This window comes from Metopolophium dirhodum, chromosome 6 (genome assembly GCF_019925205.1).
Source record: "Metopolophium dirhodum isolate CAU chromosome 6, ASM1992520v1, whole genome shotgun sequence".
Lineage (NCBI taxonomy): Eukaryota > Metazoa > Arthropoda > Insecta > Hemiptera > Aphididae > Metopolophium > Metopolophium dirhodum.
Window position 1 is genome coordinate 2,222,188 of NC_083565.1, and position 72,089 is coordinate 2,294,276.

At 33.0% G+C, this 72,089-nt stretch overlaps 2 protein-coding genes across 2 annotated transcripts in view; both read left to right on the forward strand.

Annotated features, from left to right (window-relative positions):
- Positions 1 to 804, forward strand: part of LOC132947438 (uncharacterized) — a 5,403-nt gene extending 4,599 nt beyond the window's left edge. Inside the window, exon 3 of the mRNA XM_061017722.1 lies at positions 544 to 804. Coding sequence (XP_060873705.1) covers positions 544 to 674 — 131 coding nt within the window. The 3' untranslated portion in view covers positions 675 to 804. The remainder of the gene's footprint in view (positions 1 to 543) is intronic.
- A 20,937-nt stretch (positions 805 to 21,741) lies between these two features.
- LOC132946940 (protein gooseberry-like) lies at positions 21,742 to 37,542 on the forward strand. The gene is given in 9 exon segments (XM_061017061.1): positions 21,742 to 22,079; positions 22,402 to 22,629; positions 22,632 to 22,667; positions 22,670 to 22,713; positions 24,447 to 24,555; positions 30,574 to 30,745; positions 32,210 to 32,460; positions 33,979 to 34,264; positions 36,779 to 37,542. Coding segments are annotated over 9 exon segments (1,317 nt in total). The 5' UTR covers positions 21,742 to 22,024; the 3' UTR covers positions 36,915 to 37,542.
- The last annotated feature ends 34,547 nt before the right edge of the window (positions 37,543 to 72,089 follow it).

The window sequence follows — 72,089 nt, forward strand, 5'->3', positions numbered from 1 at the left end:
AAACAAAATATTATGTTTAATCTTTAAGTCTTAACTATGATAATATGTACCGAACTTATATTTTTATTAATTATTACCAATTTCACTGATATTGCCATGAATGCTTTGATTGTATCATATAATATATACACTCGGAAGTTGTATGAACCCAGGCTGCGTATCATCATAAATGATACTCAGATTTTTTTTTATAGTTTCTGGGTCCGGAATTTCCCTAGATATTCTAATTTCTGTTATTATAATAAGTGTTGGATAAGTACTCTTGCTCTATGGTACGAAGTTTTACCTGGGTGGGGAGCAATGCTAAATCTTTGTATCTATTTATATTAATGTTTTAAAATAATTGATATGAAATATCCTGATAATGGTCAAATTACTTGAATTACTATGAAACCTTCACTAAATAACTAAAAACTAACCAAACGAAAAGAAGCTACAAAAAGTTTTGAACGTTTAGTTTAATATTGTAAAATATTTATATTTAGTAGTGTAATGACAATGATGGGACCATAAATAATATTTAGTGTTTTTTTTCTATTTCAGATGACGTTCCGGTATTGTGTGTTAAGGATTTGAAATGCCCACATTTAATGAAGGACTTGTGCAACAACTACAACTTCATGATTTTGTGTTGTTGTTCCCGAACTAATAACAATTATTATAACTACAGCTAATTGATATTATGTTCCGTTGAATTGAATATCGAAATTAATTCAATTCACTGACAGTAATAATATAATTTATGTTTAAAATAACCGATGATGTCTACGGCAATCGAATAATAAAAAAAAATACTGTTTGTAATACATTTTTTTTTTTTTTATTAGGTTTAAGGCTTCGACTACTAGGTCATTAGCCTGTGGTACTGTAGGGGAGGGTTCTGTAGATTTTGTTTACACGTGTGTGTTTGTTTTGGCAGAATTTTTAATTTGGGCACCCGTAGGTATCTGCCATGCCCGGGTGGGGGATGGCGGCACTTGTTCTCCGGACATCGTGACTTGCCCGAAGAAAAATGCCGCCCGCGACCGAGGTATCGAACCAGCGCCGGTGTGCGTCGCAACCGACGCCTTAGTCCACTCGGCCGCTCCGTCCCCCTGTAATAAATTATAATAATAATATTGTCAAATATATTGTACCAAACTTTATTATGATCGGTTGAGTGTTTTCGTTTGTAATAACTAATAATATTTAATGAATGTGTTTACTCCACGATAAACAAAAAAAAAAAAATATTTTAATATTTAATATTACCTTCATTCCTTCTTTGTGCGTGCACAGTGCGTCCAACGCATAGGTTTAATGACATCTTGAAATTGGCATTTAGTGAGATAAATAAAATTGTGTTAAAAACAGTTTTGTAAATATGTCATATTATTGCATACGACTATAGCCTATTATACACATAAGCAACTAAAAGCTAATTTACTACCGATTAGGTTGATGATTGGAAAAACTCTGTGGAATGTAATCGTTTAAGAAAATTACTAAATGTATTTGTCTTACTTTCGTATAATGGTAAGTGATTCATAGACTTTTTGTAATTTACATTTTATACTGATTGTTTTTTTGCTATTTTAGTTTTAATTATCGTTGTATATGAAATTCACCGGGAAAATATTTTTATTTTTTATCAATAGGTGCTTATCGCATACGTTATTTCCCAATTATTGTGTAATGGCTGTTAAAATTAAAATAACTATTACGAGCATTGACACACGCGAATCACAAAACTAGTGTGCGGAATAGTTACACTGGGATAGTGATGACTGACTTGCTTCTTGCTAGACACTCTAACACGGCCTTAGATTTCACATATTTTATACATACAAAAAAGCACCTGGCATACATCGAGGGACCGTATCAAGTCCTTTAAATTATCGATTTACACGGGTCACGAGACATTACTATATATGGACACTCAATCTCGACTTTAAAAGTTCAAACATTCCCGCCTTCGAAACGAGACTGCCAAAGCACCTAGTCTTATAACAAATACTTATCAACAAACCTTATCACCTACGTCTTACTTATCACCGTCTAAAAATTTCGAATTTCGACCGACCATAGACGTGCAAAACTTATAGGCGTGACTTATATAATGCAAACGACTAGACCTCCGTAATCTGTAGGTACTCACCGTCAGCGAGTTACCCAGGCAGCTAGTAATTTAATAAGATATAATATATCTATAATATAAACCTAAGGGCTTAGATCATAATTTATACTGTGGCTGGAGCCATATGCCAATCTCGCCCGTGTAGACAATTGTATATGTTTTTATAAATTTAAAAATGTATAACGCTATAATAAAATATAAGTTATTTAAAAAAGCAAGATATTGTTTCTTTTTTTTAGTGTTAAGAAGTATATATTTTTATTTTTATTTATTTAAACAGAATAATGGGTGCCACTGAATATGCTCGTGTGAGTTAACCAACAGTGTTTTTGTTAGTAATTATCAATAAAATATATTGAGATTTTTGGTCATGTAAGAAGTGTACCGGTGTATCGATCCTTATATAAATGAACGGTGTAGGTATATAGCATATATAATATATATATTTAAAAACAAGGCTGATGTTTTTGCTGGTAATAATTATAATATTTTGCAATAATCAATAAATATTTAAATACTACTTTATAGATATAACTACTTTTTCGATTGATTGAGACTCAATATTAGTCACAGACTGTGGATTATTATATATTATTAATCGTGTCACATTCGATGACGAGCGACTGACATAAACTATTGTGTAAATAAATCGTTTATTTCAATTTCCATTTAAGACAAATGAGATGAGAAACGTATTAGTTTACGTATTAGGTACGTGGCATTTTTCGATTTACATTGTTTAAGTCCGTATTCGTATAAGCGCTGTCGGCATAGGTGTAAATATGGGGAGACTCGATGCTGCAGCTTAGTAGGTACTCCAAATATTTCCCAACACATTTATCGTATTTTAAACTTGCTATGCGTTTTATGCAAACTTGGTATTTCAAATATATTTTTTTCTCCAATTTTCAAACATTCATTTTTAAGGAGTTCGATATAGGCAATAAGAAGACGCGTTACGTCTGATTGTGTGCGTAGTAAATAATAATCATTAGTGTGCGTACAACCATAGGAGATAGAAGATTACAATTTACAGGAACACCGTACACATTATATGATTATAATTTACAACACCTATCAGCTATCATGATCATACCATTACGCATACCGATTGATCATTGATGTATTCAGTGGATAAGACTTCACGTCGTCCACACCAGATCTCCCTCCCCTTCGTTTCCAAAATATTGGAATATTTTATTATTCCATTCTGTAGAACGCTATGTGTACGAGTTGATACAGAGTGGTACAGAATTCCAAAAATTCATATGACCGGAGAAGTTCAGATATAAAACCGCGACGCAACGCCAGCCCTTCCAAGTGTTTTTCGCAGTCTCTGGGAATCGATGGAGTGCGTACGAATGATTATGTTTTGCGTACAAATAGTCAAAACATACATCGCAATGAGGATGTGTAACATTCGTTCTTCAATTTAAGTGGTTTACCTCCGCACAGTTTGGTATTAACACAAGGAACTATAGTAATGATACTCTTGAGGAATTTAAATGTATTGTCCAATCTAATGAATGGTACAAGATTTATTGTACGAAATATGTACGACCATTCTTTAGACTTAGAATCTATAACTGGTGAAGGAACTGGCCGGCGTTTTTTATTGCCTATAGAATTGACTTGGAGCGGTTGTAATAATACTTAGTGTATTGAAACAATAAACGTATTAAATAGTAATAAAAAAAAATAGAATTGATTTGACTCAGATCCTACTCTTCTCTTTTCATCTACTCAATTAAATTAGGTACCTTCAATTTTATGTTTTTTCCTAAATATTAGTGGCACATTATTATAACGATATAAATGATATACATTAATATACATTAATATTATTCAAAAATCTTATTTTTTTTTTTTACTGTTATCCGTCAGCGACGCGTAATACGGCTAGTAATAATAATATTATAATACTGTTACTCAAATGATCGATTGCCTTCAAAAGTGTCACCCCGTAAAACAATACAGGCGCAGGCATAGAGGCATATTATACACGATATATTTATAATAATATTGTCTAGCTCTATACTGTACAGTCTTCGGCCGGCGGATGGTGCGGCGTCTGTTTATTTCTCGAGGGTCTATTGTAGAGGCGGCGGCAGAGACAATAATAATTATTAGCATAAACACAAACGGGCGAAAAGAACGCGCCGACACGAGACGCGAGCGACCTTCGTTGATTTACACTACAAAGCCTGACGACGAAGCCGCCGTCCTACTTGCACAATATCGCGTGTGTGTGTGTGTGTGTGTGTGTGTGTGCGCGTGCGTATTATTATTGTATTTATTGTGTGTACGTGGTGTTTGAGAGAAAAAAAAAATAAATAACAAAACAACAGGTCGGAAACTGTTATATTGTACGGCTCGTGCTGGCGTACACCTCTTGTAATATTATACATAATAATAACGATGATAGTGATTATGATGGTAATTTCAAGTTCGGAAAGTTTGACATCTCGCGGTCTTGTACCTGCTACGCAACGCGCAGTGTATTAAAATAACATGTTAATATTATTATAATAATAATTTGCGCAGAACATGGTAACGGGTATTATGAGGTATAAAATATATATTATATATTTTTTTTTTTTCGTTACAATATTTATTTATGCAATTGTACAGTTGTAAATGTGTTTTTTTACAACAAGTATGCAAGCACTGTGGGAGTTGATGGGTTGGAATTCTTGAAGGAAGAATCCATCCAGTGATGGAACTCCATGACAGATTTGAGGTATAAATTAATATAATATTAAATACCAATGGTATATATTGCCTATAAATAAAGTATTAATAAAGTATACCTACCTACGACGTGTGGCGTCGCCAGCTTCGTTCAAAAAACTCATTAGCGACTAATAACACTTCGTTTTTTTTTTCTTCAGAAAAAGCGTTTTTTTTTTGTTTTTACCCAATGTATCTATTTCTCGTCCTTCGCGTCTGGTAGATATTATACTAATGAACGTCAAACGAGTTGTTTATTTTATACAGTGGGAAATTCACTGTACAGATGCCTCACTTGTTGTCTGTAATAATAAAACGGTTTTATTGTTTTTTACATTTCAACACTGTATATAGTTAGCACCGTCATGACAACAAACTCAAATAAACCGTAATATTAGTATACATAGATTTAGACTAAATTAATATACCTATATAGTATGTGTATATAGTATAATATACGTGTTATACATATATTATACGTATATATATTATTATATTACAAATTAAAATACAGAATTGTTATATGGTCCACATGTACTCCGAAGGACATTTAAAGAGTTGAGAGGGTTCAAAAACGTTTTTTCCCTTTCATTGGTTATGGTGAAAAATTACCCACACTCCTCATGACTACGCATCGGCTTCCAAATTGTTGAACTTATTTAACCTTGATATCAGAAAAAAAATGTTAGAATTAATATTGAATATCATTTAATATTAATATCGATGCTATTCGTATACGTATTCTTGTAAAATATAAGTAAATAAATAAAATTAAATATATAATACATATTATACGTTTACGAGTTACGAAGATGACACTTCACAGATGACACGTCTTCATCTCGTCTTGAACGGGTGTAATACTTGTATTTACTCTAATATTATGTTTTAAGAGGACGTCTTAACACGCACATTTTTGTATATAAAAACTTTTGTGTCGAAGAATAGTTTTCATTAACAATTAGTAGTTTAGTACGGTAAATAAGTAAAATAACATGAAAATTAAAGACATGCAAGAATTGTATCTGTATGGAATGACATAAATACATAATATATAATAACATCCCTTTTGCAACATATGTTTTTTCATGGAAAAAATATCAAATATTTTAATTTTAAATATCGTCTATACCAGTTCTAGAAGTTAAAACAAAAAATGTATATGTCAAGCTCCCAAATAATATTATTACTTATACCTACAATTATAATTGTTGTCTAAAATCATTATAGATTGGTATTTGAACTATCACTTAAGGTAGAGCATGTATTTGTACCAATTTTTTTTTTATTTAGTTTTTCAATAATTATATTTCTCAACAATCAGTAATATAATAGTATAATAGACATGTGGTATATCCTGTAAATTACTTTGAAATATTGTTTATTTATGTTATATTAAAATTTAAAAATCGTAAAATAGCCTATATCAAACCCCTTAAAAAGCGGGAGGAGTTTCTACTCATGTGTCATGGGTGACATTTTGGACGATGCACGAGTTATACAGAACAAGTACAATTTTTTATTATTATGCCATCTTATGGAAAACAATATTCTATGAGTATAGATTTTATGATTACTTATCAAAATGTTGTATTTTTATTGTCATAAATTAACTGTGAAGGTTTTAAATTCCACTACAACATTATAATGTTTAATTACAATAATTTACAAACAATATAAATATTACACATTATTTCATTTCCCAAACATTTGTGATATTTTGACTATAAAATATGCATTATTTCTAATTTTCCAAATATATATTTTAAAATATTTAAGATTGAAAAAGTTCTCTGATTCTGAATTAAAATTGCCTATATTATACCCCTTAAGCTAGTGTGTAACATTATTATAATTAATAACATAATATTATATTTTAAGGGTTTCTGAGATGACGGGGTTTAGTATAAGAGCTTGCCCCACAAGAAAACCTCTCAATATCAACAATTTTATAAAATTTAATACATTTTTGTACCCCTTATTATACTAATAATGTACATTTCTCATCTCTCTACTTATTTTGAGCCACTTCAACCACTACTGCAGTGGTCGAAGTGGGAGGGGATATCCCTCCGCAATTTTTATAATTTCCATTTTCCATTATTTCACATAATATTTCGAGCCAATTCGGCCACTATGGATAGTTGGGAAAATGTAGAATTACGTTTTAGAACTGAACGTCAACTTTTCCAAATGTATTATACTGTACCATAATCTAAGTGATATTAAAAAAAAAAAATCAAACATTTAAGCAATTGAAATGATATAGCTTACGACAATGAAAACGTTGTGTTATTAATTTTAACATTGCATTGGGAAAGTAAATGTGTGTGTGGTTGTAATCAGATTTTGTTTTAACTAAATACAAAAAAAAATCAATCAAAACATAATATACGTGGAGTTTAATTTAATTTTACGGGTAGTTACTAGTTAGTAACTAGTTAGTACCTACGTAGAACGTTGGTGTGAACGGTAAGTGAAAACCGCACACAAAACGACGCTTCCTGACGAATTATTATGATACTATGTTAAACGATATAAATACGAAGTACCGGAAGTGGAAAATCTTAATGGCTGTAAATTACATAAACTGATTCGACCGTTTTATGATCACGCTCATCGTTATGGGCTGCAGTTGAATCGCGCTCACTTGACCTACGATTTTACCTAAGTGCGAGCTCAAACGTCCGTCTCCCGTTATATAATATTATTATTACGTATAGGTACGTTCAACTGCGCAGGGGGTGAATGATTTGTCGAAAACACACACCGCGACACGTCTCGGGTTCTGTAGTTGAGCGCGAGCGTTTATATGTACAACCGTCGTCGCCGCCGCCGCGAGTATAATGAATGCTCGTTTATTACAATATTATAATATTTCGTTTACGCTCGTCTCGGGACAAAACATATTTTATGAATAAGTAAACGGACCTGGGTATACAAATGTCGTTAATTTGACATTATACCCGCCGCGGCGTGGCCGGACAGACGCGGCGCGCGCGCAATCGAACGTAATTACCCATATACTTACATATTATACGTATACCACTACGACGACGACGACGACGAAGTTTTGAAAAGCGCCAACATTTTTTGAATATTTCCTCGTCACAAAAGACCTGTGCCACTGTGCGGTGTGAGTAATAGCTGGTAGGTAAGGTAGGCAGGCAGGTACAATACCTACGTGAGTAATATAATATAATATACCAAGGCTGTGGACCATTATAATATACGATGAGCTGATATTATATAGGTTTCCATAGTAGGAATAATAATAATAATATTGTGTATTTTGTCGGGTTGATTTTTATGTTTTCTCTCGTTGCGTCGACGCGGGTTTTTTTCACTCGCGTTCTATAATAATAATATAATGTAATATTATTGAACAAACACACGGCGCGTATCAACACGACGAGTTGTGGTTTTGAATTATTGTAATATAGAAAATACATCATGTTAGAAGCTCGTTGAAACTCAAAAATAGTAAACATTTTTTAATTTTTTAGGTTTTGGTTTAGTTTAACGTCTTATAAGTTATTTGTATTTACTATTTTTGTAAATAAAAATTATTAATAAATATGAATTATTATGATAGTAATTGAAAAAAAAAATCATCAAATTTATTTAAACCTCACTTCTTATCCCATGGAGTTTATTTAAATTTAAATACTATTTTTTGGTTTTGTCAAGGTATACAGGAGACAAGGATTCGAGAACTTCGCGCTATCTGTATTCTGTTACCTACCCGATAACCAAGCTCAAAAACAGTGTGCAAAAGTTAAATTTACTTTAGTGCATCATTGATTTATGTTTTTTTTAAATCGTTTAAAAAGTGTTTTAAAAAGTCTTCTTTTGATTTGCGTCATTTCAAAAAACGTCCTATTCCAGATCTGCGCAGTCGGTCTCAGCTTTGCCTGTTATAGAATGTGTTATAATAGTATTATAATATAGATAGTGAATATAATATTGTAGCTGAATAATTATACGTTATAACAATACGTTTACGAGTATGTGTGGTAGCCTGCTGCACGGGGTAGTGCAGTAGTATTATAGCTTACAATATTATGTATTTATGTGTGATGGACGATCAATATAATATTGTATTTATCATTTCAACAAGGGGTTTGAAGTTGACCATGATTTAAGGCGTAATATGTAGGCAAATTGACGTGTGGTGTTGGCGATTTGTGGTGGGAGGGGGGGAGTTGCAGGAAATGACGGATTTTGATTCAAAAACAATTATCCATTATTACCAAATCAAATTTCAATGTTTATTTTCATAAAAAGTTTTATCAGTATTTTAACAAACGTTTTGGTAAAAACGTGTTAATCAAAATACGTTTTTGTAATTAAAACAGAGCACCATAATATACATATTATTAAATGGAGTTATCTAAGCTAATAAGCAAAATAATATGGAAATAAGCCCTGCGTATATTTTTATATAAGCTTTATTATTTACACCAGTGCACTAGTAACCTAACCAGGGGTTGGTAACCGGCAGCCCGTGCATCTATTTCATACAATCATAAGGTCTGCTACAAAATGACAATGAATTTAAAATTTAATATTTATAAATCTTCTTAAATGTACCAATAAAATATTATTTACATTTTTATTTTTATCCAAAACGGCCCTCAAAACTTTTTGAATATGGCCCAAGAGCCTAAACATTTTAACGACCACTGATTTACACGAATAACGTGTATACAAGCTATATTATATATTTATATTATGATGTAAATCTAAGTTATTAGAGTCGTTTTCGAGTCCATAGGGGACAAGCAGACGAAGAAACATTCATTTATACATAGGTATAAAGCTTACAAATGACTTTATTCATTCAATAAGAGTATAAGACGCATACAACGTGAGTTTTTGAGGTGATAATTTCATATAGTTGAAAAAGCCTAAAAGCCCAACTAATATAACTATAATATATACCACATTACGCGACGGTGTGGACTTCATCATTATATTAACGTATAATGTATATAGTCATATAGAGATGTCACATTTATGATATTGTTCCTTGTTTCTTCCCATCACGCACGAGGTTTTAGAATCGTATTTGTTATAATATAGGTACCTAATCCCTATAAATAATATATAATATACTATGATATTATATTATTTTAAACACGCCTTATCCGCAACGATTTTTGCCTACGCATTTTGTCTTACGTGTGAATCTGCGGTCGTTGGCTATAATATAATATTAACAGTTTGCCCGTCACTCGATCGCGCCAACACGATTTGCCTCGTACTTTTTAAAAACGTCCTCCAAACGCGTTTAATATTATTAAATGGGCGTGCCGTCATCGCACGAGCTGTTGTCTCCTCAGCTGTTATCGCGTGAATCGTGCCGTGTCCTTTCGTATATTTTGTTTATTTTTCTCGTGCTTTACATAATATTAAATTATTATCTGACCGTGCAGACGAACGCTATGCGATCGACGAATCTATTACGATTAAAATTTATGAACCGAAAAAACGGGTGACTGAAATGTGCGCCGATATTATTATAATACCTACTGCTTGAAGTTGGTCGTCCCTAAACGATAAGTCAGCGTGGGTATGCTCTTAGCCGCTTCGTCGGGAATAGATAACGTTTGGTCAAGTGTACAGATTACCTGTACTCATTATTTTAAGTGAGCCTGGCCATGATCGTAGTTCAGTGCGCGGATCAGTGCGCAACTCAGTTTTTGTGTCACCAGCGTAAAAAGGAAAAAATAGGTATATATAAGATTAAACTGTATTTATAAGATTCAATCAATTGTATACATATTTATTATTTAAGTGTAAAATTCGTTGGATCAGTATGATATATAATTATAGGTACCTACAAAATATATAATATTTTATAATCCACAAAAATACAAATTTACAAAATTAATCATGGACCTTGGACAGTGTTGAATTATTAATGGTTATAATCATAGAGTATGATGATTATTTTCACAAACTACTATTTTTATAGTCAATTTTTATTTAGTTCAATAATATGCATCATCTATATTGTAGGGGTCTGCAGTCGGTCGTGATTTAAGGAGAAAAATATAGGCAAATTTATATGAAAGTATTTTGGTGACTTATCAGGCACAATATTATTATGCCAATGATTATTATGGTCACTTTTTTCAAGCCACTCAAATCAATGTAAAATATCGCCGGAACGAATTTTAGTTTCAACAACGAATTTTCATTCGTCAACAAGTGTACCACCTATACGAGCATAATTTTATCATCGAGGTGGTGATATTAATACGATTTCCAAAAACTGTTAAGGTTATAACACATTATACAACAATTATTGTGGATTTCATCGATATAAGCGCTCTAATCATCGGTTAATCGTAAAGTTTTTTTTTGGCCAACACTACAGAGTGAACCTATATATTGTCTAGTGGCCAAATCCATGTGCTATATAGGTAGGTGTGGAATTCGCTAGCTGATTGGCGCCGACCGGATCTAGCATACTGCGATTGTATAGTACTATATAGACATATTATAGTGTATAGTAAAAAAGTTTAACATCGAAAGCTGGTTTTTTTAAAACAAAAAATGCCGAAATAAAAATGCAGACACCCAAGAAAAATCCGAAACGCTCACGCTTTATATCGCACAAAAAAAATAATAGTAAGACCATAATTTAATATTATATATTATTATACCGCGCCAAAACATGCGTATGCCTATAAAACGTGTTCACTTATAGTATGTACGATTTGAAGTTTGAATGGTCGAAAAACCGTACACTGCACGTACAAAGTATATATATATATATGCTATTATACACATATATACACTTTGAGGCGTATAAGAAACGATAGTGTTGTCTCCCACGACGGAATTGCGGTCCGTGCACGAATCGGGTCACGTCTCGAAAAAAACTTACATGCGCGAGCCGTGTCTAATATACCCATAATATTATATCCCACACTGTTATGACATTATCCTTCTCGCTTTGCTCAACTGTCGGAGCAGCAAGTGTTTTTTTAAAAAAAAAATGTATTCCGCGTCCGTCTTACCCCTTTGTATACGCGAAATCAATATTCGATATTTTGATTCGCAACGCTGATCGTTCACAATCATGTTAAATCATCGGCATATTATATTATTTGTCCACGTCTGTTTATGAACATATTTTAATAAAAACATTTTCGACTACTCATGACGACATGAGAAGATTGTATATCTAAAAATATTCTCATCGTATATACATACATATATTATATACATATTATATGTGTATACTGCATTATAATACAGTGATAGTGTGATACAGATAAGTCATATAACTATGTGTATATCTATATAATATACACGTTCCTGCAATAGCCTTGGCCGCGGTGTGCACAACAATAACAATAAGTAATTATAAGCCATGTAATAACCCTCCTCCAATTGTCAGGAAAATAGTATCGACCAGAGTGACCCTTTTTCGTTGTTCCTCCGTCAGGTCGAATAATTGATCGTTTGCGGCGCGGCGTTCTTTGAAGGAAGGATAAAAATGTAGAGCGTCTCTACAAAGGGTTGATTCAAATCACCGCACCCTTATTGTTTCAAGGCGTGTTTAACGTGGAAACAAAACGTGTGTTTAAGACTGTAGGTCACAGTGATTGTCGGTCTCGACGAGATTACGCCGAAATACGAACAAAATATAATATACAATATAGGTATACATGCATACGAATCGAGTGGATTTCGACATTGTGTAGGTACATTTTTAATAATATATTAATCATTGCGTTCGTCAATACGAACATTATAATAATAATATGTAGTTAGATATTATTAATGCGTTGTGGGTTAGTCTGCGCAAGTTTCGTCTTGTGGCTTTTGAATTTTCTTCATCTGAAATGGTTGAATCTGAATATTTTGAATACGATGGTGTACTTGCTAAGATGTATTATATGAATCGAAGGTGTAAATATTATTATTAGATAGATAATACGTAATTACTAATACCTTATAAGAAATAACTATAGGGACCGGATTTTTATGTGAATGCTAATTTTTCTACTGTTGACAAAAAATAATTCTGATTTAATGACGTAGTGCGTAAAGATTCAATATATATGATAAGGCTGTTTTTCTTTGCATATTTTTAAATATTTGAGTAAAAATTAATATTTAATAATTTACATATTTTTCTACATTATTGCATAAAAGTTAATATATAAATATTAAGTACAATAATTTAAACTTTGCTCAAAGTTTTATTAAATTGTTGATCGTAAATCAACGACCAGATAAATTAATTTTTTTTAATATTTTCTATAGTATTCTTGTATACAAATCTGGAAACTAGAGATAACCAATAAGTACGACAGTCTATAATAATAGCAGCTTATCGCCAGAGCAGCTTAACCGATAAACAAATTATTTTAGGAGCGATTTTTTTGGGACCTATATACTCTAATGTAGTATATTATAATAATATATAGTATTAGTATGTAGGTATATACTATATATACTATTATAATATATTATTTTAAATAAAATGAATTATTTAAATGCCAGTGATGACCCTACTATCTAGTGGACAACTTTTTGCTGTAGGGTTGGGCCACTTTGACCATAAAATGTTGTTTATAGTATATTGTTTCTGCATCATGACGATTTCTCAAAATAAAAGAATTTATATTTTTGCTGTGGGTTAAGCTGTTTTGCAGGCACCACAGTGCACCTCGCCATAGTATTGTAGTTATACGCTGTCGGACTGCAGTGACACATATATTTGATGGTGTACCTATATAGGTACATACACTGCAGTTATAATATATTGTACTAAAATAGTATGTATATGCATACATTATAGCTCTTGCGATGACCTTGTAATAATACGTCCGACGGACCGCCGCGTGAATGCAATTATCGGTAATGACGAGTGTTTAAGTTATCACCAAAGTGTGCTTGAATATAATGACATTGGTTCAAAACGAAGGAAACCCGCGTATTTATAGGCTAGCATAAATCATGTATTTTATCGATTTCAATATATATATTATGTGTGTATGTGTTATGTATAATATCGGTGGACGATGTGTGCAAATACGATGTATGAAAACGCAATAAATACAGTGCCTGAGGACTACACACATACACACACACACATATATATTATATACAGGGCGATTCAACAAGTAAATGCTCACCCACATTATTTTATTCCTTTAATATAATATGAAATCTACTAATAGTTGAGGATCGTAGTTATTTTCAAATATTTAGAATGTAATCGTAGTGACACAAACTTCTTTTTATTATAATTTATAAACGAGAACTATACCCATCCTCTTTTACGGTCAATTTCTAAGGAGTTGATTGTAAATGCATGTCCCTATAGGTATAAATCGACATTCGAGCTAATAGTTTCTGAGTTATTTAAACAAAAGTATACTATAAGGAAAAAGTCCGCATGACAGTATATTATATAGACTTAAAAGTTTTAACCATACGAAGACTATAGGCTTTGATTACAATTTCGCAATTTGTAAAAATTTTTCAAGTACCTATAATATAATATTATAATTTTATTATAGGTACGAGACTAAAATATTACATTTCTTTTATATTTTATGTAGGTACCTATAGGTTATAACAGACAATACTATTATAAAGGATTAGTATCTTTAGAACATAAATAGTGTTATTCAGCTCAACAACTTTCGAATTTGAAAAAAAAGTTTGTGTGGACAGCCGATATTCATGATACTACCTAAAATGGAATAACAAATATAAGTATTTTAAAATACAAGAACTTGAAGTATAGCTTTGTGCCCTTACTTAAAAATTACAAAAATTATAGTATGAATAAATGCATTGTTAAAGGATAGAAGAGAAATGAGCATACTTGGTGAACCACTCTGTATAAATTCGTGTAATGGATTTTTGCAATGTTTAGTATTTACCCTATATTTTAGACATGGATTCGCGTGAGAACGGGAATTTTGATGTGGAGGACGAATGTTGGGTACGGTTTATGGATGAATATAAATATAGTATTATAATATATTATATTATTATGTAGGTCAAACAATAAATATTTTCTTTGGCATTGATTCATTCTAATAGATGACACCTATAGGTGTCCGATATCTCTCGGAGTTAATTTCTTAAAAAAATATATTTATATTTACCTAGAAACGGTTTTAAAAACACACGTTTTATAATATAATTTATTTACGCGTGTATCAAAGCCCAGATTGAGAGGGTCAGGGGCTGTAGCAGGGGGACTGATATTTTCGTACAAGAAACATCTCAAAAAAGTACTCTTGACGAGATTTGCGAAATTGTTCTGAACACATAAAATATAATGATATTATACTATGTACGGCACGTCATATATAGGTAGGTAGAGGTACTTATAATAATATACGGTGAAGGTTTTGATTATTTGCAAAGTAGCTGTTATTGTGAGGACACCTGTCACCAATACGCGATCGGAGGTGCATGATATATTATGTTATGCGTATATACCTGCATATTTATACGCGTATTCGAACTCCCACACTATAATAGACACACACATTATGTATTGTACTTATAGGCGTTACTATGTATATACTATATTGTATATTATGCTATGTCCGTGCACTTCGGCCAGCAGCAGCAGAGGGTCTCTGGAGAGCGTCCACATCGAACGTCGTGTTTACATATTATTATATATATTTGAAAACGAAAAAAAAGTGATGAAGTGCTCCCGGGGGTACGATCCGAACACATTCTTTATGGTATATTTTATAATGTAGTGTTGTTTTGTGAGCGCATATATGTATGATATTATGTGTATATAATATAATATAATATCGTATATTATTGTACTGCAGCAGTAGACCGACCGACGACCGCGGTGCCGGTCAATGGAGCTCGTGACCACTCGTTTTTTTTTTTTTTTGCTTATCGACGAGAGTAGGTATAGGTACATCGTAATAATAAAAATCTGTCGTTTTCATTATTGTGAGACCGGAGTGATCGATACAATAATCGTACTCACGCGCCCTAAAGTATAAAATATACATCGCATCCTTGTATTTTACACCGATGAGTATAATGTGTATAATGTGTTTTATTATACTTTATGTTTAATGTTGAACGTGATCAATGATCGTATAAAACCGTAAATCATATTACAATATTATCGTTTTACACGCGTATATCTGTCTCGAGTTCGACACAAAAAAAAACCGTTTAACGTGAAATATTTTTCGAGAATACATTATATATAACATACATTCACCGATATGAGTACTTGAGTGACTGTCGATCTTATATACAGAGCCATATGTTTTCGTGTTTGCCGTTAAAAATTAACTTTGTGCCGTCTAACTATTGCCACGTATATAATACATTTAGTTCCTAGTGGCGCTTTAATTATGGATGGGGGGGGGGGGGGGGTAGATACAACCCTTTTGAGGTTTTTTTGTACTCAAATACTTTATAACGCATGACTGCTGCAAGGACATTATTCTGCAATATACATTGTTATGTATTGTAATGCAAAAATATGTATAAATAATTTATACCTAGATATTATTAAGACGCATTTATATAACATTTATTTCATAATATATAGACCAAATCTTTCATCTCACGTAAAATTGGTACAATATTATACGTCATATAGGTATCAAATCCGAATGGAAAGTATAATATATTTTAAGAATGTATAACATACTAGCGTCTCGCAAGCAAGATGCAATACTGCACGGTATAAGAGTAGGTATATACAAAACGTTAACGTTTAGACTGCAATATAGATATACCAGTCTGGTACAATATTATAGGTATAGGTATATACCATAATATTTATTATGCACATATAGGTAATGAACCGTCATAATATTCATAATAGTATCTTTATCCGTTTACTCTGTTTTTTCGTAACGATTTCAAGTTATATCATAACGTAGGACATAGATATACGTATATAGGTTTCCCTATACTACATGGCTATATAACTATATACAGCCTACATTTTACAAAGCGTACATCACTGCACATCACATGATATTGTAATTTTTAACTTCTATACCCATCGTAATGTTCAGAAAATATTATTATACCTATATATTTTTGAAACGTTTAAAGTATAATATTATTTTTATTTAAATATAAACTCGCGGAAACCGTGACCATTAGGTGGTCTGGTGGTGATATTGAAAAAATTGAATTACAATACATATATAGAAAAAAATTAGAAGCTTAACGGATGCATATAAGGCTACTTAAGTACTAGATACGGTAGGGAGATATATATCTTGTTGTCTGTTGAGTAGATGGGTATGATGAATTATTTGATTGAAGCGGAGATAGAATTGGGGTAGTTACTGTATATTGAGTATATAAATAATATTTTATTGTGTGGATCAGCGATTGCAGTATATCGTGGAATCTATAATATATTTTTATTATCTTTTTATTCTTTCGTCAGTATACATATAATATTAAACAATATAGACAATAATATAAACAATATAAGATATATTGTTGGTAATTATTTTCTTAAAATTATGGGTAAATATAACTTACAGCATAATTACATGCGCGTACTTATAATATTATATCTTTTATAAAATAACAATAATTTCATAACGTTTTCCGTAGGTACATTTTACATAGTAAAATCACGATAAAAATAGATATTATAAATTAGATGTTATTAAAGTAAAAAAATCATACACGATTGCAATAGTACAGACATTATTATGTTAGCGCTGCGTATATAGCTATAGCTAGGTATATAATATGTATACCTATACAGTATAAAAAATTGATTGCTGCAACCTTTAAACCTTATGAGGTATGCACACTTCCATAATTCCTTAAGTATATAATTTTATATTTGAGGCTAAGACATTTTTTTAATACTGTGGTTAATTATCCAGGTATAGAAGACGCAATTTTGGTACCTTTTTTTTTATCGATTACAATAATTGAATTGCAGTAGGTACCTCTACCTATGTAGTATGTATTTTCATTTTCCATAGCCAGCGGCATCGATATATAAGTACAAATTTCTATATTCTATTCATGTTGGTTTAACATTATGTCATTATACAAACTCTTCCTTTATCCGATCATCAAAATAATAATGGGTAACTTTTAAAATTTTTCCAAACCAATAATATATTATTTTCTTCAAACGTGCTTTGAAACAAGGTAATTTTATGAATTTTTTTTGTGGAATCAAAAATATAATTGTTTTTTTTTAGATTATTAGCTAAGCTAGCTATATATTGTACTAATTTTATAATGATGATGTGTGTTTTTTATTCTTGTGTATGAATAGACACTTTTTCCATTCGAAAAATTGCTATGATCATCAACTTTGAGGGAAGTTTCTAGTAGAAAATTGGATCAAATTTGAAATTGGTGATGATGGTAGGTCACAATATTGAAAATTATCAATCAAAATAATAAGTTAGGAAAGCTGCCTCACTCTGCACTTGAGCATGCTAAATTCCCGGTTTCTATCCGTATTTTTATAAAACGCAATAAATACTATAATAATTTCAATCTATAAAATATATGTACAGATAAATATATATTATATTATATTCTTATTATACTGACTAAAAATAAATACCAATTATAATGGCTTTTAATCAACAATCGTAACTATAGATAGTTACATAATATTATAATAATATATTATAGTTATGACTTGTTGTCATAACTATAATATTGTATCCGGACTCATTTTACCGCCACCGCTGCAGTGTGTGCAGAGCACTTATTTAGAGAGGCTTAAGAGGGCTGCAGCCCTGGCCGCGTTGTAATTATGGGCCACCATATATTACTGTAATCATATATGCAGTCATATACGTTTTATTTATATATAAATTAAAATAGTTACTAACTTATAGCATAATTTATATATTATAATCTTAAAAAATAATGAATATAATATGAAGGCTATGAATTAGCAAAAAAACTGAATTTTTAATTTCAGTTAAGGGGCCCAACCACACAATTAGCCCTGGGTCCCAACATTTCTAAGAAGAGCTCTGAGTGTGTGAGGACCTTATAATTATTAATACTGTATACCGCACAGATCGGCTTTTTTACTGTAGTATAGGTAGCATTTTTTAAAAATATATTGAAATAATTAATGAGCGTTCCTAATATTTTTTAAGCAACTAATTATAATTAAAATAACATCTATAATAATAACAATAGCAAATCATTTTGTAACGAAAAAATATTTGTAGAGACTCCCACTAATATAGATGATATTTATAGACGTATATACCTACTATTATGGGAACTGTATACAATTATTATATTATTTCAACGATATACATAATAATATAATAATCTGCAGGTGCCTATAGTATAGTATTTTTAAAAATCATAATCACATTATTATTTTATCAACAGTTGTAATTAAAACATAATATAAACAATATTATTATAGCTCGTTATCTTGTTTATCTTGATATTTGTATGACAGTAATACTATACATATATAATTATACATACATTATTTTAATTTATATCATACAGTAGGTATATATCGTATATATATAAACATAATATAAAGGTGGCTTGACAATAATTATTACAAATTCATGCAAGTCATTTAATTAGATATTTTCATTGTGTCACTTTTAAATACCTATTTGCAAAGATAATAATTTAGCAATAATTGAATATTATCTAATTAATGTCAACGCAATGCCATAAATAAATACTCATTAAATAATAATCAAAATAAATAATATAACATTTATCTGTGTCTATATATTATGTATAAAATAAATAATATTATACAATATAGTACTTTGTCTTAACTAAAAAAGAAATTTAGAGCATCTATATTCTCTCGACATAGGTATAAGCGGATAGGTACTCATAATAATAATATATTTTATAATATATAACAGCTTACTACACTAAAATTAATTGAATAACCATGAAATTATGGTTTTATCTATAATAGTAAGTGTAAGTACCTATACTTTATTGTTATTAATATTTGTTAGGCCTTTATATTATAATAAATATCTAAATTTATTCAAATATGACATAAGTCATAAATAATTACTTAAATGTACCTACTATTGCTACCGGAATGTATAATTTAAAGATAGTAGATACATATTATAAAAACACATAATAATTGCCCAGAACTTGATGTATTTGCATTTTTTTTTCTAATGCTCACATCCGAGGTTCGTCGTTACAGAAATTTGATTCATGGAATATAGAATTTAATGGTAGGTACAATTTTTATTTTGACTTTTAGGTGTCAAGTTCCGAGCCCTAATAATAATCAATTAATAGAATATATTAAAAACAGTGATAAATATTTAATCGGGGATGACAAATGTAATTTATAGGGAACGGATTTGAATGCAAATTGCATTTTTTTCTGAATGATCTAAAACATTGCTTTCCAAGCACAAAGTTCATTTCATACATCAAGGAATTAAATAATGTAACTTTTATTTTCCATTTTTAAGACTTTATTACATTTTTAGAGCATTTTTTGACATTTTTATGTTTTTAAGTCATTTTTATATAGGAATGGATAAAATTCGATTAAAATGTATGAACATTCATTCTAAAAAAATAAAAATAAATATTTATCATCTCGAAATAATACAATATCTGAAGAACTAACTGCTGATGACATGGCTCATATGAAGTTTGCACCTATGACGTTTTTCGAGATACAAAACAACACTGGCCGATAATCGTCGAAGATTTATGTTTGAGAATATTAAGCAGCACCTGAAGATACAGTATCTAAATTGTATACCTATTAATTTTTTGGAAATAATTTTTAGGGTAAAAAGATGGCAGATGATAATTGAGAAGACAAGAGAAGGTTTTATTGAATTTAAATATTTTTTATAAGATAAATTTTTCATAATACCTAATAAGTTTTTTTTATAAGTTTTAAATTCAAAATTGTGTTTTTATTGATTTTAAATACAGTTTTAAAGTTTTTTAGGGTATTTTTTTAAGGCATTAAGTAGTGTTTTTTTAGGACATTTTTCTTATTTTTTATGGCATTAAAGTCCGTTCCCTTGTAATTTATAATAAAATAAATATATAGGTAATCGATAACGGCCGATTGACATACATATCTCAATCGTATTCGTGTACAATATAACACCACCAATTGCCTATATATTATTAAGATGTACCTAACCATGAAGTGCTCACGGGGGGCGTTGGTCATGGGGTTTAAACCCCCCTCTATTGACCGGTTTTTTACGTGCCCGTTTTTAAGTGCAGCGATAACCCCCCTATATATGTTCCTAGAAATTATCCACAACCCCCTACCCCCATTGAAAATTCCTAAAAGCGCCACTGTACCAGATATATATAGGTATGTATACATTTATTATATTTATCATATCACAACGCAAGTCTTGCTCCACATATTATTTGACCTATGCATATAATCTAGAAATTCGCTAGACTAAACCGGTGTGAAAAATAATGCACCGGGATGTTTGCAGGACCATACCATACCATACCATACCATTTACGTGGTTCATTATCCCGGTGCAGGATAATGTGGGATAATTTTAAACCAGTCTAGTTTAGTGAATTTCTAGAATATGGAGTAGGTATGTATAATATTATATTATAGACCTTTTTATATATTTTTTTATTTTATCTATTTAGCGGCGAAGACAAAACAATCGCGTGTTTGCATATTAAAATAATAATAATAATAATAATAACAATAATAATAATATTATAACGACGCGTAGTTTGCACTCGGTCTCAAACCGAGGGAACGGCGCGCGCGCGGTACACGCCCATGAGCGACGCAGTCGACCAATGAGAGCGCGCCTTGCCGACCGGTTTCCGCGTCGTTCGTACGGCGGGCGGGGTCGGTGCAAGGCGCCGCCGACGCACCGGCCGACGGAGCAGTGTTCGATTCACGGGCGGTAGTGTACGTTTTGCGGTCATCGCGCGAGTTCCATTCGCGACGCGCAGTGGTAAATGTTATCGACTCACACACAGACACACATATGTAAACATATTTTTATTCGATTTAATTTTTCGTTCGGTCATTAAACATCGGTATCGTTTTTCGTTCATTCATAATATATCGTTTTTCGTTTTTCGTTCATTCATAATATATCGTTTTTCGTTCATTCATTCATTCGGTTTGCGACGCCAAGACGATAATTGGAAAATCTCACGATGTCCGTGTCCACGTTGAATATGACGCCCTACTTCACCGGATACCCGTTTCAAGGTAAAGGAAATTTACAATATTTTTAGGCCCACACACTCGTACCGCCCTCACTTCCGACTCTATTACATACTATTATTATAATATATTATAGGTACCTATATTATATTTGCTACAATTTACATTACCTAACCTAACCTAACCCGATTTGCACCCTGCACTAGCTCAACCCGCCAAATATACCTATATATTATGGGTATATATATCTACCTATAATTATAAGTTCGCGCCCAAATTTCTTTACTCTGCATCTATTCATATTATATACCTATACTTACCTATTATAAGTCTTCTAAACAACTTGGTTTTTTGGCGCGCGATACAGGCCAGGGCCGCATGAACCAGCTCGGTGGCGTGTTCATCAACGGACGGCCGCTCCCCAACCACATCAGACTGAAGATCGTCGAAATGGCCGCGGCCGGTGTACGCCCGTGTGTCATATCTCGGCAGCTCAGGGTGTCGCACGGCTGCGTGTCGAAAATCCTCAACCGGTACCAAGAGACCGGAAGTATACGGCCCGGCGTGATCGGCGGCAGCAAGCCTAGGGTGGCCACGCGGACGTGGAGAGACGCATCGAGGAGTACAAGAAGGCCAACCCGGCATGTTCAGCTGGGAAATCCGTGACAAGCTCGTAAAGGTGCGTTTACAATTTATATGACTACCTACAAAATATCTATAAGTAAAGCCGTAAAGGTGTGGTATCTGGTGTTTATGATATATATATGTATATATATATATATATATATATTAAAATGCAATTCAAGTGTGTAACTAATAATATTGTCAAATGCTCCAAATATGCACACCTTATATGGTTATATCGTCCCTGTTCACGCAAAACATTCAAAACACGATTTCGACAATAATTTGATTATTATATAAAGTTGTACAAACTTAGAATGTTTCCATTTTTTCACATAATTTTTTTAAATTCTATAATTGGAGTATTGGATTTGAATTTTTTACCTGGACGTGGCTGATTTAATACCTATTATTAAATTATAATTACGTGGGAACCTACCTATTCATTTATTTTCCTTATATACATACATATTATATATATGTATTAAGATAAATCGGAACGTGTATATATACCATAATATACAGACTAGAAACAAACTTGGTGATACAGAAACAGTAATGATTGCTTTCCGATATTTCATTATATATATGGAGGGTGGGTCATTAATACAGATTTCAACAAAATATAATAATATATACATCTTAAGTTTGTTTATGATATATAATATAGGTTTGTTTCCCCGTGTGTGTACACTGTATACCTATACCTATTACCTATATATGGGTATTAGGTACATATATTATACCAGAGTTAATGTTGATTTTCATGTAATAACTATTTGTTATAAATTATAATATTAAATTATTAAATAAATATGACATGTTAATTAATATTATAATATATTCACCGCCGTTAAAGTCTCTAGACATCAAACACACTCGCAATTATAATATGATATCATAATAATGTTAACGTTCAGGTATATATCTATTATCTACCTATACAGTCCGTACTCGCGTTTGGGATCAATATAAAGTAATTCAATTATTTGAAAATAATAGGTATTAAACCAATATAATATTAATTGGAATTATATTATAATCCAAGCAATAACAATTATATACATTGCGATGGTAGATAAAAGTATTACAAATAATGAATAGTAATGAACAGCGCCATTTCACTATTCATAGATAATAATATTATATTGTATGCCTTATTTATAGTCATTTATTAGTCAAGTTTTATCAATAATAATATTATATATAATATACATGATGCATGATATACGACATATAAGATGAAATTCAGCAATAATATAGCAGTTTAGAATAAGATATTTTATAATTTATTATATTGATCTGAAAAATGTAAATACTAAAAGCAGTGTAAGTGACGTAATAGTCTTTATATGAGTTTTTAGTTAGCATATATTTGACTATTTAAGTATATTCATAATTTAAATATAAAAGGATTAACTTTAGCTAACTTTCACTCAGTATTGTGTATAGTTATATATAATATGAATAAATGTATATTACCTATAATAGGTAGATACAGTGCGTTTACAAAAGTAGCATTCTATGATATATAATATATATAAGATTTTAAAAACGTTTGTAAAAGTAACTATATAAATAGTGGAATTATATATAACGATACGACTAAGTATATAATATATTTACGTTATTTGATATAATTAAATAATTCGTTTTTAATTTTAAATCGTACATTCGTACGCTATGATATATTATTGTGAAGCCAATTATTTTGTATTTATATTATATGAATTATACTAGTTTTTAGACGTACTAAAAATATAAATATTTTTCTTATTATCCCAGCAGGACGGTATTTGTGACAAAAACTCGGCCCCGTCTATCAGTTCCATTAGCCGACTACTGCGTGGAGGTAGAAGGGACGAGCTGAAAAACCATTCAATCGACGGTATTTTGGGTAAGTCTCAAACGATGATCTATATGCTCGCGTACATTATTATATTCTGTTGCGCTATACTTGTATTTAATCTGTACCTATATATATATATATATATGGCTATATTCTATATATAATATATTACACATCACTACAAACCGCACGCACAAAACACGCGCGCCGAGTAGGTATTTACCTACCTGCGCACAAGATGAATGTGTAAATAACGGGTTTTAAAGGGAAGAAGGAAAAAAACTACCTAAACGTCCACCCTCGCCGATTATTGTTACGTCTCAACTCTATCGCCACCGCCGATGTGCGATGTGCGCGCGTTATATCATAAGTACGTATATATATATATATATATATATTATATAGGTAGGTATACGCTTTGGCTACTTGATGGCTACCGTAGGGAATACCGTTAGCCGAAAGGATATAAAAAACCATTGTCGAGAACGGACTACGGAAAAAAAAAAAATAAGAAAAGGGGCGAAGAAAGCGGTGAAAGAATAATGTGCATAATACTATAATATATTATTATTATGAATAGCGAAAGGCGTGTCCGCCGCCTCGCGTGAAGTGCGTGTGAGAATCGCACGGCGGCGACCACCAAGGGTTTGGCTACCACAGGGGTTTTGGTTAACACTTTTCTACAAAAAAAAAAAATTCACGGCCGTACAATATTTATCACCTATAAGCGGGGTGGTCGAACACGGGCGTTTACGACCATAATATATTATAATACACCGGCCGCGGCTACCACTATAATGCTGCTTTAACATTATTAGGTATATATTGGTATATACCTACCTACGTAAGATATACATATTGTGCTCTGTCGCCTTCGACGTTCAGGTACACTTTATATATACGAACGTACCTAGCTATGTCATATACATATTATGTTATATTTTGGGAATCGGTTTCTTTTTAATATAGTCTTAACACGATATTATTATCATCACAGTATATTATAATATTATGTTAACGCGTTATTCGGATTCGTCTAATAACAATAATAATAATAATCATAATACAGCAACGACTCCAGTTAGATATTATTATAATTATGTAATGAAAATCGAACGAGAACGACTCGAGTTTTTCAGTAAACGTGACGTTTATAATTTTTTTTATATCTACGGACATCGGCAGCTTCAGAAGAACCCGTCTCCGCGGGGTGTCCCCTAATGTAAAAGGCTTGCCGACACGTAAAACCCGTTTAATTCGCCGTAATTTAAAAATGGATTTTTCTCCTTCAAAGCTGGCTGGCCCGCACACCTTATATTATTATTATTACTATTTTATATTTTTTTTTACATATTGGATTTAATGTCAACTCGCCAACACACTCGCGAGTTATTAGCCCAGTTTAATCGCTACCCACCGCCGCCGCCGCCGCCGCCGCCGCTGAATAGGTAGGAACACGGCGCTTTTACCGGATTGTGAAACAGGCGATGCTCGGTTGCTGTTAGGCATATATTATGTGGGTACTCTGTTATTCGTTGTTGATGATACAATATAATATATATTATTCAAATACACTATAATACGGTATTATTGTTTATTTTCCTCCGCCACGATAAGCCCGTGAAAAAATTTTGAAAATTTAACGCCTTGGAGAAAAGGCGTGTCTCGCGCTTGTAGCGTTTTATTGAAAAAAAATAAAACGAAAAGATCCGTCGGTATATTTATTATTAACATAATATTATAATGTCTGAAAAAAATAATACCCCACCAGATTAAATCGTTACTCTCCTCGTAAATAAATATGTGCACCTGTGTACACCTACTATAAACATCCGTTTCTTTTTCAATCGTATCTACCTAGCGCGTAATATTTTTGAGTCTTGATTTCTTATTTAACTATTTATAATATTGCATGCTATATTATATTATATTATAAATTATAATAATGCATTGAACGTATAAACCGTTTTTTTTTTTTTTAAATTTTTGTCTGCGGTCTACGATTGTTTATTACGTTTGTGAATTATCACTATAAATTGTAGCGACGGTTTCGACCGCGGTCAAAAAATTAAAGTATAATATTATAGTACTTCTCTCCGTCCCAAGACACGTGTCAAAAATGAATTTATGTCACCTGTGGTCCAACAGTATAAATTGACATGCCATCATTATTCACGGATAATGATCGTAATAATAATTAACGGAAGCCAATGTCGATTAAACTCTAATATAAAGGACCTGCCATACTGTAAATTAATGATGTATATAGCCATATAGGTATCCAATAGTAATCAATCATAATATAATGATAATAATCTGTTGATCTTATAAATGCATATTGTACTAGGCGATTCATATAGGTATTATGTGGATATCTTGTCAGTGTCTATAATATTATATACACGCTATTTCAAAAAGTTTTGATTTTTTTTGAAAACTGTTTTCTTATATAATTTGATGTCATTGGAAAACGACAATAATAATTATTTACAAACAAAATTATATCTTTTGCAATTTATTATCGTACCTAATAAATGTTTAAATTCTTACATTTTTGAACGACAATTGTTTCGGTTTCATATTCTTAACCCTAAGTAGAATATTTTTTGGAGTAGTTAGATATTCGATATGCACAAAAATTGATTTTTGAACGATTAATTAGTTGAAGATTAGCAGTTAGCACTGGACCAACTACACGTCTATACTCGTTATGCCTACCCTTATGTCACTCTACTCTGTAAATTAAATAAGTCAAGACTTTTCAGAATAATGAATGTAGACATTTAAATCGATCATCTTGTATATAATACCTGGCTATAGTAGTATACAAAATCAGTGCAACTGCGCATAACGAAGTAACTATTTTCAAACTTGTTTAAAAAAAAAAAATTAAAAACTCATACCAAACCAGTAATTTTTGTATAATTCCGCCGATAGTCACGTTATTTAAGCCTCGCGTAGTTTAAAATATGAATGCTCGGTTATATCTATATAGTAAGTACCTATACTTACCTATGTTCGGCCGAAGCAATTTACGACTGCTTTTATATTAAAAATACGCTCGTGCTAATATTCTCGTGTGTACATCAACTGCGTTATTAAACGGTGACTAACAACGACGATCGTACAATCTCGCGAAATAATAATATTGTGCGGGGAAAACACGAACGAATTTAGATTTTTGTGTTTTATCATAAAAGTAGGTACCTATATTCGCAAACGACGACGATTGCTGGAGCAGCGGTGAGACGTATCCGCGTGTATGAAAATGATTAAACTGCTGCGCTAACTATATATGTATACATTTACATTTTAAATAGATATCATCGTCGCGAGCCCGAATGACGCCGATAATAATTTATCAGCGGAATTTTTTTATTTCGTTCGTTATCCGCCTCCGATTTTTAGGTATATCCACCTCTAATATTATATTAATTATTATTGCCGGTGTGCACTGCGCTCAAATTGTTTATAACAATAATATTATTAGTATTTCTCATGCGTCGACCTTATCTCTGGCGCGTGGGCGGCGGCTGCGGCGTACGAGTTCTCTCTGAATAAAAACAATAATAATAACGTTTTCTCCGTGCGACGTGTTATAGTAGGTACCTACCTGATAAAAATTATATATTATTACTATACAGTCGCCCACACCACGCCGTTGTTGTGACTAAGAGTGCTGTATATTATTATCATCCGTGCAAAATATAATATTATATTATACGCGATTATACGAATAGCAACGACGCGTACAGCACGAGTCCGAGTGACATAATATCACATATTATACAGGCGTATATCGGGCGGGAGACTTGGGGAGAGGGCTTAAGTCCTCCCGGCAAGATTTATTCCTTTTATATATACGACACGTCTTACGCGATATTAATAAAGATTTATAACGTAATATTAACATTTAAATAAACATATTATCGTCATTTAATATTTATTTATTTACTTCACCCATATGGCTATATACAATATTATGTTTGTAGGGGGTCAAAATGTAAATTGAAGGTTAAAGCTCGAGGGAAAAATGTCAATTCAACAATTCGAACAAATATCTGCCAACGAGTCTGTGAATCGAGATAAATCAATCGAAACTCGCGGTCGCGGCCTATATAATATTATAGTCGTTTTAATACGATTTGTACTCGACAGTCGTTTTGTGGCGGCGGCGGTGCGCGCGTGTGTGTGTATGTACTTACCTAATAATAATATAGCTAATAATAATAATAAATGCTGCAGCATATTATCTGAGCCTCGGCGGCTTATTGCCGACCGGACAATATTATATACACATCACACGCACATTTACGATTTCGACGATTTCGGGCCGCCCAACACTTGGCGGTATCATCTTTAATAATAGATTCGGTGGTTGAGATTTTTTCGATTTTTTTATTACCATTAGTATTTAGTATTACAATATTATTATAACATATAATATATAGGTGGTATGGGCCGGTATACTCGACATCGGTTATTATGTAAATCGTTCTCGTAGATAAGACGCGCGCTGCGGAACCGGACTCGGCTCGGGGTTGGGTAATTACTCGAAAACGGGTAAAAGAGAGGATACCCGTACACACACACACACACACAAATCCACACACACACACACACCCCACACACACACACACACACCCACACACACACATTTCACACACACACACGCACATACACACACATGTACTGAATATCATACCAAGCGACGGACATACAGCGACCGTAGAGTTTTGCGCCCGGAGCGCGTTAGATGAGGTTAAATGATTTCCCGGACGGCGGTGCGCGCGCTCGCGACCGTTCCAAATGCGGGAATAGAGGTAGGTATATCGGTAACAATAATAATATTATATTAATAATTATTATTATAATACACTGCTGGCGACGCGTGATTGAACGTACGGTATTTGTTAACACTGTCAAACAGCGAGACGTGAAATCAATCAACTCGCGGGCTTATTATCATTTGCATATCGCATATAATATATTATAATATGGGTCCGGAGATTTCTCGTATACCTACCTACCTACCTAGTACCTGCCTATAATACAAACACACGAAATATTATTATAATATCACGTCCGTACGGGCTGTGTATAATACTTATGTGTATGTAGTATTTATGGCGATCGTTCATTCGTTCGTTATATCCGTAATGGGCGCATATGCAGTAATATACTAGTAATACGTAAATACTAAATGTGCATACCTATATAATGCGCGTTGTATGCCTACGCACGGTCCAGCTATAAAATATATAATATATATTATGTCCAGTCGGTTCCACATGAATTATTCGTACATAATATAATATTATGGAAAATTCACATTGGACATATTATAGCGTGATGGCATTTTGGCATTTTGCAGGTAGCGCGCAGATCGTCATAGCCGGTGGGCAATAGGTACCTTCAGATTTAGTATAGGTACGTGGAAATTCTGTGACAATAGGTCCCTATTACCCACGATATATGCATATGCACAATATACATAATATATAAGGTGACCCTACACCGAAACAATGCTACTGAGTATACCATAAGGTGCTGTATTATGCACATAAGCGTCAAGGGTATTATTGAAAGAACTTACCATTTGTGCGAAAAATTAAATTTTATAATATAAATAATATAATAGTAAGTACTTATATAATATCACAAAAGTGATACAAATAATAAATGCATATTAAACACTTATTAAGGTACTTAATACTTAGCACACAATTTATACTTAGGTATTATTATATTATTAATATAGTTACTTTAAATCGTCAAGAATATTGAGTCAAGTAGGAATTAGTATATCACCTCATAAATTATAATACATTTGTCTGCTAAAATTGAGGCGCTTTTATACGATAGTAATTATTTCCTTACTGTCTGGATTTGGTACTTGTGTAAGCCATCAGATACGACGATGTTCGCAAGAAAACAGTGGCGTGAAATTATATTGTACACAAATCTATAATAATACGAACGTTTTATAATAAACTGTTATAACCGCGCGGATGTCACAATGTGTGTACGGTTGTTGAAACTCTTCTTTTTCGGTTCTGTTCAAAGGTCCGAGCAGCGCCGACGACTCTGACACTGAATCGGAACCGGGTTTCCACTTGAAACGCAAACAGCGCCGGAGCCGAACCACGTTTACTGGCGAGCAACTCGAAGACTTGGAGCGCGCATTCCACAAGTCCCAGTACCCAGATGTGTACACAAGAGAAGAGCTGGCCCAAAAGTAAGACTTTTTTTACTAACTAAATATATTACAATATATTACAATATTCAACGTTGTTGATATTATGCTGTATACCCATATATATTTCGAATTTCATTATCTGTAACTGAATATTTGTCTAAAAAATTCGACGTTTATAAATTAGGATTTCGCTTTCTATATAGATACATATTATAGAGATAATTCATTCGTATATTTTAATGACCTATAGCGTTCGACTTTGGGGGTCCGCCAAAACATTCTAACTTAAAATGATTTTCTGTCAATTTTCTGAAGATTCTATTCCGTCCAATCCATAAACCAAACTAGTATATATTCAAAGCCTTAGACATAAAAATATAGGAGTGCATAAAATATAATGGTGACGACTGACGAGGGCCGGCGAAGTTCTTGGTGCCAACGTCACGGCATCGCTCAGCATACACCACGTCATAATATATCTTATACCTAAATTATAACCCTGTATTATTTTAAACACACCGAGAAAAGGGGAACGTAATGAAATAAACCGAATAATAAGGGGCGTAATGGTGATTCGTCGAAACGGTTCTCGGGAGGGTATCTATTAGGCACATATTATTATAATACATATACGTCATATATGCAGTGTGTGCGCGGTGGTAATTGCCGGCTGACGCGTCTCAGTGAAAGTGAAAATCATAACCGCCGCCGCCGCCACCGCGACTATCTCACGATCGGCCCTCTGTATATTACACGCGGCCGCCTGTAAAATACGACGACGACGACACAAAGGTCACGGCGTGCGACCGAGGTCTTTCCAGGGTTTTCGGGGTTCGTGAAAACTTTCAAACGGCAATTATTTCGCAGACACACAGACACTGCACGTCATGTCCAAGTCGTGTTTTTCCGGTGTCGAGAAACGTGTCGCTGATCGTGTTTTTTTTTTCGCCGTTTTCATTACGACTTATCTATAGTGATAATTATTATTACGCATACGTCGTTCGGACGTATCGTACTGCAACAGACGAGAGGAGGTCAGTAACGTGCGTGCCTAACCTATAGACTGTGACTATAATATATCGTGTGAAATTCCGACCAAATCGTCTTCCTGGACTGCAGCTGCTGCGACTGTATTGGAATATTATGTTGCGCGCACACACTTTCTTCCAACATTTCGGATTTTTCGAACATCCCTATATCCGTATATTGTCTCTTTAAAATATGTATTTTGAAAAATATTAATGACTTGGGTGCTATCCATTCAGATATACGGTCTATACGGTATAGAATTTAAATTCTGATCAGCATGTTATAATATTATATGAATGAAAAATTGTTATTAGGTACGAATAACGCATACTGTGAGATGCTATGTCTAACACGACGCGATGATAGATGGCGATTGAATAAATATATCCTGTATATACCTGATATAATCTCATATATAGTCGTGGTGTATCGATACTTACCTAACCGTGGTTCTGTTTTGTTTTTTGTCTCCAGAACCAAACTCACCGAGGCCAGGGTGCAAGTGTGGTTCAGCAATCGCCGGGCTCGTCTCCGGAAGCAGATGGGCACGCACCAGCACATGAACGCCGCGGCAGCGGCAGCGTTTAACCCGGCCGCGGCTGTCGTGAGCCTCTCGGCTGGCTCGTTCCAGTCCGCGTCCAGCGGCCAACACGGAGCTCACGGCCAGTATGGTGGCCACGACCATCACTCGACCACCGCCGCGTCGAACTTCAATTCGCCCCAAGGTAAGCACACCGAGCTCGATTTTATATTTCCCTCGGCGGTATTATATGGGGCCCTACTACAATATAACTGTTGCGTTTCCATGATTTTTTCTATTAGATCAGAGGCAATACCCACATCAATTAATTTGATTCCCTTAGAAACATCGAACGTTTTTAAGGCACGCAGTGATAAACTGTTTAGAAATTAAGACATTGATTTGAGATTTTAATCATTGCTGCCGTGGCAGTGTCGAGATAAAATTCATGACCGCGGACGATAATATATATAATATTATCGCATATTTATCTTGTAAACATATCGTGTATTGCGCGTGGTGATGCAGGGACATTGATGACGCGTTAAAGTTTTGTATGATTTTGAAATGTACTTACCCAGCTAAAAATTTAAAGCAATAAAATCCTCATTAATTTTTATCGTCAAAACACGTTTTGTGCAAATGAAATAAAACAAAAGCAAATCAAATATATACGCTGCAGTGCACAATATTTCGCATAACACCGCTCAACGATATACATACTAATATAACTGTACACACATTTAGTTCATTTTAATAGAGCAACGATAGTATTAAGTTTGAGCCCAATACACACACACACACACACACACACTTGGGAATGATATGACGCGAGTATACAGGTATTATATATATGTATACATACCGGTAATATACTGCGCGGGCGCGAGCGGCCATCACGGAAATTACACGGTGCGCGACGATTAATACACACCGCGGTAATGTTTTAATGGGTATAATATTATATATTTTATACTCTTTGAAGTTTGGCCGTGATTTCGACGTGTACCGCCGCCGCCGCCGCCGTAATAATAACCGTGTTCAGGCCAGCGCGAGAGGTGAACTCGCGATCATGGTACCTGCGTATGTATAGTACGACCGAACACGAACCGGGCCGGAAATTATATACGAAACCGTCCGGGCACGTATGCACATTTATACATGGGTATAGGTATTATATTAATAAAAGCGCGCACGCGGGGACGCTCATCGTGAGTGCGATTTTCATTTCTCATTTAATCCCGTCGACGAAACCGCGTACCTACGTGTCATTTCGTTATGCGTACGCGCCAATATAATATATCGTTGTATAATATGTTATGTGCGTCTACATATATAAATAGATACCTCTCGCGGGGCGCAAGCACTGCACGACGGCGGCAATAAACAGTAATAATATAAAACGATAAAAAATAATATTCGCCACGAGCGGCCATCATCGCGTCCGTACGTCGTATAAAATATTACGTAGACATAATATATGTGTTATAGGGGGGAAGATGGGGATGAGAAAAAGCGTTTTATACAGGATATGCGTATATTATGTATTTGGGGCGACGATGCCATTTTTACGCTCCCCTAGTCGTCGTCACCTATATAATATAACACGATATGTGTCCGACCCCGCGCCGAGTGCACCCCGGCCATTTGCCGCGCACAAAACTACCCCTTCGCCGCAGTTTTTTCACCCCGCTGATTTTTCCCGTCGTTTTTGCTTCCGCAGGGACTTCCCACGGCACGTGGCCCACCGCCGCCGCCGCCACTGGATACTATCCGGCGACTTCCTGCAACTACGGGCCAGGCGGCAGTGGCATGAACGGCGGCACGTCCGCCGACGCCATGTACCACCACCCGCACCACGCGCACCACCAGCACAACAATAACAACAACAACAACGCTGGCGCTTCGTATTCGCCGCAGGGAACGGCGGTCGACCATCATTCGTTGGGATGGACAAAGCCCAACAAGGACGTGACAGCCGCCGCTACTTGGAGCCCGGACAATTACTCGTAAGTACCTATAACAACATCATCGTAACCTATATTATATAAATAGACGAGGAAAGAGAAAAAAAATTGTCTTATATTCACTGTACCTACAGTAGCTATTGTCGAGCAAACCCGCTTTATAGGTAATTTGTGTTATTTGAATATAATGCCCGATAATAGTATGTATATTAATATAATATTATTATAAATACTGATCCAGTGGTGGCTCGTGGACTTCTTATAATATAGGTATCCCGGTGGTTAGCCTGGTAGAGCATAGGTATATTTAAAAAATTAAAAAAACGCACAAACACAAAGAATACTGTTTCTTCATAACATAATATCATGTTATATTTCTTTATTATCGTGACTACAAAACACGTACTTGTAATGTTATGACTTATCAGAACGTCATAGAAATACCATAAAAATCGACTTGATAAATTCTTATTTTTATATTAGAACATTACACCGATTTTCTTCGTACTTCTAACTAATCGACAAATTAACGTAATTTAGTACCTATATGATGCATTATTTGTTCTGCATCATTTTATAATGACTTATTTTTTTTACTGTCGTCCCCCACTATCTTGAGTAACAGCGTCACAGTTGTTTGTATTATTTGCACATAAATTTCCGACTATAATATTATATTGATTAGTCCAAATTTTTTTATAGTACAGAATATAAATATAACATGATATAGTGTATAATGGGCCCCACTGAGCAAGCTTGTGTTGGGGCCCATACGGTCATACCTACAAGCAACAATATTGATCAAATACAAAAAACTGTTAGTCGATTTATATTTTTTTCCTTCCCTCCATTCCCTCTAAGCATGGAGTCATGCCGCCACTGATAAATAGTGATGATGATGGTTGGGGCATCATGCATTCATGTGTCTTCGGCACTATATTATGTACCGAGTAATATGTGTAATTCACAAAATATCTAATCAGACTTGAGCTGTGTTTTGACTTGTACAATGATATAATATTATGGGGATTACGACGAGGGTCGGAAACAATTATCGTCCGTTGCCGCGCGGCGGCGGCGTCGTTACATTATTAAACTTAAATAAAACAATTTCTAATTAGATTACCCGTGATTCGTTTCGTTTTTTCCCCTTTTTACTTACTACTCTTCTTATAACCACCGCCACTGCCGTCACCGCCACTACTCGTGAGTAATGGTCAGAAATTAATATGGTTCGCCGGAGAAATTACGGACCGCCGCCGCGTATGGAATGGATTAAAGCCGATAAATCAAGATAATGAAATTTTGTTTCTCTCTGTCCCGCGTGTAGAGATATAGGTAGGTACTGCAGGTACGGCGCACGCGTATACTGCAGCGTAGGTATGTACAAAATATAATATTTTCCCTCATTTCGATCGGTCAGTTGAAAAGCACTTGTCATTAGATTCCGTGTGTATTACCACCCATGCTGCGGCAGTCGGTCTGTTGCAGCGGGTAACCGGTGACTTTTACAAATCGACTATATTATATTATTATATTATTATATATATATATACAAGCAAGCTTGTACCTATCGCCGAGCGCTGGAATAATAATAATAATGACCACGGAGCGCGTATGTATACCTATATGTATGTAATTCATTAGAACGAAAAAATAAAAATGATCTCTTCAGAACTTCAGAAGCCCTCCGGTTCGCATTCATTACGCCACGCGTCGGTGATGTTGTCGAGACTAAAATATTATTATATATCGTATTATACCTACCTGCGTGTATAATAATATTATATTATTATATTGTGCAGCGGCGACCTTCGATTTTCCGATTTCTGTTTTTTTTTTTTTTTTTACGCCCGCTGAGAAAATAACGATTTCGCGATGTCTCAGCTCAGAGTGTACGCCGCTGATATCATATAATATTATATGATATTTCAATATAAAATGCATCGTATGCAAATAGTGCAATCTGCAGAAACGCGCGATGACTACTTGTGTTGTTCGTATTATTATTGGGTGAATTTATACAATTTAGTGATAACAATATTATCCGTCGTATAGGCTTTATTTGACATCTACATGTTCGAGGGAGTTATCGGGATATTAAAATTGTGATATTACTTTTTTTACACAGTTATGTAACTCACTTTAACATTAAAATATCAATAAAAGCCTTCGGAGTGCCCTCTATATGTACCAGGTACCTAACTTTAAATTTTACATACGCATTGTATGATTCACTGTATAAATTATAAATTATTTCGAAACTACAAATAGGTACCGATGGGTACTTCTGAACGCAGATTTGTTGTACCTATACCAACGAAGTTTATGAGGCGGAAACAAAACTTGCGGGTGTAGCGACATCTCAAGGAGAGACATAATACATATAATGTCACATAACATTTTTATGATAAAAAATAATAGCGGGTTGGGGGTTCCGGTAAATTCGGGTGTAAAATCTTGTATTATATTATTATGAAACTTTCGATCACAAGTCGACGTCGTGCAGTTTAACCACTGGATTTCAAAAATGTAATTTCATGTTTTATTTCGCAGGTTCTTTGCCGGCGGCAACACCATATACGGGTCAGGTTCCAACTTGGCTCCGCACTCGGCTAGCGAAGCCAAGTCTGGCTATCCGTACTTCGGTCAACTGTCCCAAATGGACGCCATGTGTGGCAGGGTGCATTAACTGCATTGAATGCAGCGGTGGAGGCTTTTATTATATCGGCGTAAGAGGAGGCGTCGTACCGTTTTCAAACTCGTCCCCTTTCCCTTTCCTGGCCGTACAGCAATTTTATATTATTGCCGTGTTTTCTCTCGGCGAATCCGATCCGCAGCAATATAAACTACGCAAGAACATATTTTTTATTTGATCATCATAATGTTATATCAATATTGTATATTATTAAACTATTATCATTATTATTATTATTATTATTAGCAAATATTATCATTATTGTTTTATTGTAAATAAATACAAAACTAACGTCTAACGGTACCTATAGTAAAACCTTACGCGTACCTATATAATACATTGTAACTATAATACAATATTATAATTTTACACTAAAAATGTTTTTTTTTTCTTAAAGGTGCACAGCGCAATTCGTATTGTGCATATTATTATGTAGTTATAAAGAGTAAAAGATAAGATTTACAAAAAAAAAAAACATTGTACATTATTTTCATGTAATATAATACTATTATAATAGTATGTAAAAAAGATCCAGCGAGTGTTATATCATATTATATCATACACACTATATTATATATTATATCATGTACATTATATTATATACTAATAAAATCGTCGTCGATACGTGTTTATAATACATATTTTACGTTTTCTTTCCATTATTGCGCAGTGTGTAATGCGTATTGTTGTCGACGTACATAATAAAATAATATTATTACAAAGACGGCGACGACGACCGAAACTGACCGCTCGCCGGCAACGCATTATTGTGTCGTCGGCGGGTCCTCTTCGTCCGGCCGATGACGCGTGTTTTACCGCGCCGCCGTGTACTTACAGTGGACGGACCATTTTTCAATTTTTGAAAAGGTTGCGCGACCCAAAAATCGTATACGCACGTACAAACCGCTATACACACATTATATAATGTAGTGGTTATCGGCGTCCGTTATTTTTTAGTCCCTCGGCACCGGATGCGCAAAGAAAAATCACTTTTTCGATTGCGTGCTGATGACGGCGGCGTCTGCGTGTGCGGTGGTCGAATTTTACTTATTTACGACGAATAATTTCACTCGGAACGGAAAAGTTAATGTCTGCAGAGAATAATTATTGTACTCGTTACGATCATTACACAAAACGTAATTATTTAGGTAAAACAAAGGTTTAACACTAAAGAAAACTCAGTTTTTCAATGTTTATAGTATTGTAAAACGGAGTTAATTTTTGTAAATTAATAAACGGGTACGATTCAAAATACGCACCTACTACATAATATAGTTATAATTATTTAAAAATAATAAAAATAATAGGCAGGTATTACCTACGTTAACCTACGTTTACTTCTAAATAAATCGGTTACGCGTCTCGCAATAACTATATTATAATATTATGTCATCGTACGATCAGAGTACATTACCTTTTTCGGTTACCCGAGTGGATTTCGAACATTTTGGTATTATCTATGGACGCGTGTGGTATGGACCAGTGCAAGTCCGACAGTGGTCGTAAGTACACACATATGGGGCACATATTATGAGGGACTGTCCAGCGAGCGACTGCGATGTATAATAGTATATTGTACCGACAATAAAGACATAATAATATAATATTGCGTCGACGATAAACTCGAGTGCAGTGTGGCCCGCACTCGACGATACGATGTGATGACGTTTGATTTAATCGCCCGTGAAACGTGTGCATGGCGATTCGTAATTCGTGTTAGGTATAATAATATTATAATAATATAATGGTCGTCAGAATCGAATCGTAGATAATATAAGAATGGATAGGACATAAGAAATTGTCACATGAAACTTTAGTGATACTATTTTTGAGGTTATATGGGGCAAACATTGATATGATAATTGATAAATAATAATAAATATTTTAAATATTTAACAAAGTTTAGAGTAATTTTCCAGGCACGAGTGGCACAACAATCAAAATACAAACTGACTATCATGTCATCATTATTATTTAATTAAATAGTTTTGCACATAACCTTAAAAAGCCCCATATCGTCTTTCTCTCTTTACGTTCTCTCTTCGCCTAAAAAGCACACGGCCCCATATGGAACTGGTATAGGCATGTCATATCCATTCTTATATTATCTGTGGTTGGTATAGAGTAATCTGAGAAGGGCGATGAGATAAACGAAGAATTGAATATTATTGATATATTATATTATCTATGAATCGAATGTCGTTGATCGTCATATCATATTGTTGTCGGGTTCAAACTCTGCGTGCGGATTTTCAGGTGATATATTATGTAGTATGTTACTATATTATTTTGTTCGATATAAAATATTTTATGTAGATCGTCAGATCAAAGTAATTTACATCGAAGAATATAATGTCGGCTAAAACGCACGCAACGTAGCGAAAAGTCGACCTGAAGTGCTGTCATATTATTATATCGACCTTATATGGGCAATCATTATGGTTATATTATTGGTCGCATACGAAATTTCACAGTTTGTAAACTTGAAAAAAATGCGTCTAGTGATGCGTGTGAATTCCCGGGAATTTGATTTCGGGAAATTTCAACTGGAAATTCTCTGGAATCTTCCCGACATCCAAGGCGCCCGATGGGGGGGAGTGTCGGGGAGGTCGTGTCCCCAAGCTCTTTTAGTTAATATATTTAATTGTTTTATCACTCGTAAAAAAAAAATAAGTTATCTCTGCGGCGCCCTTGACAACACCGTGGCCATTTTAATTACTACACCTATATATATTTTTCATATGACATTATGTTTCAATATTTAATTCAACTAAGTCATAAATTACAACAAATGGTTTTTACGCAAAAAAAATGTAAGGTAATATTTTAGGAAGACTTTTTTTGGTGATTTCGAAAATATATTATAGGTACACACAATATAATATTATAATACAAGTCTAATTCAAGGTTCACTTAAAATATGGCGGTCATTAGATATTAAATGTATGTCGTATTCGTATAAATTAACATTTTTTTTGAAGAAGAAATATTAAAAGAATTTTTTTCGAAACAATTATTTTTTCCGGAAACATTCTTTGAGGAATATTCTATGTAGAAAATCACTATACACGCGTTTTAATTCAGATATTATACTATTAGTAGGTACCTGTACGTATTTAACCCTATATAATATAATGTAGATATAGTGCCTATATTATTGTAATTATTATTTAAGTTCATATTTTTTTTTTATAATGTAGTTCAAAATTGTGGTAAATGGCAACATCGCAATTTTTTTTTGCTCAACCGTGATGAAGGTTTTCTTTTGTATTTCCATATCCTTTGATATGCCGACAAATTTGTTCAATCGTGTCGTAAAAAAGATGTTTTATGCTCAATCGTGTGATAGCTGTTTCTGGTACCCAACTCGGATGCGCCGTAAAACAATTCCATTTATTCACTGTAGGCACTGGCGCAACTAGGCGCAACTAGTACTCAGGAGACTTGTGCACCCCCAAGTTTAAAGTGCACCCTCAAGTAATAAGAGACTTTTTCTATTCTATTTTGATTATTTTGATGGAAAAATTATTAAAAAATACAAATATGTTGTTCTATACCCATATTGTATATTGAGGAATATAATAAATAGGTAGATACTTCGCAACTTTTCCCCAGGTTAGATTAACATAATAAGGATAACATAATATTATGAAATAATTTTTAGCTTATTTAATGTAGAGAATATACTATTACTTATTTGTGTACCTAACAATAATAATATTAAACACTGCAGCAGGATAATGCAATTTTATCCTTATCTTTGGCTGTGTTAAAGACTGCCTTTGAATGTGAGTACGTTTCATTGTGTATAATTTGTTATTGAATTAGTGTAGGTATTGATTATTGAATATAATATTTTATGTAATAGCTGGTATCATTTGTTACAAAATATTTATTTTTCCAATTTTTTACATACCTACCTGACTAATTGTCCATTACAAATGGCGTTCTGATTTTTTTTTTTAAGGGAAGCGTACGAACTTTTTTCCAGCCCCCGAGGTTTCGTAATTTTGCGGTTAAACCACCTGTGATCTGTATCGCTCCAAAAGTATATTTCTTTCACCTCTACCGCGGTCTTATGTTATAAGGTTTTTTTATGTTATTATTATTTGTGTTATAGATTTATATACATGTTAATTATTTATCTATATTATTACTTGAATGTACTAGATTTTGTATAGGATGACTTCAGTGTCGTATAAGTTTCCACACCACCTATGCTAAACAACATTATTTCCATGTTGTTTTAAAGCATGAGGTATTATACGTAGCGCGTTTTTTTTATTGTGGTATCCCCTGTAGGCCTAATCCACATCGTAAGCGAGAATACGCGAACGCCGGTCGACTTCAATAATATTGTAATTTACATAGATCGGTGCAGCGAAGATTGCACTTCTCCCGTACAACATAAATATAAAAATAATATTCGTTTTATAATTCAATAAAACATATTTTAATATAAATAAATAAATATCGAATTTGACGTTTTATAGGTTTTAATTTTGTCGCAGCACAGCATTCGCACATTTTCGGCTTACTAGCGTTGATTTTTAGTATGGGTTTCACGAAAGGCGAAATAGGCTGCTGGCGCTGAGGGATTCGTATTTGTCAAATAGTATTATAAGTCCAAGAAGAGTAAAAATGGGTTAAAATATTGTGGGTGCCTATTCGGGTTTCATATTAGAAACCGGGTAAAAATTGTTGTGGGTTTCGGGTTTCGTATTAGAAACCGGGTAAAAAACAGGTCGTGGGTTTTAGGTTTTGCGTTCAAAACCGGATGCAATATTGTTTGCGGGTTTCGCGTCCGAAACCGGGTACAATTTTTGGGGAGTTACGGGTATAAGGTACAAATAAGGGTAAATTCTACGCGAGTTTTGGGCTTTGCGTTAAAAACTGGGTGAAATTGTTCGGGGGTTTCGCGTCCGAAACCGGGTACAATATTGTTTTGCGGGTTACGGGTATAAGAGTGGGTAAATTTACTAGTGGGTTATGAGTTTTGCGTTCAAAACCGGGTAAAATGTTTTGCGGGATACCCGTTTTTACTCTCTGATTTTATAATATCCATGAGACGGGGCTCGGAATAATTAATTACTCTAACTTATATACCACTACTTAGGTGTATAAATTAAAATAATTTATGTATAATTATAGTTGGGTATAATAATAACAGTAGTTTTAAATTATTTAAAGGATGATTTCCCCTGAGACTTATTTAAAATTCAACACTGTCCTAATATTATAACTATATCTAAATTATTATTATTATTATGTTTATTATATACCACTCACTATTCCTATCGGATCTCTCTATTCAACCTGTCATAAATTTCGCGAAACTCATTCATAAACATTTTTTTACGGTCCTGGAAAAGTGTTTATTTTGTGTGTCATTATGGCCAGCGATAGTATGTGATGTGTTTAGTGTTGGGACGACAATATTAAATAAATACATTTTATAAAATACATAGAATAATCTTACTTGGTTTAGGCATCTAAAACTTAGCTATAGCTGCGTCGACCAAAACTTATATCAAAATAATGCATTACTGTAACTTGCAGGACTCGATAACTTTTCAATATAGCTTGACGGTGTTGAAACCTTGTAGCTGCATAAAACTATTTCATATCTGTGCTCTGCAGAAAGATATAATTCTTCGATAATAATTTGCATTCGTTGTTGATGTGTGCATCTATAAATCTAAAAAGTTTAATGGTTTTATGTTGAAAATAAAAATAATTATACTTTACAAATGAAAAGAAACTTAAGAAAATTAAATAGAATATATGAAAACTTTTAGAAAATAAAAATTAGAACAGTAATCGGAAAAATATAAATATTATTCACAAAAGTAAAAACTGATGTACCTATAATAACATTAATAAGAAAATTAATAACCAGGTAACGTACAATTTAGCCAGCATATCTATTATTTATTATAATATTAAATATCAATAACTTGTTTATGTACGTTTATTTATATTGTGTTTGTGGCCAACACACGTAGATAATATACGTAAATAAATACCAAGTAAGTATAATATTATCTAATCTAAGCTTGTCCTTAGAAAACTAGGCCTCAGGCCAAATAAAAAACAATGGGTCCTAAAATGTTAGATTGATTTAGTTTGGACTCAGGGCCCCCTACTCCCCCTCCCCTATTAACGTCCATAGTAAATGTACCTATTATTAAAAAAAAATTTCTATCAAGACATTTTAACGATCAAATAGTCTTCCTGTTGAAAGATATTATATTTCTAGTTAAAACAGCCAGATTTAAAAAGTACTTACTCAATTGAATACAAATAATTGTAATGGCATTATTGATTTAGGTACAATTGAGAGAGGAGAGGTGGACCACGTTGTATAGAAGTCTGAACTAGCAATAATTTAAATAAATACAATATAGGTACTTAATAAATTAATCATGTTATAACAGTAGGGACACTTATGTTACTGTTTCACTAATATTAAAAATGTAGTAGGTACATAAATAAACATTTGAAATTATTTTTAAAGATATTCAGTGTTAAGGGTCTAGGAATTCTTTACGATTTGTGCACCCCTAAAAATATTGGTCTTGTTGCCCTTATGATAGGTTCTTATAGTATGTACGCCTTGCATTTGGGTGACAATGTAAATTATCTCAATAAGTAAACGGTCAATAGGCCATTGCTATTACATTGGGGGAATGTAAATTCCGTGTAGGAACTATTACTAAACCCCTAATACTGTACGTTTATTAGAAGGTTAACTCGGTAATTGGGCCACTGCAAACATATTATATACATAATAATATAATGTTATATTGATATATTTTGTCAAATTTGACGATCATATTTTTTACATTTATTATAAATTATATATTTTGTAACGTTGGAATATTTTCTCCACACAATAATAGTTATTAGTATATCGACAGTAAATTCTGTCATACTGACAAATCTATAACTCAACTGCAAATTCCGTCGAATCTTTCCATTCAAAAATAGTTCCTATAATATGTACCTATATCTATACATTTCAATATTCATGATTATTTTTTTTTGTACTTTTTTATGTATAGAAAAATTCATTAAAATGCAAAACGTGAGTACACTATGTAGGCCAGTAGTGCTAGCCATAACAGACTTATTTTTATTTTTTAAAAAAGTATGAAAAACATAAGTTTTTAAAAATGCTCATAATTCACTTAATTAAAATATTGTAAGAAACCAACAAGATAACACAGATAATTTGTTTCTTAAAAGTTTGATAATAGGTCAATGCACTCTAATATCAAAACTGACAGCACCCTATTGAAACTACCGAACGAAAATTTGCTATGTCGTACGTGTGTGAGACGGAGACAACAGATGCGGGTGCGACGTCCTCTGTAGCTCAGTGTACCGTATTAGGGGGGCTGAGTCCACCCTTGCGCCTACGCCCCCCTTCCGCACACACTATGACCCCCAGATAAATACAATCGCGGAGGAATGAAAAATGTTTGGTAAAAACTAACACACGATTCGGGATGGCACGGTGCTCCAGCTAGCTGCAGAAGTCTTACCCCCCATCACGTTGCCCGCTGTTCATTATACCTGCTGCAGTGCACCATACCACATGCGAGCGCGTGAAATCGCGTCCGCGGCGACGGCAAAATTACAGGGGGGGGGGGGTGGAAACTTTTTTTTGTCAGTTATTCCCCAAAACGTTTTCCCAACTACGATGCACAGTTGTACGGCGAGCACGTACGCAGCGCGATATCTGTTATTCCGTCGCTGCGTCGTTTTCGGAAACGGGTTGACACGCGTATCTCCCCTCACGTCGCGTTATACATAATTTAATGGAATATTATTTTACTGTTCGTATATTATTGTCTTAAAAAGACACTATATCGCGCCCCCCCGACATATGACGTGTTTGACTGCGCACACAGTATTGTTCCGCCGTCTGTATAGTATATTATGTACATTGCCCGTCGACGATTTTTATTGTTTCCGAACGTAATCGATTCCGGCCGTAACGACTTTTACTTTTTTTTGTTGTTCAAGTCAGCCCACCCCGTGGACAAGCATAGCGGCGGCGGTCAACTCGATCACGGGAGCGCGGGCAATAGCGTCCGTATTATTATTATTATTATTATTGTTATTAGTTATTAGTCATTATGTACAACGAAACGTATGTAGGTATAGGTATTATAACAACACGCAGTGTTGTTGCCGAACGTTCAGACGTCAACGTTGATGAATTTATGGGTTTATGGAAAAAAAAAAAAGGGAGAAAATAATACATATAATAAGCCTTCGAAGTGATGTAAGTAGCCTTTGTTGTGCGTGCGCGCGCGATGTTAATGCGGTCGGCGCGTTAAACAAAAAAAAAAAACCACATGCCGCTTTGTAAAATTATTTGTATTAAAAAACGTATTTCTTCTTTCTTGTTTTTTTTTTTTTTTTGTTCGCACACAATGGTCGTCCGCCATATGTGTCACCCGGACACCCACAACGGCCGCGGTTTGCTGCGGGATTTACAGACGAAAAAAAGAATAATATGTACGCGCATGAGAAAAAAAACTTGAAAATATTCCCGTGCAACAGGTCACGGGGTGCCTGCCGCGCCAATATGATATTTTGAGACACTCGTAAAAAAAAAAAAAGCGCGTTGGATGGTGCGTTTTATTCCACCCTCAGCTTACCTGGCTCAAACGGACGACGTTTCGATTTCGACGCGATATATTATGTTATTGTCATTATTAGTTTCACTCGTTGTCTACTACTAGATAAGAAGTGTATTAGCTGGGCTATTATCGGTGGTGGGGGGATTTTTGGAGTTTAGCTCCACTCCAGTAATTTCAATAGCCTACTCTCAAATGCAATAACAATGTGAACCATGTTAATATACTATATTATAGTATATCCGGATGTGGGACATCAATTTAATTTTGAATAACGTTAACCTACTCCAATCACCCCAGCACGGAAAAAAATCAACCAAATTTCCACTTATAGTAAGATGTAGTGCAAGTTCTATTTTGGAATGTCCACTATGCGACTACGCATACCATTATAATTATTGTAGGTACTGTTATTACTGTATAATGTTTAAGACGTGTTGGGCAATATAGAAACTCAATGATTAGGTTAGGATTTAAGCTAATAAAAATATAACACTTACCTATAAATTGAAATTGATACATTTCATTGAATTTGTCAATATATTAATAAGGATTAGTATGATGACGTTATATTGATGTTAAAATAATTATAATTTGACCTTGAAAAAAACTATAAATGGTGAAATCAATCATACTCTATTTGTTTAGCTTTATGTTTATTAGTTATTAGTTATTACTTATACAATACACTTAAACCATTATCCATTATTATTATATAAGCCTATTATATTATAGGTAGACCCGTACTGACAAATTCAATGAATATAGCTACATAATGTTTAATGAATAAATTCATAAATTTTAAATTATAGTTAATAATACAATCTTTAATAAATCATAAACTTTAATCATCGGTTAATCATAGTTTTCCCTGCAACATTGTGGTACTTATATATATTATAGCTGTGTCAGCACTCCACCGATGAGTGTTATTATAATTTAATATACCGTCGTTTTCGAACGTAATAATAAGCGAAAATAATTGTTTGGCTGCGCAGTCTATTAAGTATTATTGGTTGGATATGTTTTTAATGTTTTAAAATTCCCTGTAAATCCGTTATAACATTGTATACTTTTTAATATAATATATAATCGATTACTTTCATGGACTATAATAATGGTTAAATAAAATTGTTCGTATGAAAAATTTAGTTTTATTCCTATTAAAAACAGGAGATTAAAATATACAAAAAGAACCTTTTAAACGCGCGCGGCAACGAATTCCGTTCGGAATCTGATCATCATTAAAAGTATAGGTAATATATTACGGTTATTTGTTTAACTATAACTTTTAGTATGCACACATCGGTCTACCCGTCGGTCTATAGGCACTCTAGGCCCATGTTTCGTATTCAAATGTTACTACTCCGCTGCAACACACGTCATATTTATAACGATATTATACGTATGGGGTTTCGGTTGTCCCGAATTAGTGTTTGGTTATTCAAAATTATAATATATATAGATACAAATGGCCGCGAGGCAAACGGACCGTATTTACGCAGTGTTACAGACTTACAGCAGTGTACATAAGTGTGTAACAGTTACACGTCAAACATAAAACTGGTAGGCGTAAATAGCGTTTCAAATTCGACGGGGAGAGGAAGCTCGAGTTCAGTACGATATAATATTATTATTACATACTATCATAATAATATTATATAGAAGTACCTATAACGAGGAGGAGTTATTTATTCGCGTGAAAACTATTTTGTTTTATGTCACGAAAACTATTTCATAATATTTCGATTGGGTACCTACCGAATTTCGCACTCAGATTCGGATCAATACCTATAATATTATATCTTTGAAGTATACCTACATTTTTTTTTATGCAACATTTCAATAAAATGTTTTTTTTGCCCTTGTGGCACCTACTGAACTGTTTGTACATTGCTTGACCCCCATGCAGCATCGTTGATTGTACAAAAAACACCTTGTGAAAATATACAAGATAAGGGATATTGCGGTGCGGGGTGGGCTGGAGTCCAAACTCAGCGTTTCGGTCGCCCTAGGAGCCAGACATTCGATTCGTAGCTGTCGATGTTGGCCCTCTTTGCTCGAAGTTGGTGACCGCTCACGCAATAAGATGATGGCCATCGAGAGAGGACGTTATAATATTATATAGACACATAGGTTATATCTCATAATAATTTAATATTTTATAAGTTATAACAAATGATACAAGAAAATAATACAAAGCAGAGACTCGTGTGGCGCTCCCGTGTCGATTTTTTGTACTGCTCTAGAAGAGAATGGATGGAAAACGGATCGGATCGCGGCGGCAGATCGCGACGGCACTTCTTATCACTTTTAACGAATTTTTTTCAAAATGTTCAAGATTTCTTCAGATTTTTCGTCTTTACCCCGTCTGAGGACATTCCGCGTCCCCACTCGGACCTTATTCGCGTTCCCGGCCAAATGTAAAGGCCGCGCGCGGTCGTACTTTCTTCCCGGCGGGCCCGCCGCGGCGGAGATAACGTGCAAACCGTTCTCTTACGACGATAATTACTGGGATTCGTTGTGCATTGATTACGTGTTGAAATCGATAACGGACTCGATTTCCACCGTGGACCCGCGGTCGGAGGATCATCCCACCACCTGTGGAAACCTACATCGGATAGATTTCAAGCTGGGTCACAATACACACATACCCAATACGTGGGTAATAGAAAATATTATATGGAATAATTGGATGCTGTTTAATGCACGCTGACCAGAACGAGTGCGTTGCACTCTATAGTCCACGGCCCAAGGAGTGCGACAATAGGACGCCAGTGCTCAGTGTGATTGTGTATCGCGTGTGTACATTTCGAGTATTACTATAATTGTCAGCATCACGCCCCTATTCGCCAACATTTCCCACCCCGTTCAAACAATTTGCGATTGAATTCCTGCAGCCCTCGTCTTGTGATTTTCAAACAACGCACTCCGACAGTGACGGGGTGCTCGATAATGACGACTACAAATGGAATGCATATTATAATATGATAGGTATTATCATTGATTATAAATACTAGTATTTGTGCTGAGTGTTTAAATGTGCTGTAATTCTGTGGGCCGAATGCCAGATATACAGGGTGGTTAAAGGCCCCCGTCCTATTTTTCCTAATTTCATGCTATTTTCGATTAAAATATAACGATATAAGCGCTGTTGGAGACATATGGATCGATTTGACGTAGTTTATATTTTATAATGATGATGTATTAGGAGGTACCTTATTAGATATAATATTGTCTATCCTAATAACATTGTAACCGAAGATAATAATGATACGTACACTAACCTAATAGTCATAATAAAATATAATCTCTTTTATTTTGTATTAATTTAATTTTAAATAACTCAACAGCAATGGCCATTGGGAGGGACTTACATTTTATATTTATTTATAAATACGAATAACATAAAAATTGAAATACGGTTCACAAAAATTACAATACATAAAAAGTTCAAATACCTAAACTAATGTATGTTAAGAAAATGTATGGGAATGATTAATTTGATTGAGTCATGGTCCTGATTGAGCAATTTGGCCATTGATTCTGGAAGTTAAGAATTTCCTTTTTCCCGGACTTATGACTTATATGTACACTATTCAGTGAAAATAATATAGGTTATGATATTTTATGATATTGATATGAATTCTACTGGAGATGATATTATATATATTATTTATAGCCTGATATTGGTTATTTTTCATTAATATGAAATAATATAATATTATGTTACATTACTATGATCGAATAAAAATACAATCATTATTTTTTAATTATAACGTAATTAAACGTTTACATTTATTTGTTATTTCATAATATTATTTAGGTATACACATATATCTATATCTACATTATGTAAATAGAGTAGGCTTAATTTTTCCTTTATTTTTAATAAATATAAGTAAACAAAAAATACATAATAATCAACCTTCTACTGTGAATAAGTAACTTACTCAGAAATGAAGACTAATATTCCTTTTTTACTGTATAACAATGATTAATTTTTAATTATTTAAAGAAACCAATACATTTTAATGAACAAGTGTTTTTGGATAACAATTTTATTTAATTTCAATAAAGTCATAACTCATAAAGTCATAACTCATAAGCAATATTATTTATACAAAAAGAAGTTTGAACCAAAACGGTTTATACAAATATTTATTGCAATAACTAATACGAATAACAATAAACCATACTAAAATAGGAGAATACGAAAATAAACTTACAACTTTTAAATTGTTAGACAATTATGTCCAAACCTACAAACAAGATAAAATCATATATTATAATATAATAATATAATTCTATTAGCAATTAGCCGAGTACATTTAAGACTGATGAAAGAAGGGAGGATAAGGGGACTAAATAGTGAGTTTAGATTTGATATAAAACTTGAGAGAGTGTCGGCGATTTTGAGTTCGAGATTTTTTATGATTTTTGGTGGCTTCAGCGTAAGATTTGGTTTTTTGATAGGTGTTGGAAATAGAGCTCTTGGCTGAATGGACTGATGGGATGGTTTTTTTGAAAGCAGCTTTGTAAACTGGGCATCCTTTAAAGTTAACAGTATGTTTCTTAATGCAAGTTTAATAATTAATTATACAATAAAAGTTAAAAATTGTATTAAAAATAAAAATAATAATACTCAAATATTAGTTATAATTATTGATGTATAAATATTAAATAATTGTTATTCATCTTTAAATGCAGTAAGAACTATTTAACAATAAAATAATATAAAATTTAACTTTAACTACATAACCAAAAAAATAAATTTTCTTAAGTTTTAGTTTTAACTTTAAACATCGGTAAATATAAATATATTATATAATGTTCTCAAAACAGCACTATTATATGCAATTTGAAATAACTGCAGCTATCTGTAAATCTGGTATGATTATTTTTAGTTTCGTATAATATACAATAATATATTAGTATACTATACTATTAAAAACTTGTCGAATAGACATTATTTTTTTTTGTGTTCTAAACCTTACAATTTACTAACCTAACCGTACGATTACTAAAATTTTGCAGTACTCTTAATCATTATAGTGACTCATTGTCCAGTATCTAAAAAAAATCATAATAATAATCATTGGTAGACAATATTCATGGTATAAAATACAATTAGTTTTTTCCCTCCATGTTTAGTTTAATAATTGTTATTCGAGTGCTTAAATTTGTACACTTCTATGGGAGGTTGCCTCAAAGCCCCTCTGGATAAGACTGCATCTGGTGATAAATTATAACCGTAAACGAAAGCGTGTATAATCAGGTATTTTTATAATAAGCGAATATTTTGCAATGATGGGGTTGCGTCTCTGATTATGACACAATATGTATACTCTGATTTTCAGTGCCTAAGCGGGAGTTGCCGAAATTCAATAGTTTAAAAACTATAAGTTTAAACATGTAAATTGTTAATACTTACTATATAGAACTTAAAATACGTCATGAATTTGGACATAACATAATATGTTACATTACATATATTTTATTTAAATATTTTAGAAAATACTTTTTTGAAGAAATATATTTTTGTGAGTTTCTAACAATGATATAGATACATTTCCTTTACATGCCTACCAAGGTGCACATAGATGCGTAGAAAACGGACTCTCGCAAAAATGCTCGAAAAGGTGTATATTATTTTCGTTTTTTATACTTTTATTTATTGTAATATAGGTATCTGTGCGGAATGTGAGCGGTAGTCGTTCGCCCACCCGCAGACAGTTGTACGAAACAACAAACAAGAAGATAGTCTCCGATGTGATTTTTCCGATATTTCGTTTGCGGCCTACTACCGTTGACGCTACACCGATAACGTTTCGGCGTTGAACCCATCGTATATTATTATTAAATCATATCGAAATAAAAAAAAAAAAAACGTCGACAATAACATCATCGAAAAACGTAAATATTTCTTCGAAAATCCCAATACCGATTAGGTACCTATACTATTTACAAATCTCGAGGTGGTGGCATGGGAAACGCTCTTAGCCCGGAGCGGGCGGACGACGAATACTACTACGACGAAGACGACGACAGCGGCGGCGATGACGTGGAAACGTTACAAGACGAAAAGGCGGCGATTTTCGATGATTACAGGGGAAAACAATATCGCAGACAACGTACACGCCGTCGTGTAGTATTATAGGTAGTGTTCACGACGACGTCGTGTTATTATCGTTATTAAAATACAGAGGAGCGCACACGACGACCCATAATATAATATACGCACGCGTACACATCGGATATATATTGTACAGGGTGTGATCGCGTAATCGTCACCGTCCGTTCTACTGTATGAAATATTTTCCGGTGGCGACCCGTGAACATAACACGTACATATCCCCACCACCGATTGGATTCTTTCGTAAACATAACAGTTTAATATTGCCTATGGAATTTTATTTGAATTTCCACGGATTTGTTTTCATTGGTATGTTCGCAAAATAGTGTGGGGTGGGGCTTTCCTCAGCCCGGGCGTCCTTTCGAAAATATTATTATACAAATATTTAACGCGTATACGGTTATTATGATTTACTATTTATAGTATACTATACGACCACTCCCGAAATTTTTGCAAAATCCGTTGAATGAATTTTCGAATTTGTAAATGTTTTTATTATTTGTAAAACACAATGTAAAACAACATTTCATCCCAACCGAAAAACTTTTATTTTTCGGAAGAGCATAGGGGTAACATTTCAAAACCATTTTGCAAATTCCGTTGAAAATAAATGCTTATACATTTATGCTTATTCATCGTACAAATTTCACACTGATCATTTGGAGGGAAATTCACTAAAAAAATTCAAGTTGTGGGGTAATATGGAGAACGTTCGTCTCGAGTCTATAATTAGCGGTGAGGCAGAGATTTTCGAGATTCCTGGGAACAAAAATCTTTTCAAACTATACTATATAACTATGCAACTACAAAATATGATCATATTATTGGGATATAATATATAGGTAATTGCAGCAGAATCGTTTGAGTTAGACGTCTTGTACATCGATTTCTCTTTGGCGCAGAGACATCCGTGCGGTGCAGAGCTTGGTGTTGAGAAGTTTGCCGCTCAGTATTATACTTATTTTGATTGCCTCGTGGTACCATGTTTTCCAGTTCAATCAGTTATTAATTTATAGTTTCATTAATATTGTTCCAATGAATTGAGACAAAATATTTTTTCGCATAAGCCGTAATAAACTGTGCTAATAACCACTTTACTTCACTGCGTACAGTTCTGACAGACACTACAATTCACCGGTATTTGTTTGAAAGATATTTTCAAAAACAGTAAAGTGTAACCACCAATAATTATATAGGTACCGGTGTATATATGTACCATATATAGTTCAAAACACGAATTCACGAATTTACAAATTATAATTTTCTGTACGCCACTACGCCAGCCATGCAGTTCCAATACAAGCAATACTATAAGAAAAATATTATGTTCTTATAAGCAGAATATTGTCATCATAGTATTTCACGGATATAATATGAATACCTATGCATTTTGGACGGTTAGATATAATATGTTTTTAAAGTTGTGATGAGTGGAGTTTTAGGAGACCGATATTTTTTACGATAGGTACGCCTGTGCCACCATGTGCAGCTTCTACTTTGCATATCATAAATTATTTAAAATTTAATATATACCTATAAGTAGTAAGTACTAAGTCATAATCTCACAAGCTACTCGTCCAAATTCGATTTCCCAAAGTACTGCAAAACTATTGCGTTTTGCAATAAGAAATCAAATAATAAAAAATGTGTGTGTCGTCATTAATAACAATGTGAAAATAAAAATCGTAGAAAAATCAAATTTTTTTTTCAAAATTTCTTCGACAAAAGAATCACCCGGTACACACACACACACATAATATAATCTGGATATACATATATTATAATAATATTTTTCGTACCTGTATGTACATGGAACATATACATGTATACCTACCTATATTAAATCCGTACACGGTTATATATACATACATAATGTGTATCATAGTATTATAATATTATGTTATTGTGACGCGCGGCTTGTGTTGATTACAGCCCGCCTTAACCGGTCGCCGCCGCCGCGCAGTAACTTGTAATAATAATAACTGTGTCGCGCCGCGATGAAAGCGATCCACGCCCACGCGGTAACTGGCCGCGCCGAATCGCGCCCGGTAAATTCATTAATTCCACGCGCGCCGCACACAATCGGTCGGTTTGCGAGTCGATGTTTTAGATTGTTGTTACTATTGCGCCGCGGCGAGTGGGGAGACGACGGGCGAGCGTTCACGCGACCACCACCCTCCCCCGCAACGCCAAATTGTCTGCGCTACTACCCTCGCCAAACAATATCACGATTGATGAAACAATTTGATGGTCGATCTGATTTTAAACACACGGATGATGCTAAAAACATATCACCAAAACTATGAAAGTGGTACGAAAAATCCAATACGACTAAGACATGCGAGTCCAAGGGCAGATCGGCCCGGGAGATGCAAATCTATATAAGAAGAACCTTTTCGTTGTTCTATAATTTAGTCAAAATACATTCTTTGACAGGTAGGTATAACGTATAAGGTATATATTCTAGTGAACAATATTATTCTATTGCACATTTGTAATTAAATAAATGTAATTAATACTAGGTAGGTATTCATTTGATAGTGACCATATTTTATTAATCATAGATTGATTCATAACTTATAATTTCATAGCTGACGCTATAATGCATAACTTCGAAAAAATTAGTATGATTTTTAATTTAAAGAGTTTACTTTTACAACATATTCTTACATTTAATGGTTGCTCCGTGTGAAGCAATTTACTTTGAATTTAAATTGTTCAACGGCTTAAAAAGAACCTATATCATTAGATATTATATTGTTTGAAGCCGCATAAAAGCATAATCATACGAATAAAACTTTATTTTAACTTAGCTTCATTCAGGGACTGTTAATAACTTTGAATTGAAAGTCAGCGTTTGCAAGCCACCTGCTTGCAGTTTAAAAGTAAATAGGCATTTTAGGAAGTGTAAAAAACTCAAGAAATAGAAATAATAGTTTACAGCATTACTCACGAGTTGAAGAAAGCGTAAGAAAATAGAAAAATGTTTCAATATTTTTATAATATGTATCAATATAATATCACCATAAGATCAAGTTTATAATATTTAAACGGTTGATTGTATATAATGTTAAATCTTTGGATGATTTGTTCGATTTTAAAGTTGGTACAACAATGTTTTAGTTTGTGATTTTACAATCAAACATTGTTCGCATTAAAATATAAATTAAGTAGCTCACGTGATGAGTAATGAACAGTCCCGATTTGTTGATATGCCCTGTATATTTTATACAACATTTTGAAATGTTTGACGCGTTAAACAAAATATGTATATCGCCTCAGCTGCTATTTTTATTTTATTTTTTATCTATATCCGATCATAGTTATATCAAATGCTAATTGCTATGAAATGTGAGCCCTAATTATAAATAATATGATGTCAAATAAAATACCGCTCTTTATTTTTTGATTCACGAAAAGATACAGAAACCTCTGTTTGACGTACAAGGGATGTGTTACACTGAGGTGAGTATACCAATCGGCACTTGAGGGGCGGGGTCGATGGGAGAAATCGAAAGAGACAATCGAAAGTCGTATCATATATAATTAACAATGATAATTTATATTATGTATACATCTTTACCGACTGGCCAATAGGTACTCCACGACGTGTGCTGCAGCTATAACATGAAACGTATTGGTCGTAGTCTGCAGTATATTGTTGATTATATTATGATATACAGAGAGATTTTTTAAGCAGGCTCGCCCTATTTTTATGCCTAAATTATGCATATATTAAAATTTGTTTTTTGGAATTTTTAGAATACACTTGAAGACCATATTTTCGAATTCTTGAGATTATTTTATTCCACATAAAGACGATCCTCAGACAATACAAATTTCAATTTTCCAAAAAGGAACCCTCCCTTTTTCATTTTTAATTATCAAGCAGAAATGTTTTTAAATGTGTTAATGTATCTAAATCAAAATTCAAGCGAGTAGTTTTGAGTTATATAACTTTGTATACTAAGGATAATAATATGTCTATATTATATGTATAGGTTAAGTAGATATGGGTGCTTAGACCATTTGAAAAAATAAGTAATTATTAATTACTATTGATTTGTCGGTATAAATTATTTGTAAAAACAATCCAAGTATGATAAAATATACTATACATCTAATATGTAATTTATAGTTTTTATTTTTATAAAACCATTTTTAAGGATTAATAATAATAATAATTTATTGTCCTTAGAATAAACATTCTGATACCTCAGAAACTACTCATTAGAATTTGCAAGAAAACCATCCGCTAAATAATTTGCAGTAGAAAAGGGGAGGATCTTATTTTAAAAATAGAAGTTTGTACTGTTAAAGGGAACAATGGAGGTGAAAATGCTTCAAAAATCACCCTGTATATGTAAATGTACTTACATTTTATTTTAATAAAAATAGAAAATATTTACAATGTATATGAATTTGTCGTAAAAAAAAATACTAAGACGTCAAGACATTGTTACGTGATAACAGGGAGCGGACGAGGATAATAATATTATAACAACTCTGAGTTTGATTTGTATAATAATTCGCACATCTATAGAATAAGACCACCGCAACTTCATTCTACGCAAGAATGTCACCAATTGAAATATTTCAGTCTAGTATTCTGACTTCTACTACTATTAGTTGGATAAATGAAATTGTAATATTACCTTAAACTTTAAAGTATAAAATAAAAGGTTTTTTTTGTTTTGAAAATAAGTTAAAAATCTTTTTGGTGGCCAAATAAAAAGTTGTATTTTATATGGCGTTCTTGAATTATAATAATATATGTAACTCATTTTTAACCATCTACTCTAATGAAGTAATATCTCCAAACCGAAACGTTGTGTTATATGTATGTACAAACCGATTTTATAACCCATTTAATGACTTGTTTTTATATAATATATCAGTTTTGTAAAATATGTGTACCTACTTTTTTAAAGTATTCAAGTACCTAGAGGTACAGATACTTATTTTGAAATGTATTTAAAATACGTTTTTATTTGAGTACTTTAGTAAGCTATTTGAATAGATACCGTGAAAGAACTTGACCAGACTGGTGTATATACATATTGTAGTGGCTATAGTGGTCTTGCGTTACTATATTGTCATAGGTATTATATATGCGCCACGCGCTGTTCAAGGAAAGTGTCTCAAATTCGAGCGCCGTCGTGCCGTAAGGTCTACAATAATTACTGTTTGTTAAATTATTACCAGCAGACCCGTGAAAAATTATTGTAGGCATGTACATAATATTGTTATTAATATAATATTTACGATGTCATAAAGGTTTAATGTGCATGCATCTATATCAAGGATTTGAAAAACCACTTATTACAAGTTATTTATATATATATAATAAATAATAATAAATATATGGGTGCGAAAGTCGAGATTAGATTAAAGAAATGTACACGTACAACAAATTAAAACAAAAACGTCGGGAATTCGTGATACATTATTAAAATATAAAGCAATTAGAACGCATATACCTAATATATATATACGACGAAATCATAATATTATTATTATCTTTGTCGTACAACAACTGTAACAACGTTACTATAATACGGGTACCTACATATCATGCTCGAAAACACAAAATTACGTTCAATGAGGTTTTCGCAAAGAGCTAGTTCGAACAGAATATTATTATTATTCGGAGTAGAATGTTCGGAAGTGGGTGGTATCTACCAAGGGCTTGTGTACGGACACCGCATCCGCACTGACGTAATATTATATATATATTTATGTAGGTATGTCAAAAATATAATATAGCCACTGGCCTAATTACAGAGGTCAGATGAACGAGATTTCTATAGCCTTCGCGATATCGACGTTATAATATTATACATTTATAATATAGCATCATGTTTAACGCCGCAGTCTAATAAAGTGTTTAAATATATTGAAACAAAAAAAAAAATGTGAACAACGTGTACTTCATTCGTCGCATTAAACAGTTTTTTTTAAAAATTTTTTAGTACGCGTGGGCGTTTGAATATTATCATGAAATGTAATACCATGAGACGCATAATATTATACAACGTGATCGGAGAGATTAACAGATTAAACCGGGAAAAAAATACGTGTTATTGAAAAAGTCGTAAACTTCTATGAGTACTAATTCAAAAAACCAAATGTTCAAATTTGATTCTAAAAAAAAAAAATGTTAAGCACTTATTTAAATACCTAATTAATTTCAATAACTGTTATAGTAATCTGAAAGAAAATGTCCTATAATAGTTTGTGGGTTAAGTTATTTTGGGAAATGTTGTTTTTCTTTTGATGAGAATAGAAATTCTCTACAACTATTTCATATTTTTATAATTTTGATAGCTGTTAAGATTTCCATGGAAATGCATACAATATTATTGATTGGACATAACATAAGCGCAAACGGTGGACAATTTTTATTTTTTCTCGATGCTTAAGATATCATAATTGATTTAAAAATGTTTTTATTTCAAAATGGCCTCTTTTATAGTTTTTATGATAATATTAAAAACAAACATTCTTAGTATGATTAACTCCTTGTATTAAATCAGCTTGAACTTATCTCCTTAACAGATATATGAGTGACAGTTAATTTGGTATTCTTGTGAAAGTTTATAGATGGACATATTATTGCTCCTTGCATGATAATAATATGCTCTTTCTCTCCATTCCCAAATTAACTTGTGAATTGAGTGTTTCTGCTCGTTTCTGTAGATCATATTTTCCCTTTTACAATTATTTTCATGACACTAATAACTATAGTAAAAACGATACAATTGAACAGATGATGTGTCTGGCTAATTAGCAGTTAAGCACCCTATTTTACCTATTCATTTAGTAACAAATAATTATTAAAAATTGTATTTGACATTCAAAACGTATAACGTTTGTATATTTTGTTAGTTACCTGTACCTATATTATCATAATTATTTTATTTTTTAATTGATGAGTCTATTAGTTTAATTTTGTCACAACATTTTGTTGTTTATTACTTGTGTACCTACGTAAAATATTATTTAAGTAGACACAAAACTACTAAAACATTTTAAAAAATGTACTTATTTTTTATATTTTACTTACCTACATCATCGGCTATGTTAAAATTCACTCATACTATTATTTTCAATCAAATAATATTATTTAAACGTTGAAATTTTCATAAATACTAACGACATTAAATTAGTTAGGTAGGTACCTAGATTTATTCTGATTAATTGAATAACTGAATCAAATAAAATATTCAGTATTAATTAGTACAGTAGTAAATAATACTCATACACGTTTAACCCAAGACAGAGGTTTGTACAATATATTAAATCATGTTTTGTATTTTAAAAACGGTACCGAAATAAATATGTATTTATAACATGTAAAATCAGGAAATAATATATTTTATGAATTGTTTGTCATGTTACTGTACGAGATTTAAAATTTAAGTGCTCGTCTTTAAATGCACATACGTACTTGCTTTAATAATAACCTATTTAATATGGCGATCAAAAGCTTATCAAATTCATAACCTTAAACAGGCTTCGTTTAGAGAGTTGGTGCTAGTATGAATATAAAGTTAAGAAAAACTAAACCCTTATTTCTACCAAAAACACGGAGTGTCTTTGAAGCCACTTTAAATAATGAACACAGAACGAATAATACATGTGAATCGTGGAACAATCGCTTCACACACTTAGTAGGACATAGTCATCCAACAATATGGGTGCTAATTCGCAAAATTAATCTCGAGGTTGGAACCGATAGGGCAAAGATTGCATTAAGTAACATTAGACAAACAATAAAAAACATCGAAAACCATTCAAAAAAATATGAGGCTCCAAACATTATTATGCGAACGCATAAAAACTCTGAATTAAGTGTCGAAGAGTTTTTAATCGAAGTTGGAAACAATATTAGGACACGGCCAAGGTTTTTTATTTAATTTTTTCATTTAATGAATCATTTATTTTTTATCATATATATACTTTTATTCGCGGACTTCTATCTCATGATGTATGTACCTAATATTTTTAATTTTTATTATATTATTACTGTGTAAATTCTAACCAGATTTGTCATCAACATCGATTGATTGAACATGTTATTGAACATATTTATATATTTTTTATTTTTATTATTATTGCATTTTTGGAATATTTATAAGAATTCATTAACATCATTAAAGATCACGCATTAAAAACTCTGTGTTAGGCGTCGAAGAGTTTTTATTTAATTTTTTCATTTAATAAAATTTCATTTATGTAGTATAATTATTAATGTAAATTTTAATATTTTAAAACTTTTAAAATTTTTACCGGATTTTTAAGTATAATACCGTGTATCATGTATACGTTATTTTCCATGTGACCCGTTTCAGACCACCCATCGCCAGCCTGAAAATTAATAAGCTTTTGATCGCCAATTGTAAAGATGTAGTAATTTTATTATAATATTGTTGTTTAGGAAACAAACATAATATATAAAAGCAACAAACTTGTTTAATTTCGACTCCAAATAATAGTAGAAAAATAATATTTTATTGCATAATGACTTCTACTTAATATGTGATATAGGTATAGGGAGGTTCCTTTTGTATTGTTTTATATTTAACCATCTTTTATTTAACATTTTTTGAAATAGTTATTCAGTTATTGTGATGTTAAAATGTAATCATTCTATAGTTACCAAGTATCCGGTATCCACACATATAAGATATAACATTATATTAGATAACGTCAATGATAATTATTGATTATAATTTTATTGAGCATATACTAACTAGTCATTCCGACATGACAATGTTATTTAATAACATATAATAAATGTTATTATAAAATTATTAACGTCGTAAATATTTCTCAGGTACTCACTCAACGGCACTTCCACTCCTCTTCGCGGATATTACGTTTCGGATTGCATAGGTGCCTAGAGTATAGGCTACTACCTATATATTATATCAATCGTGATTTGCATTCTCGTTGCATAATTCCATTGTCAAACTGTTTATTATTAATTATACAACAATATATTATTAATTATACGGATTTATTATCGTTTGCATATTTACTTGTTTTGCAATATTGTATTCGAATCTTGCGAGTCAGTGCGCAGTGTACCTACTATGTATATTATACAGGTACAACTTTTGAACTGTGTGCATATATCATTAAGTAATATATTTTTTTTTTATTTCTCTTCGATTTTTTATTGACCCATTATTTGTTTAACATTATTCGTTTGCAATCGATCGAAAGCCAATCGGAATAAACGTGCATTATACACTGTGTGCTTGGTCCACCTATCGCGGTCGACATGGACTTCGAATACTTATTGGATTATTACGATTTTTCACCTATCACTATAATATTATGCAGTATACCTACTCATATACTATGGGGTGAATATTCCATATTTGGAAACCACCGGACGTGATGATGATATACTAATTTATACGTAACAATATGTTGTTCGAAGCCGTCTCAAAAATCATCGTTTGAGTATTTGACTCCTAATTTAAATGCGTACAACGCATACAATAATATAATAATTGTTATTAATTGTAATTATATTTCGATAATAGTGTTTACCTACTTATTAACTTTTATACGAAGTCCTGCAGCTGGTTACGGCTATTTTACCATTTTTATCAATATACTAGTAAATATTAACCTAGTTTTTTTTTACGTAAATTCCTCATCTTTACTCTCAACTCAGCTATATCCTGCATAGTTTCTAATATTTATCACACATTATACTCTGTAACGAATGTGTACAATACAAAAGTATTCGCTCCCTCGTCTATCACATAATATAATACATTCGGTCCTTCTATATCCATTTTGATATACCTAACTGTAACTATATGGGTTTTATTATGTATTATTGATCGTAGTCTTCGGCATATAACAATATCATGTACCTGCAGATAAATTAATATATATATATATATATACCTACAACATAATAATATTATACACAAATCGCGACTCCCCGTCCCACAGGTGTCACGCGATCTTTCACCTAACCCTAAAACACGCGCGCCAAGCATCCCACTGGGATTTCCCCGTACAGTGTACCTACAACTCACACAGGTTGTATTCCATTCGGTCGCATTTCTCGATCAGTGTCCACTGTTCAAGGCATACTATATATAATACTACACCGTACCTATATATGTGCACACACCTATATAACATATGATGTGTCCATTTGGGATTTAGCTAATGTCCTGCGCGCAGGACGTCCATTCACAACTGCAGTAGTGTATTATATTGTACATTATACGGTATAATGATATAATACCTAAACCGTCAGAGTAAATATTAATATATAATATTATAATAATACGTGTGTATAACAGTCGACCCGTCTAGTTTTTATTCTTGGCGAGCACACTATTATATTATATTATAATAATACATAGGTACATTTATACGGTTTATAATATTATGTGCAGTCGTCATTTCCTTTCCACATTATATCGTTATAATACGTCTTATAATAATATGCTGACCTTTCCAATTTTCTACGCGTGCTCTGCAGCATTCACGTCCATTCCGATCGATTATAATAATAATATCGTTTCGATTTTCTCTGCGAAACGTTTATATCCCCATGATATATAAGCGCACAATAACACGACTTGCGCACAACAGCGACGTACGTCTCTTTTAGTGATGACATTAGGCGAATCACTTAATTTGCCACTGCCAAATCTATGGACAGGGACATCAGAGCCAACCTCGAAATGGCCGACAACTTCCATCATGATGCATTAGGCCCCGATCCCGCAGACAGCAACGATCTTAAATTTATAAAAACTGTACAACCTAATAATTGAACATCGATCTAACGATATATGGATTAATATTGTTTTATTTACCATAAATTGTGCTCCTACTCTGCTTTATTCTTTTGTCCGCAATGTTTAAACGTAAAATTATAGTATACTTTCTCCGCATGTAAAATATACTCTGTACATTTCAAAAGCCAAACGCCTTTGTTGTCGTGGTTTAAATAATAATAAAGAAAAATGAGGTATTGTACACTTATAGGTATATCGTGTCGTGTTTAGGTACACATAAACTGATACAAACTTTCATCACACATAGTATTTTATTGCGTATGTACACTCATATGCAGGCAACATCAGTGCATTATTTTAATAATTATATTTTTTTTACGTATATTGTAATCTCCGCAGTGTTTTCTAACCTTTTTAAATTCACGCCTAACGGTCAAATAGTATACTACATGTTCAATGATTAATACGACGGACCTAAAATTGTATTAATTTTAATTTATTCAGTGTGTAGACAATGTTGTGGTTGGAATCCTTAAGCTCAATAAAGGTACCAAAAATAAATTATTGATCAAATTTGCATTTAATGTCATGCTGAATTTATTATCGATACGGCTTCCTAATCCCATATTCTTATTAACGAATGCTGATTCACAAGAATAAGTGTTTCCAAATAATTAATTCTCAAGAGAAATATTCAAGAGACCGTAGCTTTAGGAATATTGTTCTGACAATACTTGCCGAGATTTCACTACGTGTCATACACCGGGTCAGTCTTCGGATACACAGTAATTGGTACGATAATAAAATATAACTAAAGAAAATTAATAATATTATTAACATCGTTTGATATTTTCGATTTTGTTAAATATTTATTTGTCATCTCATCACTGATCTCTCTACAGGCTACACGGTTTTAAAGTATTATGCGAATTCGTCGAATTTATGGTATACCTGCAGATAAAATGTTATTTTATTTTTTGTTAAATGTATATGAAAACATCTCTTACATGCTCGGCTTATAGTTTATAAAGATTTAAGAAAATTCTAAAAAATCGACTACGATAAACCACAGTTATAATACCTAGTTGATTTATTATTATATGTCAACCATATTATCTCGAACAATATACCGTGGGTACCGTAAAAGCACATACTTGGATGTCGCAAATCCGTATTGTTATTACTTTTTTTCAAATCGATTCAAACCATATTATTATGTTATATAATAGTATTACGTAAAATACGACCTTTTTTTTGTTGTTACAATTTTGAAGAACTCGGCTGACCGTTTCCTACCGATATTATAAAGCCATAATGTATGGCGTCAGACAACTACGTAGGCTTCAATAACTGCTGTTGTGTCAATGCAGGTCATACTGTGAACAGTCTTTTCTGTATTTTCTTTCTTGTGCAACGTATGTGGTGGTAGTGGTCACTTACACACGGTAAGCAAACGTTTATCGTTTTCACTTCTTTCAACAATAATAATATTATATTATAGTGTCATCGCTGAAGATAACTAAATTATTTTTGTCAAAATATCGGTTATTGTAACACATAATATTATTATATAATTCAAAAATATTACATTTTAAGCGCACTCACATATATAGTGTATATAGTTAACCTGTTGATTTAATGTAATATTTTCTTGAACATAATAATATGTAAAATAATCATAATATATTATATTTCTGTAATGTTGAAAAGTTATAAAATATAATATTATAGTAGGTATTTAGGTGATGTCAATACAATAATACTTAATAATACTGTCTATATTAATGTTTCTTGTGGATTTGACAATTATATGGTCCACGTTTAGTAAAATGTACTAGGTACTTGTAGTACGGTGTACAAATAAATCTTTGCGTTCTTACGATTTGGTCGCCAATTAACGTTGCTAAACATTTGAACAATATGCAGCATTAAATATTTGACTATATTAATATTCAACAAGTAAGTACGTCGACATAATATTATGTTGAAGATTGCATAAATTAAATAAGTTTAAAATTATAATATTATTATTTATTAAATGTAAAATAATAGTATTGCTTTTAATAGATACCGGCAACGAGATATTTTTAAAAACTAATTAAAATAAAACGCCAAATGTATAGTTTGGACATTTAATAACATTGATTATAAATAGGTACTTGTAAAAAATGTAAAATTTCTGTCCTTTAAATATATATCATTATATTCTTGAATCTCTGTATCGGCGCAATCTTTATGTACAGCCGAGTCTCGATAACTCGAATCCCAAGAGGCATGCAACGAAATTCGACTATGGGTACATCAAACACAACTTAAAACACTTCAAGGGGCAAGAAAGAAATTCGAATTATCGAGACTCGACTGCAATCATATTTTGGTGTAATATTTCGACTACACGAGGTTATTATATTGATATAATTTTCATATACATTTTGCTATAATACGATAGTTATTGTACAGGTCGCTGCGGAGGACGGAGTCTGAAATAGTCTTCGTCGACGATAATACTTTTTACAAGCATATTATAGGTAGGTATATATAGGTACCCATAGGTACGCGACATATATATATCTATATATTATTTCATTCTCTACCGACACGATTCGAAACAAAAGTCGCCGGAGCGATAAAAATCGCCGAGTTAATATTGTCGTATATTACACACCGTGCGTATAGGTATATACCGGCGGCGTGGTTTACCTACCTATATATATATATGCAGGCGACGTGCTCGCGTCACACGTCCGTCCCTCTCGGATCGAGTGAAATAATATTGTGCGTGCGTCGTGTGTTATAGGTCGGAGAAAATAATAATAATATTAAATACGAAAATAAATAACCGACGGAATGAATCGGCGGCGGTGGCGGTGTCGGCCTATAGGTATAATACGACTTATACGCCGTCGTTCGGTCGTCGTGTCTTTCGCGGGAGGACTCGTGCTCAGACGTCGGACACGGCTATAATATATAAATACGACCGGCGTTCTCCGGTCGGCTGTCAAAAGACCTAAAAAACCGTAAATAATAAACCATTGTGTTAATATTATGCTGAGCGCGTGCGCGTGCGTGCTGCACGTGGCCAGCGTCAATTTTTTTTTTTTCGTTAAGGTACCCATCGCCATCTCAAGTGCGCACTAAACTTTTTAGACTTGTGAGTGAAAAATATAGTTTTTACACTTGCGCGATTTCTCTCCGTCAACCCCCCGCGCCGCTCTCTCCGCCACTGCGGTATCTCACTGTTTCGTCGTCGTCGGAAGTGGTGGTTGGGCAAAAAATAAAACTCTACAATTACAAGCACCGCGATGTACGAACGATGACGATATGCCTACGAAACCGCAGTTGTACGGACGTAAATATCTCTATACTATTGGTCACTTTGAACAAATGTAAAATAAAATTCAATTTAAAAACCATATCACTTCCCAGTCCCCATTTTAAAATCCTCCTGATGCCCTACACGGCCTGGTCATAATATTAAACTACATATTATAATGGGTTTCGACTATATCAGGGATGTGCAACTCAATTCTACTAGAGGGCCAATTTTGAATGTGCGAAAATCTAGCGGGCCAGAGAACATAGGAAACAGAAAAAAAACCTAATGTTAACTATACCTCTATAAATAATATAATATTATTTACGTTTAATAGTTCAATACTAGATAATAATTTATATCTACGTTTTACGATAAACATTATATCGATTTTAAGAATTTTATAAATATATTAAAATAAAATACGGAAAAATCTAAATTGAAATGTATCACGGGCCAGTGAAAAATGGTACGCGGGCCGCCAGTTTCCCATCCCTGGACTATATTATGGGATGCTCCAAAAACACCAACATTCCAGTCTGTTCGGTTCGAATTATTATCGATGTATGGTATTGCAAGGCATATATAGTGCGACCACTCAGCTTATCTTTATTATATAGACATTCTGATATTCAGGATATAAAAACGCATGCGCCTGAGCGGGCTTTTGATGTTGTAGTTATACGACAAACAACCTCGGAAAAATAGCAAATAAATGTAAGACCATAGTTATATGCCGTACACCGAGACATTAATAATCAAGTTTTTTATTGTTATTTAAAAAAATATTAACAATTTGTTGACTAAAACAATTAATAGACTAATTTCGTATACGGTATACCTAAATAATAAAGTTTCACATGAAGAATTTGTGGAAGAAGCTGTTCACTAATGTGACGTTAGACATTTCCAGGAAGGGAAATGGTGGACATGTTTTTGATGAGGGTGGTTTGTCAGTTAAACGTGGAATCCTTTATATAGCTAGTCTCGGCGAGTTTGGAGACTGTGGGTAGTTGGATGCTTTTGTGGAGTGATTCGTTTTTAATAAACCAACCCGGGAGCTTCTGTTATTAGCCTGCAGATGAACTGGAAGTCTGAAACACCTAATAATCAAGTTATAAAATAAAATAAACGGTACCAATTCATATATTTTGCATTTTATTGTTTCAACACAGTCAGCTATTGTTCTTCGTGTACCTCGTCATATTATACGAAAACGATCCATAACTCGTTTCAAATCGTTCTAATTCATGTCATTCTTTTAGATCTAAAATATAGAAGCTTGCACAGAAGAGATGATGTGCTAAATAGCACCTTTTAAAAAAAATTTCAATGTGAGGGAAGGCACTTACAAACCAAAATTGTGTACAAACGTTGCTGCTCACGTCTATCAAGTTATTTTGAATCCCTCTAATATACGGACTTGGTTGTAACACTATTCTGCGAATTCCATGGAATTTATTTAAGAGTAGGACTTGTAAAAATTACTTAGTAATGTAATATACTTTATTTGATTTATTTTTAAATTATAAATTGCTTCTCATTCTTCCAATCGTGATTGTTCAGAAGTTATTGGTAAATGATTTACCGAAAATCTATTGTATATTTTATTATATTATAATTACACGAACCTATTTAAGAAAATTCTGAAAAAAACGAAATGCATACTTTACTATTTTATATTTCATGTAACCATGTAAGTCTGTCTAGGACTATCACCCCATAGTGATCCACACATATAATATACAACTATATGCGATTGATTTCCCGTTGAGTTGTAGTATTTGATATTCCTCATATTATAGGCATTCTTACCATCAGAGTTTTCTTTGCCCCGCAAAACCACTATATAGCTGCTCGTCATCAAAATACACTGCGGCGTGACAAGTGACTCTATACATAATATTATATACATCGTGTATGTGTTATTGTATATGAACGTATATAACAATAAATAATATGAGATATTGTCGTCGGTTGATTGGATGTCGCGATTTTGATGTGCGCTCGCGCGTTTACTTATTACTATACACGTCGTGTTATATTGTGCGTGTCCCGTCCGGGAGTCGGACTCGGAGAACGATATCGCTGCATATAGTATACTATATACCTTTATTATTTTACAATACGATTATTGTCGCAGTAATGGAATCGCGTCGATGTTGCGTGTGTGGGTCGTGTGCGCGCGGGTGGGCCGGGGTGAATTTGCAGGGGCCTACCGTTGCGACGTGTCAAATAATATAATAATAATAATAATAATAATAATAACAACACATTGTCTCGCCTTGACACGCGGGTGTACTACGGTATGCGCAAAAGGTTTTCGTTTTCTTTTCCTCTTCGCGTACGTCGTATATAATTAACTCTATTATACAATATCGTCATATTATACACACGGCATAATAATATAATGCGTCCGCATCAATGCGGTAAACTGTTTACGGGCGGACGACGACGGTAGGTTGTTGTCGACGTGTCCGCGGCGCTGTCGAACCGTGTGTGACGTGTCTCGCGTCGCCGCGGGCATCGTGACGTCTCGCCCGTTTTCAATAATATCGTACACGTTATTATTACTACTACTATTATTATTATTATTATTATTATTATACACCTACGTCCGACACGATTATACAAAGTATGCACGTCAGCGTGTACAATACCATCGCGGTACAATACATAATATTATAATATACAATACCGGGTGTATTATAATAATATATAAAATCGCGAAATCGCAAAATGTAAAAATATTATATAATACTGTATGATATGACGCGTTATGTTGTACTCGCGCGGGAGTATGTACGAGACATAGATACATAATATAATAAAAATAATAATAATACGTGGATGGCCCGATGGCTTGCCGCTGTCGTGTGCTCCGATATAATATTATTATATCGTAGGTACATGTTTATTACATAGGTATGGATAGGTCGGTCACATATTATATATACCCATAGGTTAGTTTACGCACAACATAATATCACTTATTGTCAATATCTATCATACGTGATGATTCTTGTATTACGAACCGCGGGAAGTATAAGGGTATACGAATTCAGAAGAGTAAATACGGTTTTTAAACGGTTTATAAAATGATAAGAGGACCATGAGGACTTCTGCACAGCCCATTAGTGGTAAACTGTGTGTATGGAGATGCCACGGGGACTCGACAGTTCATCCGTTATATCAAAGTTAAGCAGTCTTCAATACTTGAAACTTACAGCCTAAATTTGTCTTCCACCAAACATATAGATATACAAATAAATGTGATAATAAATTATCTTATATTATGTATATTTTAATATTATAAATCTAAATTATAAAGCTATATATTAATGTTGCAGACAGACTAAACCTGCTGGGAGAGGACTTGAATACATTCACTTACGCCTCTCACCCCCCCCCCCTAGCATATGCCTATGGGAGTATCCCCCCTGATGCGGTAAGTTTACATCGTTTATACTTTATACGAAAATATAAATTTGAATATACAAATAATTCGATCAAAAGCTAAAATATCTTAAGGAACCGCGACATACTGACACAAATATATACCTTGCTATAGGGTTCTTAGTTCTTAATGTTCTTACATTTAAGTTTGATAATAAATCAATGAAGTGTATGTTCCTTGAACGTTCGAAAAAAAATAAAATTCATCAGCAATAATGGTCTATAATATCAAGAAACAGAAAACTATTGGAGACTTCTTATATTCTATTATAAAATTATTATAATATCGCCTTATATAAGGACGAATTAAATCTGCCGTACTGCGGGATCATTCTATAGAGCTCAGGTAAAAATCCAAAATCCACTACAGTTCAAGATTTTTAATCGATAAGTTTGCGTATCATCGCTTAACGTGCTTATTGGTTTGTGTTACCATTGAACCGTTTACACAACATTCCATGTATACTTATATGGCAAATTATTTATTATGTACAATCGAATACAAATCATCGTAGTTTCCTGAACACTCCCGCGGCCAATACGACAGTATTATTAATACACCCGAATGCAGCTGATCTACTCAGAAAAAGGTATATAATTTAATCATATACCTATTATATATGTATAAAGTTGACTCCACCAAGAATCTTATTCCACAGCGATTACACGCCATTTCACAAACACATATAGGTAAATAATTTTTCAAATTTACCTATATTATACTGAATAAAATAGCAGGTACCATGTGACATATGTCACATGTATATTACGGATTCTATATACGATTTTTCTATAAAGTAAAAATAAAATATATTGACTGATACGCGACGAGATATTCACCACATATATATAAATACGGTGCAGTGGTCAAATATTTTATTACATTACGTGCTGCTCTGTGTGTATAGGTGTTCATGACGTGATAGAAATAAAAGGACTGAAGATAATAATATATATAACATAAAATATAATATGGACGATATACGGCCATGTGCCGGGCACTCGTCGTTGCAGGACACTCGGACACGTATATAATACTGCCATTTCATCAGAAATATATTATTATATTGTTACGTTATATACACACACGACTATTTGTATGGCGTGTGCAGTATTATTATGTAGAAGACTCTAACACAATAAGTGCAAGATTTAGTGTAGCTGATTTATGTTTTATTTCCAAGTGATATTTGGGTACCGCACTTATACACCTATATATGATGTCTATATGTGTATAATATAAATGCACAGCGTCGTTTTGTACAAATCTTTGTTCAATACATTGTCTTCGACTCAGCAGCAGCCTAAACGATAAAATATATAGTGGCGTACGGTTTATATTATATACACATAGAGGTACATATTGTAGGTCGTAGGACGCCGATGGCGTGACGTGTTGCTCTGTTCGCCCTTTTAACAGTTTTTTTTATGTATACCCACCCAATAATATATTATTATAACACTACCTATAGCTATAGGTATATATAAGCCATACTGCAGTCCCATAACCAAACCATTTGTAGACTTTTTTGAGCTGGTCGGCACTTATATAGTTATATAGGTACTAGGAGCCTACATTTTCAATAAATCGGTATTAGCAAAAATACAAAAATTTCAACAGTAAAATATGAAAAAGATTTTATAGAATTATTAAGCATAATTATATAATACTATTTCTATACTTTTACTGTGCACTGTTTTCGTCTAATAATAAATATATTTGACTCCAAAACACTTATCCAGATTTTCCTTATAAGGTTTTTGGCACCAAATATAATATTGAATTTCGTATAAATAATGTTTGATTGTGCATTTTAGAGATATTTATTATTTTCTTTTAATTTTTCGGCTACATTGATACTGTTATATTATCAATCTTTGTGTTATCGTATTATTTATTTGATTAATCGCAATTTGATTTCGTAATGAAACATATTATAGGTGCCAATAACTATCAAGCTACCAAAACTATTTATCAACTGCATAATATATCAAAAATTAATTTTAAAGGCACCGCGCCAATAACTATACAAGTTACCCTATGTATTATATAATTCAATAATTGCATATTATTTATTATGTATTTATAATTTGTATGTTTTCTATTATCAAAGTATACACTATACACTATGACGTTATTTGATTGCTAACTATTTCGATACCGTAGTAATATTATTGTCACCGACATCATTAGAATAAAATATATAGAATAAATTATTTGATTATTATCGAGTTCAGTTTTATCAAACGTTTCTGCTCCACACCGGTTTCATTAGTTTCGTCAATAGGTAATTTTATTACCTATACCCGATGAATGCAAAATTATGATAAGGGAGAAAATGTAATTTCAGCAACTTGAGATGAACCCTCAGCTAGATAGTCTAGATAGTCTGCGAGGACTAAGTCTGAAATATACTCATAATATTCTGAACTGAAAGTCACAAGATACGATTAGTCAAAATCAAAAATTGATTTAGCTTTCATTAGGTACACACGAGATTACGAAATAAGGATTTTTTTTTTTTAAATAAAGAAGTTAATAACTAATAAGTCGATACTGTTCGATGTCGGTATTTGAAATGTGTCGTTACTCGTTGTGTATATGATATACTAAACAACAAACATATTACATAGGGATAATACCGTGGATCTCTACACGAGTTTCGTCGGGTAAGACCTTCGGAGTGCAGGCCAGTTGGTATAGGTACATTAAAATTGTTCTTGGTAGGCGACTAGAATCAAATAAATAAACAAATGCAGGTTACCAATGATATTATTATAATATTTATTATTATTGGTGTGTGGCCGAAAACAAAACAAAACCAGTCGTAA